The sequence below is a fragment of the Bos indicus x Bos taurus genome, chromosome 12 (assembly GCF_003369695.1).
Source record: "Bos indicus x Bos taurus breed Angus x Brahman F1 hybrid chromosome 12, Bos_hybrid_MaternalHap_v2.0, whole genome shotgun sequence".
In the NCBI taxonomy this organism is placed as follows: Eukaryota; Metazoa; Chordata; class Mammalia; order Artiodactyla; family Bovidae; genus Bos; species Bos indicus x Bos taurus.
In genome coordinates this window covers 10,360,523-10,432,611 of record NC_040087.1, presented here as the reverse complement: position 1 = coordinate 10,432,611, position 72,089 = coordinate 10,360,523, and positions in this window count along the sequence as shown.

Below are 72,089 nucleotides of genomic sequence, written 5' to 3'. Positions count from 1 at the left end.
CTTGTCTGCAGAATCCCATGGCAGGCTGTGGGCTGCTGCTGCTGTTGCTGCTAAGTCACTTCAGTTGTGTCCGACTCTGTGGGGTCAAAAAGAGTTGGACACGACTGAATGACTAACACTTTTGGATGGATAATGCCCCCATTCACTAGAGAGTCACTGCTGAAGTTTACGCCCACGTCCTTGGCCAGTTTGGTCCTATGAAGCAGACCTCTGTGGGCACACGTCTCTCCACAGCATGTGGGTGGCCAACGCCCTGGTGTGCTTTGCTGCTCCCTCTCTGGGTCCAGCACAAAGGAATGTTTGCCACAGGGCTTAGGTATTGCTCAGCTTCCCTTCCTGGAATCCAGGAGAGCTGCCTTTCCTGGGATCACCCTTTCTGTTCTTACTTCCACTCCCCCCACCCCACCCCCAGTCGAGGTCACCCCTTCTTCATGCCTCGATGCTGACTCCTCGCCCAATCAGCCTCTCTGTGGCCAACCTCTCCCACTCCAACCCCTCCTACGCCCAGTGGCCAGATTAATCTTCCTTCAACATAGTTCCGAGGCTGCCACCCTTCACCAACGACCCGATTAAGCACGCTCTCAAGGCCTCTGTTTCCTGGTTACTCCATAACAGTTTCCAGCCAAACCACGTGACTCACTGTTCCCGAATGGACACCATCCTGGTCTGAGTCATTATTTCCCCTTGGCTTTAATTGCCTTCCTTTTCCCATGTCTCTCTTGAAATTCCGACCCTGATGCTGGCAAAGATTGAAGGCAGGAGGAGAAGGGGACGACCGAGGATGAGATGGTTGGACGGCATCACTGACTCAATGGCCATTAGTTAGAGCAAGCTTTGTGAGATGGTGAAAAACAGGGAAGCCTGGTGTGCTGCAGTCCATGGGGTCGCAAAGAGTTGGACATGACTGAGCAACTGAATAGCAACAGTGCCCATCCCAAATACCTGCATCTGTCTCAATGCACTTTCACCAGCATGAAAGCTCACCCACCAAGAACACCCCTCTCCCCAGTTTCTCTTATAATATGATGATTTCTAATCTTCCCTTTGTCCCAATTTTGGTAGATAATAGAGATGACCAGCCTTTATTATCTACCTCTTATCTCACCCCTACTTTGTCCCCATGTCCATAGATAATAAACTCCTGGAAGGCAGGACAGGACTGTGCCCTCTGCCCCATATATCACCGCGCAGAGGCCTTTAGACACGGGGACACTCATACTGAGACAGACGTTCTCTGACACAGCCCTGCTCTCATGCTGCCACAGAGGGGGAGCTCCACAGCTGTCACGATTTACTGCTTTTCCCTGGAGAGGCAATTATACCACTTTATCTTCCCCTTTGGCTTGCAGCCAGTGGCTCTGCACCTAGTCTCTAATTTTCTTTTTGTTTAAAGGGATGTTCTGTCTACTCAGACAAATGCTGATGGTAATGAGAGCTGCTGCTCTGTGTTACACACCTACTATGCGCTAGACTGTGCTTTACATATAAGATCTCACTAATCTTCATAAAAATCTTATACATTAGCTAGTATTATTCTACTTTCTGGATGAGAGAATGGAAGCTCAGAGAGGTTGAAAAAACCTGTACCGTAGCCCTAAAGATGTAGATCAGAGTTGGCGTCAAGAGTTAAACCCAGATCTACTGGCCTAAGTCCTTACCAGAAATTTCCACCCAAAAAGGATGACTTAAGGGTGAGGCTGGATGATGCGATGTATGTAAGGCTCTGATTCAATATTCTTGAGATCTAACACCCTGAAGCTTTTCAGTGGGGAAGTGCTTACTTTTCTGGGTATACTAAGCCCCAGGCCTGCTTGATCCCATTGCCAGGTTAGGAGAGACAGGGAAGTGGAGCGAAACCCCTCCTTGGTGAGCAGCAGGTAATTTATAAGAATCCAAAGATCTTTGGCTCTATCCATACCCTATGCTTCCTCATGAAATCTCCAGAGCTTCCAGACCTATGTACTCTTGACACTAAATTATGGTCAGCCTGACCCTTGCTACACTCTCCAGGTCATCTTCCTGCTTGGGGGTGGGGGGGTGGGGGGGTGGAGGAAAGACAGTTGAATGGGTATAGTATATGCCAAGATTAAGACTATCAAATATCTTAGTTTAGGCATCAAAACTGGGTAGGTTGGGATAAGTCAATGCTAATTTTTAAAGGGGCTTCCCTGATGGCTCAGATGGTAAAGACTCTGCCTGCAATGCGGGAGACCTGGGTTCTATTCCTGGTTTGGGAAGATCCCCTGGAGAAGGGACTGTCTACCCACTCCAGTGTTAGAAAACAGCATCCCAACATAGCGCTTGAAATAGTTTTTTAATAGACATTAATTGGAGAACTGAATGAATGAATTCAGGAATCTGGGAATGAATGAATGAGTGAGTGAATATTTACAGTTTTGTTTTTTTCATGGCAAGCAATGGGGAATAATGGGGAAATAGTATCTTCCAGTTTTTAGTAGTGTAACTTATTCTCTCTGAGGCTCAGTTTAGTCATGTGTAAATGATGATGCTAATACCAGCTGTCAAGAACTGTGAAAAGTCTAAAATTTTACCCTGCTTCCAGCTAACATGCTAGCCTGCCACAGTTTCAAAGATGCTGGCAGAAGACATGGGGTTCTGGGTCAGATATGCTGACTTTATTACTGACAGCACAGCAAAACATCATCACCATATTTGTGTAAGTTTCCATTGCAAATGGCTCAGATGGATGCCCACACACAGAGAACTGTGTGATAGGAAATAAACCCCAGGCTTTCCCTCATAGCTCAGTTGGTAAAGAATCCAGCTGCAGTGAGGGAGACCTGGGTTCGATCCCTGGGTTGCGAAGATCCCCTGGAAAAAGGAAAGGCTACCCACTCCAGTATTCTGGCCTGGAGAGTTCCATGGACTGTATAGTCCATGGGGTTCCAGAGAGTTGGGCAGGACTGAGCAACTTTCACTTTCACTTTAGCAATCCTGAATTTATGATGGGCAGGAAGCATGCTCGTCCTTTCCTCTGGAGCTGCTTACTACACAAATATCCTTGGGAAGATATTCTTGAAGGAAGGAGTCTATTGCTTTGCTTGTAAGACGTGTGGAAATGCACAGGACTCAGAAGAATTATCTCCAAACGTAACCTCTAAGATTTTTTTTTAATGAGGATTAAATGAACTATCATATTGCACCAGTCAGGATAGTCCAGGTTATGCTGAGGTAACAAATGACTTCCCAAGTTTCAATGCCTTAAGCCTCCAAAGATATATTTCTTTAAAAAAATATATTGAAGTATAGTTAATTTACAATGTTGTGTTAGCTTCTGGTGTATAGCAAAGTGATTCAGTTTTATATATATGTGTATGTATTATGTGTATACATGTGTGTGTATACATTCATAGATATATAGGCTTCCCAGGTGGCTCAGTGGTAAAGAATCCACCTGCCAATACAGGATACCCAGGTTTTATCCCTGGGATGGGAAGATCCCCTAGAGAAGGAAATGGCAACCTACTCCAGTATTCTTGCCTAGAAAATCCTGTGAACAGAGGAACCTGGTGGGCTACAGTCCATAGGGTCACAAAGAGTTGGATATAACTTAGCAACCAAGCATGCGCTCACATATACATATACATATTAATATATAATCTTTTTTATATTCTTTTCCATTGTGGTTTATTACAGGACATCGAATATAGTTTTCTGTGCTATACAGTAGGCACTTGTTGGTTATCTATTTTGTATATATTAGTTGTATTCGTTAATCCCAAACTCCTTCCCCTACTATCTTTCCCCTTTGGTAACCATTTGTTTGTTTCCTATATCTGTAATTTGTTTTCTACATCTGTAATTTGTTTCCTAAATAAATTTACTTTTGTTATATTTTAGATTTCACATACAAGTGACGTCATATGGTATTTGTCTTTCTCTATCTGACTTCACTTAGCATCACAGTCTCTAGGCCCACTCACGTTGCTGCAAATGGCAGCATTTCCTTCCAAGAGGTATTTCCTGCTAATGTCAGGAGGAATCAGCCAGGAACTCTGTTCTAGGCCACCCTTACTCTGGTTCCCAGCTGAGGGGGCCTTGTGATGGGCACATTGCCCTGGCAGAGGGAAGGTGAGTGTGCAAAGCAGCAGGCAGGCTCTTAGAACTTCATCCCAGAAGTGGCCTGTATTGCCACTGCTAAAACATCACTGTCCAAGGCAAGTCACTTGGCTAAACCCAACTTTGAGGGGGCAGGGAAGCGTGCCCAGAAGAAGAACCTGAACTGTCTCTTTGGCAGGCTGCAAGAATTACTGTGACACTAATGCTAAGTCCTTGCACAAGGCCTGGCACATGAAAGTTGTAGTGTCCATCTTTCTTTCCAGTCTTGCAGCCATGAGATTGGCAGGGTCAGAAACATGGGTCTTGGGTTCAGGGGAAGCTCCTAGTGGTCATGCATTCAGATTGTCCTCTGGCAATCTGTGGCTGTGGTCAAGAAAATTTACAGGATTCCAAGCGAAAAGTTATCTGCCCGAGCTTGTAAATCAAGTTAATTAGTACTGATCATTAACATGCATTCAAGTCCTCAAGTTTGTTGGTCAACATTAAAAAAGAAGGAACATGGGATTTCTCCCAATCCCCAATTATTGCACAGAGTTAATGACTAGACTGAGAAAGAGGAGAAAAATATTGATTTATTCTTTATTCATGATACAATGCAATCACAGATTCAACAGCTGAAATATATCCTGACTTGAATGGATCTCCCCATTTGACTAGAAATCATGAAATGTCATAGAAATAAACATTACAGATCATCACAGCTTCCATGCTTCAGCATTCAAATATGCCAGACAGGTCCTAATTCATTTCTTTAGTAAATAGTCATCGAGACCCTCCTATCTGTTGGGTTCTGTGTTGAGCATACAGAGTGAGAAACAAGACAGATACAGTTCCTGACCCCACAGAGCTTAGAGTCTAGAGGGAAAAGACCTTAGTAAAAGCTAGTCCTTACTGATGTCTTGCTAACTGAGGGCTGAGCACAGGGCTGCACAATATGTTAGCATTTTCATAAAAGACCCAACAGTCCTGTAGTGATTTGTTACTTGTGATAACTCTTAGGGGGACCACAGTTTTGACCTGGTGTAGTCAAGTCTCAGAGAAGTAATTCTGGGGGTATCAGAGTTGCTGGGACAGAATTCAGGTCTCAAGACCCCAGATAATAGATGCATCAATACCTAGTCATTTTCACTAACCTGCACAGCAAGAACCGGCCTTGTACGTGGGCTGTGGATCCCCCAACTCCAGGCTGGGCCTTGTCGTAGTTAGCGTTCTCCATCAGTGATGAGTAAACTTTCAGAGAACTTACGTAAGTGTGTCAGTCGCTCAGTCGTGTCCGACTCTTTGCGACCCCATAGACTGTAGCCTGCCAGGCTCCTCTGTCCATGAAATTCTCCAGGCAAGAATACTGGAGTGGGTTGTCAGTTCCTGCTCCAGAAGAATACTGGAGAGGGTAGCTATTCCCTTCTCCAGGGTCAGAAGACTTATTGCATACTTACTAGGTGCCAGGCACTGTGCAACTACAATTATCTGCAAGGGTAGGAATGACTGTTATCACTTTACAGATGAAGAAACTGAGGATGAGAAGAGACTAGCCTGTTATTCCAAGGCTCCAAATTGGTAGAGGGAGCCTGGATTCAACCCGTCATGTCTGAGCCTGAACTTTTCCTAGAGGCATGAAGCCGCCCTTTCTAACCACTGTCCTCCCTGATCAGTGGATGCTCCCAGACCTATAACCATGGCTCCTTCCAGACATCCCTCAGCCCCCCTACAATAATGCCAGGTTATGAAACCCAGGCCGCTCCGGAAACACCTGCCTTTCCTCATGGCAGCAGTATAGCCTTGCAGCTTCTACTCTAATCGAATGAATTCAGCAAATGACTACACGGCTTCAAAGTGGCCAGACTGGGAGGCTGATGGGTGAAGTGAGCACAGGCTTATTGTTCAAGGGCTCAAAATCAACAGTGCAAGAGCAACTTTGAACCACAGCCACTATAATTCAAGAGTTACTTTAAATAACCCCTCCCCACCCCCCGGAGAAGGAATTGGCAACCCACTCCAGTATTCTTGCCCGGAGAATCCCATGGACAGAGGAGAGTGATGGATTATGGTCCAAGGATCACAAAGAGTCAGACATGACTGACAGACTAACACGTTCACTTTCAAATAAAGCAAGACAAGGAGAGAGATACACACACAGTCCTGCTGGGGAAATCTAGGAAGGCTTTGGGGGAAGGTGTGATTCGTCAGGGTCTTGAAGGATGAATAAGACTCTAGCGCTAGAGACGGGGCAGGGCAGGGCGTGGAGGGAGAGAGTGAGTTTGAAGGAGCCAAGTCAGGCAGGAAAAGAAGGTGCTGTTGCTTCTAGAAACTGATAAGCTGGAGGAGAAGTTGTTTTTCAGGGATTCACAAGGTCTCACCCATTTTTCTAGAGCCCCTGGGGAAGAGCAGCTTGTAGGAGGCAGGTGTAGTTGGGAGGGGCTGCCTCAGGGGCGACAGGAAAAGAAAGGAAGCTGTGGACTCTCAGAAATTCTTTCTGGAAAGAGAGCCATCTGGTGCTCAGCACCAAGCAAACTTTCTTTTTGCTTTCCACCGGCTTTTGGGCTTCGGTGCCTGATGTGCTGTCTCCCCGGGCTCTGTGAGGGTGGAGGAACCCGCGATGGCCCCTGAACTGGTGGAGAGCTGCATCTCCAGCCTGAAGCCCGACTGGTCCCAGCCCCCCAGCTCTGCAGACAGCCCTCCCCAGGGTGCGCTGATGGGCTGACGGCTGTCTCATTCAGAGTCGCCTGGGTCTCCACCGCCTCCGAGTGCCTGGCCCCTTGTGGAAAGAAGCGTGGTAGGTTTTTAATCCTGACCAGTTACATCTGGGACAAACAATCCAAATGTTAATCCATCTGGAGAATGAATCCGTATCTTCTGCGGCCTGTACCTTTTGTTTTTTCATCACTGGGTCTTTAAATCTCATTATGAAGCCAGAAGGAACCCCCTGCAAGCCTGCCTCTTACCCTTCAGGCAGCCCTTTAAATATTTCTTTGTGCTCCATCTCCTCCTGCTTCTCACTAACAGACCTTCTTTCATCTGGATGTGGCGTGGCTCTCGAAACAGCTAAACAAAGCCTCACTACACCCCCGTGAGGAAAGAGGCGATCATAACGCACTTTCCTCCTGCCTGAGAGGAGACAGGCACAGCAAGCACAGAGACTGCATCAGGGCGCTCCGCAGACCCCGTACAACAAGAGGAGCGTGGCCACCATGCCCTGACCTCGTGTGTTTCGGTGGGAGTGGATTCACAGGTTCAGAAAGGAACTTGGTCTGTTTCTTCCTGAATGGCTTCCTCCTCCTCTGTGTCCTGATGGGGAAAATTACATCAGCCAAGCCCCCAAGCCTGGAAATGTCAACTCTCCTAGGCTTTGGGTTCTTAGCGGATCGCCCAGTGCTCACGCCTGTTCTACCTTTTCTCTGGATCTCTCCAACACTGCCAGCTTACCCTCCTTGCCTGGATGTTAGCTTGCTGTCTGCAGTCCCTGCTCCAACTGTGTCTTCCTCCCAACCTACCCTCCAGGCTGCTATCACAGTAATCTTGCTAAAATTCACACTTAGTTGGGTCATGCCTCTGCTTAAAACCCTTCTCCTACAGCAAAAGATTTAAACTCCTTAGCCTGTCATAGAAGGTCCATGCTTGAGCCTTCAGTCCAACCTCATTTTGCACCTGTGCCTCTCTGTTTGCTCCCTAATCGGCCATTTAGAACTACTTCCTGTTCCGCAGATGATGCTGTTAAAGTGCTGCACTCAGCGTGCCAGCAAATTTGAAAAACTCAGCAGTGGTCACTGGACTGGAAAAGGTCAGTTTTCATTCCAATCCCAAAGAAAAGCAATGCCAAAGACTGTTCAAACTATTGTACAATTGCATTCATCTCACATGCTAGCAAAGTAATGCTCAAAATTCTCAAAGCGAGGCTTCAACAATACATGAACTAAAAACTTCCAGATGTTCAATTTGGATTTAGAAAAGGCAGAGGAACCAAAGATCAAGTTGTCAACATCCTCTGGATCATCAAAAAAGCAAGAGAATTTCAGAAAAACATCTACTTCTGCTCCATTGATTATGCTAAAGCCTTTGTGTAGAGCACAACAAACTATGGAAAATTCTTAAAGAGATGGGCATACCAGACAACCTTACTGCCTCTTGAGAAATCTGTATGCAGGTCAGGAAGCAACAGTTAGAACTGGACATGGAACAACAGGCTAGTTCCAAATCGGGAAATTAGTACGTCAAGGCTGTATATTGTCACCCTGCTTGTTTAACTTATATGCAGAGTACATCATGTGACATGCTGGGCTGGATGAAGCATAAGATGGAATCAAGATTGCCGGGAGAAATATCAATAACCTCAGATATGCAGATGACACCACCCTTATGGCCGAAAGAGAAGAAGAACTAAAGATCCTCTTGATGAAAGTGAAAGAGGAGAGTGAGAAAGTTGGCTTAAAGCTCAACATTCAAAAAATGAACATCATGGCATCCAGTCCCATCATTTCATGGCAAACAGATGGGGAGACAATGGAAGCAGTGACAGACTTTTTTTTCTTGGGCTCCAAAATCACTGCAGATGGTGACTGCAGCCATGAAATTAAAAGATGCTTGTTCCTTGGAAGGAAAGCTATGACAAACCTAGATAGCATATTAAGAAGCAGAGATATTACTTTGCCAACAAAGGTCTGTCTAGTCAAAGCTATGGTTTTTTCCAGTAGTCAGGTATAGATGTGAAAGTTGGACTATAAAGAAAGCTGAGCACCAAAGAACTGATGTCTTTGAACTGTGGTGTTGGAGGAGACTCTTGAGAGTCCCTTAGACTGAAAGGAGATCCACCCAGTTCATCCTAAATTAAATCAATCCTGAATATTCACTGAAAGGACTGATGCTGAAGCTGAAACTCCAATACTTTAGCCACCTGATGTGAAGAACTGACTTATTTGAAAAGACCCTAATGCTGGGAAAGATTGAAGACAGGAGGAGAAGGGAACGACAGAGGATGGGATGGTTGGATGGCATCACTGACTCGATGGGCATGAGTTTGAGTAAGCTCCGCGAGTTGGTGATGGACAGAAAGCCTGGCGTGCTGCAGTCCGTGGGGTCACAAAGAGTCAGACACAACTGGTGCTGTGCTGTGCCAAGCTGCTTCAGTCGTGTCTGTCCATGGGATTCTCCAGGCAAGAATACTTGAGTGGGCTGCCATGCCCTCCTCCAGGGGATTCTCCCAATCCAGGCATCGAACCTACATCTCTTACATCTCCTGGTGGGTTCTTTACCACTAGCACCGTCTAGGAAGCCCTAGTAACTGATACAGGAAGTTGCAAATAGTCATTCAATACAAGTTTGCTGAATGAATAGGATCATCACATCAGTTCATTGGAAATGAAAAACAGACAGGCAACCTGAGGTCAAGGACAGTTAAGAGGTTTCCTCAGACTCATGTTGTTAATTTAAGTAGCAATGCAACAACTAACACCCAAGTCTTCCAGTTTCTAGGTCATTACAGCTTTCCAGCTCTTAAAACCAACAAATCTAACAAGCTGTTTTAGGGGAGATTTTTTATTCCTCTAAGTGGTACAGATAACATTCATTCAGATATTCAACCTATATTTTTTTGAGTGTTTAGCATAAGGCAGGCGCTGTGCCAGATATTGAGATTACAGAAGAGAACAAGACAGAAATATGTCCTTTTTCACCAAAAACTTTCTACTGGAAGCAGACAAAAATGGATAAAGAAGTAAATAAGATATGAGGTGGGCAGGCAGGGGCCAGAGCAGGTGGAGGCTTGGAGGTCATCAAAGGGAGCCTGGATTTTATTCCAAGAGCAGCCATGGGCTTCTTCAAGCTGGCAATTTGATGGCTATGGGATAAGAGTTTGGAGTGGAGTGGATGAAGGAAGCTGAGCTGAGTTACTACACTGTTCCTGAAGAAATAAGATAGGGCTTGGACCAGGGTGGTAAGAGCAAAAACAGGAGAGGAGGGACTGAGTTGAGATTTTTAGAGCAAGCCTGCCACTGCCTGCTGGTTGGGTTGGTTGTGGTCAGGTTCTCTGATCTGTGAGAATGGGCATCAGCCACTGCTGCCACGTGCCTGCATCACGTTGATGACTGCAGAACTAGTAAGTTAGGATTCTTGGGTCATCGAGAGATTTCAGCATTTGGTCATTGCCAGCTGTTTCTGTAAACCACTCCTGTATAGTCTGTTATGTGAACAGTATTATCAAAGTCCTCTTTCAGGGGTCAGACTTTCTCTTGTACCCACTAAGGCCAAGGATGATGGCAGTAGAACCCTGGTCAGGGACCCATCGGTCTTCCCAGGTTGAGCTAGTGGTAAAGGGCCCGCCTGCAATGAGTTTGAGCAAGCTCTGTGCGGTGGTGAAGGACAGGGAAGCCTGGCGTGCTGCAGTCCATTGTCGTCGCAAAGAGTCAGACATGACTGGAGCGACTGAACAGCCACCGCCAGTATTCTTGCCTGGGGAATCCCACGGACAGAGGTGCCTGGCCAGCTACAGTCCACAGGGTCACACAAAGTCAGACACGACTGAACCGACTTAGCACACGTGGACCTGTCTGGCTTCGTGCAGTGGCCTCTGACCGTGCCTTTTGGAGTTTGACATGATGGCCAGCCTTGTGTAGGAAGAACATGGGTTTTGAGGATGCACAATGCCTGTTTCAAACTGTGCAACTTTGGGAAAGATTCTTAATCTTGCGAAGCCTCACCTGTCTGATCTGTAAAATGGGCATAAAGAGAGTCAGTGTGAAAATTTAACGACATAAGTAAAGTGCTTAGCAGGCCCTCAGTGACTTTTGTTTCTTCTCCCCAGAACCAGTATGTGGGGAAGGAGAAAGTTCAGGTAAAAGAAGGAGCAGTCTTCACATTCTTTGGCACCTGCTGGGGTCCTGATACAATCGCACCCTCAACCAACATCTTCAAATCCTTATATAGGTGCTCGCCTAGTTTTGGGCTTCCCTGATAGCACAGTTGGTAAAGAATCCTCCTGCAATGCAGGAGACCCCACTTCAATTCTTGGGTCAGGAAGATCCCCTGAGGAACAGATAGGCTATCCACTACAGTATTCTTGGGCTTCCCTTGTGGCTCAGCTGGTAGGGAATCTGTCTGTAATGTGGGAGACCTGGGTTTGATCCCTGGGTTGGGAAGATCCCCTGGAGAAGGGAAAGGCTACCCACTCCAGTATTCTGGCCTGGAGAATCCCATGGACTGTATAGTCCATGGGGTCACAAAGAGTTGGACACGACTGAGTGACTTTCACTTCACCTAGTTTCAAGGAAGAAACGATTTTCCTCTTGGCTCACAGAACTTGAAGAGGTATACTTTGGGGCGCAAAGTAATTCTTTTAACTAGCTAGTGGCTTGAACTTTTCTCAATCTCCAGCAAGGCTACTCATAGGGGAATAATGGCAGCATGATAAAGAGTTTCTTCTTTAGCCAATACTGTGGTATCTGGTGGTTTTGATTCTGAACCTGGGGTTAGGTAGAAAGTGTGAGACTCCTGTGAAGAGCCTTCTCTTACTGACTTTCAGAGAAACGTGTTTTGAGTTGGTGAGTTAGAAGGACATCTCGGTGGCTTGTATCAGCACCTCTGACCTAAGTTCTCCCCAAAGATTATTTATTTAAAAACAAGGGGTTGGGGGGGGGGGCGTCTTCAGAGGAAACCAGAACTTGGAAGGTGGACTTTAGGCAGGCATAAAAAGGAATGTTCTAGCTTTCTCCCAGATCTGGCCTTTTAGAGAAGGACGTTGAAGAGTGTAAAGCACGGATGACAGATTGGTTTAACTCTTTAGTTGTTCATACCTAAAGGACGGAATAGACTCTGCTCTCAGACAGGAAGAGGACTGTGGTTGATTGGTGATGTCTGTCAAGAGTAGTATAGGGAGTAAATGAAGCACGTAGGCTACAAATAAATCATCTCTGGTATAGAAATTCACGAGATCTCCTAGGAGGGCAGGGGCTAAATGGGACCTCCCCCACATGGAAGCAACCAGAGAGCCAGGCAGGAGGGTGTCCCCATAGGGCTCCCTTACTAAAGATGGATAAACTGCATGGTGTATATCAGATCATCTGGCCGCTCGTTATGTTGCTGTGGTAGTTGATTTATCCTTTTTGATCCTTAAGCCATTAGTGTAATTTTTCAAAAATGTCTAAACTTTGTCACAGGGGGATGGGGGAGGGTCCACGTTTGGACTGAAGTACAAAGAGGGGGTCAGGCTCCTGAGAACAGTGGGAAAGGCAGTAGACAGGGTCCTCAAACCCCAAGGAGAGGGTCAGCCTCAGAGCCCTCCCTCTCTGGTGCGGATTTTCCTTTCTTTTTGGCAGCTGTAGGCAAGCTGAATTCTTAATTCTCTGCCGCCAACACACTACTCCTCTTTTAGCTTCACCTTTTTCAGGATTTTGCCAAAGACTTTTGCCAAGCTAGTTAATCAACTGTTTCAATTCCCAATTCCATTGGGAGGAGGGAAAATTACATAGAAGGGAAAGGCAACCAAGAAGACTTAAGTTGAGTGAGCATTTACTAGTATTTTTTATATATTTTATCTATTTGTCTTTGCCTTAAAAAAAAACTTTATTAAGGTAAGACTGACATATAAAAAGCTGTATATATTTAATATATGCAAACTCCATGAATTGGGGGATAAACATACATCTTCACAACCTTCACGACCATCAAGGCCATAAGCATATCCATTGCCTCCCAAAGTTTCCTTCCACTTCCATTATTATTATTATTATTATTATTTGTGGAAGAAAATTTTTATCTCACAATTACGTTCTGAAGTAAGTACTACTGTTACCATCTAGACCACAGTGAAACTGAGGTTCAGGGAGCCCAGGAACAGGCCTCAAATCCAGCCAAGGGCAAAGCCACGCCCCCATGGCACACGTGCGCATGCTCCGCAGGGAGCATGCTCCTTGGACCCGCCGCGGCCCACACGGAAGATGTGGGCTTTGGGTAGGAGGATGGGCTCTGCCAGGGCTGAACTGGGCAGTGGGGTACCCTGGCCGACAGGAGAGAGCTGGGATGCATGGTGCTCTGTGAGCCAGGGAAGAAAGCTCTTTCCCTGCCCAAAGAGAGGGCACTGTGGACCAGGTGCCCATGGGGAGCTGGAGGACCCTCTGGGCTCCTGTCCCAGCCTCCGTGCTAGAAATGCTTTTAACCACAAGATTTGCTCTGTGGATTTGTATAAATATCATTTTCCAAGCACCGCATGGGGTGTTAGCTGTGTGACTTTCACTGAGTTTGAATGGGAATTGTATGGGGGTGAGGCAGCGTGATTTAACTTGGTGTCACCATGAATATTTTTAGAGACCTTTTGAATCCTCTGTAATTACACTATCTGTACTTCGGGCCTAATGTTATTGTTCAGTTGACAAAATACTCTTTGCTAATTACAATAAACAAAAGATTTTGTTTCTCTAAAAAAAAAGGATTCGGAAGCTTTTCATTGCTTGAAGCAGCCCAAAATACCTACCCAGATGTTTAAAAATAAATGGCTAAGACAGGCATACTCAAGACAGTTTTTATCACAATTGCATCTGTATTGCTTGCAAACAAGGAAGCCTTTCTTCTCATGATTTGTCTGAATGTGTTGGCAGAGATAGAGTGGGTCTGTGTGCAAAGTTTAAACTGAAGCCTGGATTTTGTGTAGCTGAAGCTCAGTTCAACATTGTTGCCTTCTGATTTCAGTGTGCCCTGTAGGTGGAATCCTGGGGAGTCTTCTGTGCTCTAATGGAGAAGGAATTGTAATTTGTAGTCTTCCATTTCACCGATGAGAGGGCCAGAGGAGACAGAAATCACAGGCTGGTGGAATTTTAGCTCCGCCATGTGCTGTGTGACCGGTGGCAAGTCACCTACCTCTCTGAGCCTCAAATGCAAACTGGAAAGAATGTCAGTCACTTCCCTTCCAGCAAAGTTGGGAATGGACGAGAAGCACTCAGCACAGTGCGCGTTCAGGGAGTCTTTATCTGGAGTTGGCCATTATTTTTTAAGATGTGCTCAATAAATATGTGGTGAATGAATGAAGAATATCTGTTCTGATCGCAAGATGCTTCAGGCAGCATTTTCAATTTTAAGTTATGCTAGGAAGAAAGCCTAATGAAATGCCAGCCTCCCCGAGGAACCTTGTAACTTCTGATTGTCTCCAGCAAGGCTGGCTGTGACGCTTCCTGTGTAACTGTGGCTGTCTGCGTTTTGCAGCAACAGCAGCCCGCAGATCTGATGCGAGCGGAAGTGGAATTAGGTGGGGCTGACCGAGCAGGGCCCCAGGGGGCTGGCAAGTGCTTCTATAGCTATTCATTGTGGATGCTGTTTGAACTCTCTGGCTACCAGGCACCATTCTAAATGTTTGGTGCTTACAACCACAAGCCTACCAGCAGGCACTCTGATTATTCCCATTTTACAGATGGAAAAACCTGGGACAGTTTCAGTTAGGAAGTATCTTGAAGTGCCTTGGCTTGTAAGGGATTGAACTGAGATCTGAGTCCAGAACTGGTGTCTGGCTCCGGCTTTGGCCCTGACCACTGTGCTCTGTGGCTTCGCTGGTGGCGTTAGTGGTAAGGAACCCTCCTGCCAGAGCAGGAGATGAGGGTTTGATCCCTGGGTCAGAAAGATCCACTGAAGGAGAACATGGTAACCCACTCTAATATTTTTGCCTGGAGAATCCCATGGACAGAGGAGCCTTGTGGGCTACAGTCCATGGGGTTGCAAAGAGTCGGACACGACTGAAGCGAGTTAGCGCGCACACACACACACACACACACACACACGCATGCATTGTGCTCTATGGCCTCCCTGGAGCTTGCAGATCCGAGAATGCCTTGAATAGGATGGATGTGATGAGTTGGAAGGTAAATTGAGAAGGGGCTATTGGTTCTCTGATCCACAAAAGCTTTGCTAAGAAATGGACCCAGAGTAGAAAATTCAACTTGGTGCCTGGAGCTGGCCTTGTTGAGACCTTCTGTGTGCATGTACACACACACACACACACACACACACACTCACACACACCATACACACACCACACACACACCACACACACACCACACACATACACACCACCCACACCACAGACACACACCATACACACACACCATACACAGACACACACACACACACACACACCCCATACACACACCACACACACACACATACACACCACCCACACCACACACATACACACCACCCACACCACAGACACACACCATACACACACACACACACACACCATACACACACCACACACACACCACACACACACACATACACACACACACCTGTTTATCATGGGGAAATCGAAAGAAATAGTATGAGGACTGTAGGAAAACACAGCATCACTGAACTAAGGAATTTGGAAGACAAGGAAATGCTGGAAGGCTCTCACAGATCCATCTGATCTCCTTTTACCCATAAACATTTTTTCAGGCTTTCCTATCTGGGGAGCAGGTGCAGTCACAGTCTTTCCTAATGTGTCCAGCTCCCCTAGGGTGAGCCGCTCCCGCCTTAGGTGAGGACAGCTGACAGTCACAGAGACAGACTCCAGCTCGTGTCCTGGTCTACATCCTCCTGCCTTCCCTCCTGGGAGCCCAGGGCTGTGTAAATCAGCCTCGAGGAGAGTTTAGCAATTAAGGAGCCTGACACCTAGGTGATTGCTCCATCCCCAGGGGTTTCTGAACCTTTTTGAGCCGTGAATCTCCATGTTCAAACAAAATCCTACCCAGACACCTGGTGTGTGAGGCAGTGGGAAGCAGAGCTGCTCTGGTGGAAGCTGGGAGTCCCGGAGCTGCCCTCTCCCTGCCCCTCTCCTACAGTGATACCCTGGGGTAAAGAAGAGCGGTTTGAAAGCCCCAGTGAGCAAGTCACAGCTTCCCTTTATAACCTGGAGAACAGCTTGTCCCTCTGCCAAACTCCGTCTTTCTCATCCTCTGCGTGATGGTGATCTATTGGTTATGTGTGTTAGTCACTCAGTTGTGTCCCACTCTTTGCGACCCCATGGGCTGTAGCCCGCCAGGCTCCTCTGTCCATGGAATTCTCCAGGCAAGAATACTGGAGTGGGTTGCCATTCCCTTCTTCAGGGAGGACTGAGCCTGGGTCTCCTGCAGCATAGCAGGCAGGTTCTTTACCATCTGAGCCACCAGGGAAGCCCATTGGTTATAAACAGTCATAACTAGAACACAGGGATCAAAAGGCCATTTTAAACGGCCAGGCTTAACACTCATTCTGCTCCAAACTTCCCTAAGAAATGAAGGATGGTGTTAGAAATTTACTGAAAGGTAGAATAGTTTAGGGAGAAGGCAATGGCAACCCACTCCAGTACTCTTGCCTGGAAAATTCCATGGACAGAGGAGCCTGGTAGGCTGCAGTCCATGGGGTCTCAAAGAGTCGGACACGACTAAGCAACTTCACTTTCACTTTTCACTTTCATGCATTGGAGAAGGAAGTAGCAACCCACTCCAGTGTTCTTGCCTGGAGAATCCCAGGGACGGGGGAGCCTGATGGGCTGCCATCTGTGGGGTCGCACAGAGTCAGACACAACTGAATCGACTTAGCAGCAGCAGCAGCAGAATAGTTTAGAGATTGGGAACATGGATTGTGGAATTGGATTGTCTAAGTTCAATGCCCAGCTTTTCTACTTACTCCTGCTGTGTGACCCTAAGCAAGTTTCTTAGCCTCTCTGTGCCTTAATTTTCTCACTTGTAAAGTGAGGATTAAATAATAGCAAACTCTCTCATTGGGTGGTTGTGAGACTTGCCTTAACTGGTAGCGATTATCTAGAACAGTTACCTGAATTGATGGAGATGATTTGTGGGAAGTGCTCAGTACATGTTGGTCGTTATTGTTTCAATAGTCTTTTCTCTCTTCCCATGGGTGAACTCCAGTACATCCTAAGATGTAAATGACAGACCTTCTGACAAGTAGGCTTTGTTGAGAGGAGGAAGAACAGAGAGGCAAAGGAAGAAGAGGGGTGTCAAGGACGGCACAAACACTGCAGAAAGGGAAGCCCGTCCTGTGGAAGCCACGGCCCCCTCCCAGCATCCCAGACCGCAGGGCCTCAGGCAACTGAAGACACGGGACAGTGCCTCATACACACCGAAGGGAACAAAAAGACGCTTTGAAATTTTATATGACAGCTCTGTTTTACGAACCAGCGCTTCTTCACCCAACCATTTTATAGTCAGTAGTTTTCTTTCTCTTGCTTTTGGAGCTGGACTCCCCTTTATTATGGGAGATGCTGAAATATTTCGAGATATTCCAAGTCCAGTAGCCTTGCTCCAGAAGCTGGGCCGGGAGAATATCACATGTTCTGGCTGGAAGACTTCCCACGGGGTTCAAGAAGGCCGCAGGGCAGGAATGCCAGGTTACTCTGCAAATCACTAGCCGGCTAAATATAGCTGGTGCTTATGCTGTATTCCGTTGATTTTTTTCTGATCACAGTTTACTGAGGCCTTAACCTTTACAATTCTTAACAGCTGGGGGGGCTGGAAAAACAGTTCTGGTATCTTCTTACATGAACATCTCTGAAGAATACTTAAGGGATCAATTTTGTAGGACCAAGCTTAGAGTGTAAGTGCTTGGTGTCCAGAGCCAGGCGGTCAGGAAATGAACAGACTTCAGGTGAGCTGAAGCAAAGACATTGGTACCCTGGCAACCTGGAGTCCAAGCTGGGCAGCACCACAGATAGAAGGGAGCCAGGCTAGAAGACGTTGCTCATTAATCCTCTGAGTTTTAAGAAAGCTGAGCACATTGAGAATCAAGTACAACATAAATGTAACAGGGTCTAGTGTGAGAATCTAAGGAAATGTTGGACATCTATAGTCATAGGACACATATAATCATACATTGGGCAGTGATGAGTACATAAATCCAGGCCATCATAGGAATCATTATGATTGAAAAAGTGATAAATAATCTGTAAGGGAAGTATGATGATCTAAAGATGTATTTCTTTCCTGTTCCTCTCAATTTTGACTTTGACTGGACTTTGATTCCAGAGTCTGGTGGTTAGATAGCATCACCAACTAAATGGATATGAGTTTGAGAAAACTCTGGGAGATAGTGAAGGGCAGAAAAGCCAGGCATGCTGCAGGCCATGGGCTCACAAAGAGTCGGAGACAGCTTAGCAACCGAACGCCACCAATAACGTACAATAGCCATGGGGGAAGTGGGTTTAGTCTGACATTTCTCAGTCTTATGTTTCCAGATTGGAGCACTGGGCTGGGTCCCCTGTCTAAATCCCACTGTGGCCACATGTTGGCATGTTTGCCCAGGTCTCAGGGCAGAGAACAGGTTGAGAGATGGGTGTCCTGTTAAAACCTCACCTCTTTTCTTCCACGTGGAAATCCCCCCTGGGCCTAGGGGACTTTAATCTTTGTCATAATTTGCTGTGTTTTGAGGGCCATTGTGTCTGAAAAAAATGAACTTGTCAGCATCATTCCGCTGATCACTCTGGGGGAAGAAAAGTTCAAGAGGGCAGTGAGGAGCCCGGCTGCCTGGTTAGTCCCTCTCGGCATTGGCTTCGGAGCAGAGGCAGCTGGCTTAGGTAATTAGACTCCGAATCCTGATGGAGGTACTTTGTTCAAAGTTCAGTCACAGTCTGGGATAGAGAGCTCTGCAGGACCGCTTCCTTGTTAATAGCTTTGCTGACCTTCTCCAAAGAAAAAGTCATTAGAATGTTGAGTTATGATCTGTTTCTTGTAAAATCTCGCCAGTCCCCCATTTATAGCCCTGTATTTCAACCAATTCTAATTACCTCTTAGAATATACTTCTCGCAGCCCTTGGAGAATATTTCAAATCCTGATCTAAGCAATCAAGCATACTTCTGGGTTAGCAAGCTCACCGTGTCCTGATGCCTCGGAGAGACTCTTCTCCTCTTTCTCAACAGCCACACCATCCTTATCTCCAGGGCTCCAAAGAGCTGGTCCTTTGGTTTCTTAACTTTGGAAGATGACCTTTCATGGAGGAGGCTGGGTGTCAGGAAGCTAATGAGGATGAGAAAAAAAAATTTTTTTTTTTGCCTTTTGCAATCATTTATTGCATCTCCCCAGGGAGATTCTTTTCTTTCTCTCTCCTTGCTGACATCATGTCAGTCACTGGTCACCTTCCTCCACCTATGGAGAGTGTGCTGGCTTCATTTAGAGTCCACTGGCTGGACCTGGATAATGGAGTCCTCGCCTCACTTTTGCTTTATTCCCGCAAAATGCCCACAAAGTGTAAAAAAAGTCTCTGTTGGCTTATGGAGTCAAGAGCTCCTTGGTATATCTTGAACTTGTCTATGCCGGGTGTATTTTCTCCCCTTTCTATCTCCAGTTATGTATTAGGCTCTATCATTTCAGGCAACAACTCAAGCGACAAAGATTTTTGGATGTCTCTGTTCCTTTTAGGCTTTGAATGGGACTGAACTCATCAGCACTGCTGAGAGGAAACGTTTTTATAGACTTTCTAAATCTCTCCACTGCCGAGAAGAATTAAAAAAAAAAGAAAAGCATTTCTCTCGTCTCTTTATTTCTAATCACTTTTTGCTTCTAAGGGGACTGAAGCACCATGAGAAATGGCGCTCTTTTACGGCAAGGACTCATTTGCCCATAACGAACACTGAGTACAAAAGCAAATTAAAAAAACCCAACCCTATGCTTAGAGAGACCATTAGGAACGATTTGACATTTATTGAACAACAGATGGCGATTAAAAGCATAAAAGCTAGATTGCCTTGCTGGAAACAAAGGGTAGTTCTACTGAGGAAGTCTAACGTTTCAATTAAAATACCTCTCAATGTCAATTAAATCATATGAAGATAAGACTGAAAATGGTTTCTAGCTGCATTATAATCAATAGTGCAGTTAAAACCCTCATCAAGAAGCACCCAAGTTTTTAGTTTGACAGTTTGCTAAAAGATTAGCCAAAGCTTCAGGAAGCCATTTCCTTCAGTGTAGGGTTCAAAAGGTAAACATTTAACCAGGAGAGATTCATACATATTACACAGATTTATTCCAGCAGTGAGAAGGCTGTCTCACGGCCTTTGCTTTGTTTTAGGTCTCATCCACTTTTCTGTATGGACGAGGCATTAGTGAGGTGTGGAAAAATAACCCCATTATTTCCACAGCAAATGTTGCTTTAATGATGCTTGTGTTCTTTAGAGAAACAGCGAGTTACGGTAGAGAGAGAAGCGGTTTGGTGGTGAGACAGACCTGGGTCTGACTCACAGCTCAGTCACGCTGGGCAAGTGTCTTAAATTGTTCACAATCTCTTTTCTCATTTGTAAAATTGTCTTCACAAGATAATCTTTCCTGGAGTGCCTGGTACGTTCCTGGCTCTCGGTGAATGAGGGGAGCTATCTTTATCCCTCTTTTGGAAGAGTCTTAGACTGTAGAATCTCTTCTAGTAGGTCTTACCAAAATTGAGTTCAGTCGGATACTTGTTCTGCTACTTATCCCATGCCAAGACATTCTGTGTTATAGGGTGAATTGTATTTCCCTAAAATTCTTATTTTAGGGAGCCCTAACCCCTGGTACCTCAGGATGTGAGTTTATTTAGCAATAGGATTGTTGCAGATGTAAGTAGTCAAGATGAAGTCATATGTAGTAGGCTGAGGCCTAATCCAATTTGACTGTTTCCCCTTTTTATAAGAACAGACATCCACACAGAGGGAAAGGCCATGCAATCATGAAGGCAGAGATGGTGGTGACTCTACAAGCCACAGAATGTCAAAGATGGCCAGCAAACTGCCAGAAGCCAGTGGGGAGGCATGGAAGAGATTCTCCCTCACAGTTGTCAGAAAGAACCAACTCTGTTGACGCCTTGATCTTGGACTTCTAGCCTCCAAAACTGCAAGGCAATAAATGTCTATTGTTTAAGGTCTCCTGTTTGTGATGCTTTGCTATAGCAGCTCTAGAAAGCTATATCAAATGCAACTGGTAAAGAGTGGTACAGCATCTTGCTTTTGAAGGTTCATAAAGCAGATTACCAGAGTCAAGTCTGAGAAATCTTGACCTAAGAATTCTGTGTGTGTGTGTGTACGTGTGTGTGCGCGTGTACTCAGTCATATCTGACTTTTTGGGAAGCCATGGACTGTAGACCACCAATCTCCTCTGTCCATGGGACTTTCCAGGCAAGATTACTACTGGAGTAGTTTGCCATTTCCTACTCCAGAGGATCTTCCTGACCCAGGGATCGAACCCTCATTTCTTGAATCTCCAGCATTTGCAGGCAGATTTTTTTTTTTTTTTTAACCACTGGTGCCACCTGGGGAGCCCTCAGGAAGGTAGAATTATCTCTACCTTTAATCCAGTGTTTCCCAAACATCTGACATTGAACACTTTCTTGCCCACATAAATAACCTGTTTACATGCTTTGGAACTCTGTTGGGCAGGAATGCTCTGGAATGCTTGCCTTTAACCCCACCTCCTAGCTTACAGCACCCCTTTCCTCTACCTCAGCCCCAGGGCTTTCACTCCAGGTCTTGCTTCTTCACCAGCCACTACCCATCACCTACCCATGTTCTCAGCACCATCCAGAAGGACTCCAGCCCCTTAGTCATCACTGCATCCCTTGGCAACCATGCCTGATACTCCTACATCCCTTTCTCACTTCTACTCTGCAGGTGTCAGATGTTGCTTGAAAAGGTAATGAAACGGAGTTAAATGATGACTTTGGATTTGGGGCAGTGCAATGTAGACTACCTCAAGCTGAGTCTCCACCTCTGCTCAGTCATCCTTATTTTCTTGTATTGCTTCTTCATTGCTTGCCTGCCTGCAGTCACGCCTGCACTCATTTACCTTCTAGTGTGTAGCTCACTATAAACCAAGTGCTATTCTAGTCACAGTGTAAGTAGAGGAGCAAAGTCAGTGAACCCCCTCCTCAGCTGCTGTTGATCTAGCAGAAGAGACCAGCTAATATTCTCTCCTAGAGAAAAAGCATTCACAGAAATAGTTTCATATTGAACAGAAAAACAGATATATTCAGGAAATGTTAAGTTCTCGCCAGATGTTGGGTTGCTAGATGGGGGAGAATAGAATGTTAAGCTAGAAAGGAGACAGGGATAAAAATATTACATGCTAAGGCATTTCCCATTTATCTCCTGGGGAAACGGGAGCCATTGATCACATTTTCATTTAAGAAAGTTCACTGTGGGATTATAAGTGACCAATTTTCTTTTTGTATTTTCAAAATTCTCTGCCCGTTTGCTTATGGGCAATATCATATGTATTGCATGAATACATTTTTACTAAAAGGACTAAAAATTCAAAGATAGAGAACATCCCAGATTTTCTTACCACTCTCCCAATCAACTTACAGTCCCTCCCAGTAAGTTTGGTTTATTTATTTATTTTTTTGCTTCTCATTTATCTTTCTAGGAAATTGTGTGTTTGAATATGTGCACACACATATACATATGTACATCCATATGTATATACATACACACACTCATACATGTGACTCAAATTTGTTAATTAAAAGACATGAATACAATCATGCTATGCCTCTGTTTGGTGACATGTTTTCTTCACATTTGCAATGTCCTGGAACTCTTTCCACATACAGGTTTATCTCATTCTTTATAATGCTTTCATAATATTCTATAGGATAGATGTAGTTTACTTTAACCACTCCCTAATTTTAGGAAATTGGTTTTATTAGCAGTATTTCAAGGGTATTTTGTACATAAATTTTAGTGCACACATAAAAATATTTCTTAAGACTCCTAGAAGTATTAGAATTGTTGGATCAAAGAGTATAGTACTTACATTTTTGAAAAATATTGTCAAAATGACTTTCAAAATGGTCTCAGCGATTCAGTCTTCTATTATGTTTTTTAGTGAATGAAATTATCAATATTTTAAATTTCTTCCAATTTGGGGGGCCAAAAACTTTATTAAAAATAGTTGTCTTCTTTATTATCAATGAGGCTGAGGATCTTTTCATATGTATGTTGCCCTTTCTTATTAATTATAAATTGCCAATTTTTATCTTTACCCCCAAAATTGAAATTCTTTATCTAATTAATTTGTGGAAGCTTTTTATATAACTTGGACATTAATCTTCTGTCATTTTAATACATAATATTTAAAACTTTCTTCCAATCTGGCACTGAAAACATAAACTTTACTTATTTTGACTTCTATTTTAAGGAAATTTAAAATCTCTATAAAATATTATTAAGCTTTGATAATTATTTTTCCATAACTTCTAGGTATTGCACCTTGCTTAGGAAATATGTTATTTTTTAAAAACTTTTATTGGAGTATGCTGCTAAGTCACTTCAGTCGTGTGCGACCCCATAGACGGCAGCCTACCAGGCTCCTCCGTCCCTGGGATTCTCCAGGCAAGGACACTGGAGTGGGTTGCCATTTCCTTCTCCAATGCATGAAAGTGAAAAGTGAAAGTGAAGTCGCTCAGTTGTGTCCGACCCTCAGCGACCCCATGGACTGCAGCCTTCCAGGCTCTTCCATCCATGGGATTTTCCAGGCAAGAGTACTGGAGTGGGGTGCCATTGCCTTCTCTGTATTGGAGTAGAGTTGATTTACAATGTTTTATGTGTACAGCAAAGTGAATCTGTTATACATCATGTGTACATATACATATCTATATCTATGCACCCTTTTGCAGGTTCCTTTCCCATATAGATCATCACTGAGTACTGAGTAGAGTTCCTTGTGCTATTTCCTGTCATTTGTAGTCATCTATTTTAAATATAATAGTGTGTATATCAATCCCAATCACCTAATTTATCTCCTCCCTGCCTTCCTCCTGGTAACCATAAGTTTGTTTTTTAATCTGTGACTCTATTTCTGTTTTGTAAATAAATTCATTTGTACTATTTTTTTTTTAAGATTCCACATGTAAGTGATAGCACATAATATTTATTTTTCTTTGTCTGATTTACTTCAGTCAGTATGACAATCTGGATCCATCCGTGTTGTTGCAAATGTCATTCTTTCTTTTTTACGGTTGAGTAATATTTCATTGTAAATAGGTACCTCACCTTTGTTATCCATTCCTCTGTTGATGGACATTTAAACTGTGGTTTATTTTGGTGCCTGTATAGATTTAGGCTATAACAGAGTCTACTTTTTTTGTACCATGTGACATTGGGATCTAAACTATTCTTTTTATTCAAAACGGTTAACCAATGTCTCAATACTGTTAATTGAATAATAATTACTATTGTAATCAGAAATAAAGTATTTAAATACATATTAATTTGATACCATTTTACAAGAAGGATTAGAAAGGATGGAGAAGAACAATTAGGAAATAAAAAAATACAACCTTAGTTGTTTAAAATATAACTCAGAGCCGCATGGTTTGTTACTAGAAAGAAAATTTTTAGATAACTTAAACTAAGGAATTGTCTTAGTCACTGTAATAGGGTGACTGAGAGAAGTGGGCTGAAATTGAGCCATCTTTAAGAACAGAACAGAGAGGGACGTGTAACTGACTGGGGAAGAGGGATCCTGTGTGATTCCCAGGTTTCAAACCCTAGTGACATTAAGTACAAGGAATTTTCTGGACATGAGAATAGTCTGAACACAATAAATATGCTTCCCAATCTATATTAATAAAAATGTTGGGTAAAACATTAAGAAATAGAAATTAAAAGAGATAGACATAAAAGCAAAAAGGAGGTTCTCCAATGCTAAACACAAAAAAGGAACCCAAAGTGGTTAGTAGGAAGGCTCACCTTGCTCAGGGAGGCCTGGAGCCTCCTGAGACTTCAGTGGCTGTGTTTTGAACATCATCTTGGGGATGGAGTAAAGTCCACAAGCTCTGGGTTGGGGTGAGGGTCCCAGAAATTGAATGCCCTATTATGAGGCTTTGGGCTAGAAATGTACTTCCCATTCTTGCATAGTAAAAACAAAACAAAAGAAAACACTGCTCGCTACACAGATTTATATCTGAAGCAAGCTTGCTGCTTATGCTAGGAGTGGAAACCACTGTACCAAGTCACAACTCCAGGACTGCATTATGTGCAGATAAGTAGGGTCCATGTTTATACATGTGGAACAGGAAATCTGAGACCATAAACCAACTTTAAAAGTGGTTTGAATTGGTCAATCCCATGGGGCTTGAGCAAAGAAATGGTAAAATAGAACAGTTGAGTGGCTATGATAAAGAAAAATAGAGATAGATAGATGAGTGGATAGATAGACAAACTCCACACCTAGACTTCTAATAGTCCAAATGCACAGTATCAAGTGTAGTTAGAAATCCTGAGAGTCCCTGTGGGGTGGGGGATGAAAAGGTTAACTGTAATTACACAGTAAAAAGATTGGCAGCATACTTCTCTTGGCAGCAATAGTTGTCGTCAGGTAGTGGAATACATTTCCAAAGTCCTAAGGGCAAATAATTGGGAACTTAGAAATCTATAATGAGCTGAGCTATTATTTAAATGTAAGGCTATTTTGTACTTCTTGAATTTGTATCAAGTGCTTGTTTTGCCTGTTTAGAAAATTAAACAAAAGAGTGAAAGTAAGATAAAGGCATTTTAGGCTAACTAGGTGTCAGAAAGTTTACTGTTCACAGCAACCTAAATAGATTACATTCACTAAAAAGACTGCTAAATGATATACTTTAGTTTGAAGAAAGATGTATTTGAGGAAGAAGTGGGATGCCAATAATAAAGGGAACAAATAAATTGTGGTGGTGATGTAATCTAAATGAGAATTGAGAGGAAGAGTAATAATCAATGAGACTAATAATATTGTCATAATATGTGCTTAGGTCAAAATGAACCAAACATCAAACAAACTAACAAGACTAATAGCACAGTAGCAGGGGAGCTGGGTGGGAAAACGCTGAGGGGAATCAAAGAGTGCAAAGGTCCTCGTTCGATTGTGCTGGAACCTAGTTTGATATGGAAGGAAGGCAGATATATGTAGTAACTCTGATAGAAAAAAATAAATTTGACTCTGTATCTCTATATCTTTATGAATTACTAAAGAAACAAATGTAGACTGCTTAACAGTAAATGGGTAAAGGAAGATAAAGAAAATGAAGGAAGTGTGATTAATGGACACAAACCAGGACAAGAAAGTAAAGAAAATAGGGTGAAAGCCCAGAAAATAGAAAACATCAGAGGAGTTTATCAGTGGACCTTAGGAATAGTGTAGAGATCCCCGAAAACAACTTAAAATGGAGCATGGCTTGTTACTGCAGGCACATCAAAATCAATGGGAGAATAGATAATCTTTAAAATACAGAGTGTGGTGACACCTGAGTTTTTACAAGGAAAGCAAATGAAATTTAGACAAATACTTTACACCAGACACAAAAGAATTCCAGACAAATATGTGAAAAATACTCCTGGGAAAAGTATGTTGAGTAAAATGTAGAAAATATTGAAACAAAATGTAAACTTGGGATAAGGAATGAATTCTTTAAAAAGATCAAAGAACACAATCCATTAAAGGAAAAGTAGATAAATTTGACTCCACAAGGCAACATACCACATAGACAAAGTTTAAAAACAACCTAGGGACTAGGAGAGGTATTTTCTGTGTATATGGTGGCATACTATCCAGAATAAATATACATTCCCTGCAAATGAATACAAAAAAGACAAATGAAAAACAGAAAAAAAAAAAGCGTCAAAGCTTTGAAAGACGAGTCACAGCAGAGATGTGAATGAAAAATAAACACAGATTCGAAAAGTTCTGCATTTCACTAGTTATTTGCAAAATTCAAATTAAAACAAGAAGCAACATGTTCTACTGTCTGTTTGTCAAAAAATAAACCTGACACTTTCATGTACTTGTGAGCATATGGAAAGAATGTGTAATAAGCCACTGAAAGAAAAATACCTAATGTTAAACTTGGTACTTAATTAGTTTTCCCTTTTGATTGTTTTGTTCACCACTGTGTACCAATCCTAATACGGGGATGGGCATGGGCCATTGTCAGAGTTCATGATGTGATTTTTAAAAGAATGAATGAACCCTCCCCAAAGAAACCAGATATCATCTCTGCCTCTGCTTGTGAACTGAATGTTTGCATCCTTCTCCAAATTCTGCTATTGAAACTAGCCCTCAATATGATAGTACTAGGAGTGGGGAGTCTGGCAGGTAATTAACATTGGATGAGGTGATGAGGATGAAGCCCTTAGGAATGGAATTAGCGCCCTAATAAGGACAGATCCCAAAGAGCTTGCTTCCCTTCTCTTCTCTTCATTGTGTGAAACTACAAAAAGAAGTTGGCAGTCTGCAAGGTGAAATTCTGTCACCAGAACCAGACCATGATCTCAGACTTCCTGCCTCCAGAACCGTAAGAAAATAAATGTCTGTTATTTATAAGTCTATGATACTTTGTTTTAGCTGCTTGAACAGACACTCTCCTTGACACCTTACCTCATTTAGTTTGTATCTTTTTATGGACCTTACATTATTTTGTCTCTGTTAGACTCAATTGTTAATAATGTCTACTTGTCTTTATTCTCCATTCTCATGCTTCCAAAATGGTAAAATTTTTGAAGACAGACACTATTTATATCTGACTACTCTATAACTCATAGCATACTCTCCTGGATATAATAGGAGCTCAATAGATATTTGTTAAATTTAATTCAATAAAGGTAAAATCATGTAGTCCTCATGAGAAAAATGTGCTGGCCATGAGAATCACTGTCTACCAGGGAATCTCCCAAAAGATTCATGTATCAATTTAAGGACTTTGTAACCTACAAATGAAAAGGATAGTTTTTACCCTACTTCATATTTTAAGCTTTTCCCTTGGACATGGGGGAAAATATCTCATCCACTTTATTTATTTATTTTAGGGAAATTGTGCTTAAACGAGGGAATGAGAATTATGGTAACAAGTATCCTGAAAATGCATTGGAATTTTCTCAACATCACCTTTCTTTAGACTAAAACACCTTCTTGGCATTTCTATTACTAAAGACACCAGGATCTGTGAGTGACTTTAGGGTTCCTGGAAAGGGAGTTTTTGCTTAATTAGGTCTCACTGTATGAACTGCAGTTTGATTCACACTAGTGGGGAGAAAGGGCCAGGAAAAACAGCAATCATGCTGCATCCTTCCTGCCTGCTTCTTCCTCACTTCTTTCCTGCATCTCTTTCTAAACCATCTCTCTTTTCTACTTGCATCCTTCCTTCTTGCTGCTTTTCACCCTTCTCTGGTTGCTCAATTATAACTTAGCTCCATTTGTTAAAAATGTATCTCTCGCCCCTATACCTGCTTTGATTTTTCCTTATCTGCACACAATTTATCTTTCTCAGAGATGAGGAAGAAGTTCATTTAGTATTGTACAGACACATCTTCTCCAAACCACCCTAGAAAGAATGATCGCTATTCAGTGGGTGTACTCTGATGATTAAGGACAAGGGGGAGATTTAGCAACCCGAGATGCCTGGGCAGCACTGGGCAGAAATAATTGCTAATTAGTATCTTCCTAACTTGGGAGCATTAATTGGCTTTGAGGGACCTGCTTTCCAGACTCTAAGTGTATTTTGTTCATTTTAGCTTGCTATATAGGATGAGAGAAGAATGACAATTAGAGAAATAGTTTCATTTCAGTAATTCAACCTAATGAAGACTTGTCATTTGAATGATTATTCAGTAGTTGGTCCTTGTTGTTCTGCCAAGTTTTCAGAAAAACAAACTCAGATATTCCTCCAACCTGAGAAAACACATCCTTTCCTTTAAAATAATTCAGAGAATTTTATTTTATTTGTGGATACAGGAATGCTCCTCCAAGAACTGTCATCTTACACAACTATATAAGCAGAGAGAAATGGAAACAGGGTATCTTTTGAAACATATCATTTTCATTTCAGAACACATCATGCAATCATATAAAATAAAGTGCTTCAAATTGATATCTTTAATTTCCTCCTAGAAAGAAAATTTGTCAGTTGTTTTATGATTTATGGAGATGAAAGACATATGTGAGAACAAGTTTTGTGATTAATTAAGTGAAATTACTTGAGCATAATACTCGTAATGATATTATCTTTGAATTAAAATGCTCTTGAATAAGATTGATGACATTTTCAATCAGCAGATTAATTAAACTTTTGTTAATTACACATAAGTCAATATGTTTGGATTACATATCAATCAATATACTGAAAGCAACATCTACTTTCTTTGCTCTGGAAAACTGCTTTGCTGACATTTTTCTAGCGGCTTTATTTTAGAAGTTAGAGTTCTTTCATTTTCTTTATATAGGAGGTCTCAATATTTAGCAGATGAAGAGGTGAAAATAATTATTGCAACTTTTTTTTTTTTTTTTTATTGTGAAAGTCTTTTTTTGGGTTCTGATGATTGCTTTAATGACTATTCTTGTGACTGAATTTCGACTCGGCCCCACTCAGATGTTTCTGTCAGAACAAGGACACAATGGAACTAGAGATGAAGAAGTCTGCAGCTGCAGGCTCTGCCTGACACCCGTCTGATTTGAACTCTTATCTGCAGTTGTGCTTCCCACTTGCAAGCAGGCTGCTGACTACCATGAAATTTTCTATTGTGTTCAGCCTGCTGAAGGACTCTCAGCTATTTAGGTACCTTATTCACCCAATGCCAATTTGCTCCACTCCTCTCCTCCCAAGTCTCATTTCCAGAGGTTTAATTCTTGATAAATTAATATTTGTCTTTGTAGGTAGAGGCTGGGGTGGGGGGAAAGTGCCTAGTGCTTTTTGACACAAATCCATAGGCAGGTGAATTTTCCTACAGTCTTGGGTGCACTTGTGGGCCAGTGATAAACCCACATAGTGGTAACTTTTTTTTAGTGCCTTGATGCATTGCAATAAAAACTAATGGTGTGGTTACTATATATAAAATAGATAACCAACCAGGCCCTACTGTATAGCACAGGGAATTACACTCAATATTTTTAATAACCTGTAAGGGAAAAGAATCTGAAAAAGAATGCATACATATATAACTGAATCACTCTGCTGTATACCTGGAACTAAAAAGACATTGTAAATCAACTATACTTCAAAAAAAAAAAAAACACCCACAAATGCTATGATTGAACAATCAACCCAGAACCTCTCCTATCCTCCTCCTCCAGTTTCTGAACATTTATTTGGTCTATTTTTATTCAATGGGCCAAATTCTTCTCTCAATCTGGCAAGAATTTACATGCTCCAAATAACTACCTTTGAATGAGTGGGAGTTTTCTAGGCTCTCAGAGAATCCAATTTTGGGTTGTCATTTAGTTCCTGTCAAAGCCTAGCTCAGACAATTGATACTTGAGAAATAGAGTTTATAGATGTGCAGTCTCCTCCATGTGCTAAGCTGTATCCTTGATCACCAGAATGTTCTAAATGTGGTCTCATTAGCTTAGCCTTTCCCAGTGGAAAGTATTTCATGAATCATGTTTCAGTGCCAGAACTTTATCTTTTTTTTTTTTAAGCATTAATATTGGAAACACTGAAGTGAAGAATATTTCTGTAGTTTCTGTAAAAACTGCTTAAAGATACTGCCCATTATGTGGTTCAATGTTCCTGCACGAGAACTCATGCGATGGATTTCTTTTAAAATTTATCATCAGAAAAAAAAAATTGTCAAAGAAGTGAACGTCTTGCTTTTTTTCAGACAACAATGCCATATCCTTTATTATTTCTCTTTATGCATTGGCTGTCAGGAGGCTCAGAATGATATAACCTGCTGTATCAGAAGAAGAGAGTGAGAAATCACAGCCAGTTTCCAGGAGGAGTATCGGAGTGAATCTCTTTGTCATTGTCATATCTGTTCCGTTCATTTACTGATGCAGTGGACTTATGAAAAGACAGCTGTATTTCAGGCACCACACCAAGCGATGCGGAGAACACAGTCCCTACCTTGGAAGGGATTAGGGTCTAGGAGGGGGACTAGATAAATAAATAAGTGAATCCAGCAATGAAAGGAGTTCTAGACTAGACGGATCCGTGGGGTGCTGTCGAAGAGGAAACATGGAAGCACTCAACTCGGCCTGAAGACAGGAAGTTCTCCGTGAATCATGAAGAACAAGTCCCTGGGATAGACAAGGTCAAGGTGGAGGGTGGCGCGCAAAGGCAGAAAGGGAGAAGCAGCAAAGCAGCCACCGAGGGTGAGGGCTGGGTTATGAAAGGAGGCTGGAGAGATGGGCAAAACCTAAACAGCAGTGACCTCAGTGCCTCGCACAGAAATTTGTGGTTTATCCTCCAGGGCATAGAGATTTGTATTTCAAGCAGCAGGACCAGATGTGAATTAAAAAAAAAACAAAACAAAAAACCTTCTGGCATCCTAGATAATTTGGGAAGGGGGCCAGATGAGAAGCAGAGGTTGTTGGAAAAGTCCAGGATATACAGGAAGGACCACCTGAGACTGGGCCCGGGGGCAGAGGAGAGGATGAAGTGGACAGAGAAGGGGGATTCAAGTCAATCAGACTTGGTGGCCACCAAGGACAGGAAGCAGGCAGGCTGATAGCCCAGGTCTCTGGCTTAGGAGACTGTGGATCACGATGAAAGGAGAGAGTGCAGAGTCAGGGCAGGGGCACCTGGATGGGTTGGGAGATGATGTATGAAATTCTGGTGATGTGGAGTAAGGTTCCTAAGGGATGGGTGATGAAGATGCTTTGTAAGCAGCTAGATTTAAGGCTCTGGCCCTCAGGAGACATATAAGAACTGAAGATACAGATCAGGGGAGTGGCTTCTACATTGGAGAGAGGTTGACTTCCTCCGTCCAATAAGATCCCTTCAGAAGAGTGGGACGTGAGTGCATGGGGATGCGCAAGGCTTACAGGTGTCCTAAAGGCATGAGCAGAGGCGTGAGCAGCCTGGAAGGGAGGGACCTGGAAAACCACAGTGCTGGCTTGTACTTCCCATTGCCTTTGTGGTCAGTCTACGAGTTTGACCCATGGCCATCTTAAGTTCAGTAGGTCAAAAGCTGAGCTCCTCCTCCTCCCAGCATTACCTCCTACTCTATTCTCTCCATTTTCCAAGCCAGATTCACAGAGTCGTCTTTGAGTCCTAGAGTCCTCGTGGCTTAGTTTCTTATTAAGGCCTGCCCACATCTCCATCCACCCGTCATTGCCTTAGTTTAAGCCTCCGTCACTTCTGCCATGGCTTATGGCAGCAGTACCTAGTGGAGCCTTGTCTCCAGTCCTGATCTCAAATTCAAATTTGCTCACAACACTTCCATGGTGATGACCATACAATGGAATCCTTCCTGTCCAACAAAGTCCAAAGTCTTAGCTTGGGATTCAAGATCTATTAACATTTAAGCAATTTGATGTGAGACAGTCATTTTGATGCCGTTTATTTTTGCCTATGCAAAGTACAAAAAAATACATCTCCATGGTCCAACCTCCCTCGATTCCTTCCTCCTGTTTGAAAGTGAAATTGAGAGCTGCTCAGTCGTGTTGGACTCTTTGCAACGCTATGGACTATACAGTCCATGGAATTCTCCAGATCGGAATACTGGAGTGGTAGCCCTTCCCTTCTCCAGGGGATCTTCCCAACCTAGGGATCGAACCCAGGTCTCCCGCATTGTGGGCAAATTCTTTACCAGCTGAGCCACAAGGGAAGCCCAAGAATGCCGGAGTGGGTAGCCTATCCCTTCTCCAGGGGATCTTTCTGACCCAGGAATGGAACCGGGGTCTCCTGCATTGCAAGTGGATTCTTTGCCAACTGAGCTATCAGGGAAGAATCCTCCTGTTTAAACGTTTCCTTCATCTAAGGATGGCAAATGGAGACTTCCCCAATCCAAGGTCAAGAGCAGATATGGTACCGTGTTTTGTGGAATTGTGGAATCTACCCCTACCCTTCCATCTTTGGCTCATTTCCTGATACTGAACTGCAGTATTTTTTTCTCTTATCACCACGCCTTGGCACATCTTATTTCTTTTGCCTGCAATGGCTTCCCCTTCTTCATTTTGATAGGTTTATACTAGAAATAACAGAGATATGGTGAGTTCTGTGCAATAAGGGGTGTTTTGTTCAGGTTACAGCTAACCCAGATGTTGTTTGCTTTCTCTACCCGCTCCCATCTGAGCTAGGATTTATAAAATCCTTCCCATGGCTCCACTGGAGTTCAAAGAGACAGAAGGAGAGATCAGAACAAAGAATGAACAGTCGCTTCTGGGTGACTAGAAGAGGCAGCCGCTGTTTGTAGAGAGTGCACTCTGGAGGAAATCAAATCTCCTTAGAAATAAGCTTGATGACTTAAAGACAAATTTTGAACAATCGTTGACTGAGCAACTGAAAAGTCTCTGTCGTTTGAAGGAAGGCCCTGAAACAGAGAAGCGTCCTTTGCAGAGCACAGAGGTTTCAGATGTAGACTTTTGTAAAGCAAAGAAGAGGATCAGCAAATAATGTAGCTTCAAGGCAAAGAAAAAAGAATTTGCACAGTATCTGTGGAGAGACATTTTCTCTTAGCAATATTCGGCTGAAAGTTTTGCCTGTTCTGAGGTGAGATGGAAGGGGTAGTTTACTGTGTTTTCATGTCTAATAAATTTAACAACACAATCAGTTCCAAAGTAAGTATTGATTTAGTTATTCTCAGCTGGGGAGACAAAAATTAAAAGCTTAAAACCCTTTGGTAAAAATTAAAAGCAACTCTGAGTCATCAGGCTATTTGATAAGCTCAGGAAGAAAAAAATCCTATATGTCAAGTGCTTTGAATTCTGAAAGTGCTTCACTGATCAGATAAGGATATTTACATTCTGTGGTCACAGCGACAGAGCTAGCAAAGAACATAGTTAAAAGAAGACAGGAGGGGAAGAGCAGTATTTAAATTTAAATTTACACAAGCTTTGTCAGTTATCAAGTTTACTGGAAAGGAGCTAGAGGCTTCTGGATTCACTAACTATAAATTTCTCCCTGGGATGGTCATTTAATGCTAACTACAAAATTGCTGCTTAATATTCATAGAATGGCATCTTCCACTGCTGCATGTGCAAAATATTCTGTTATTTACTTAATCCATATTTGTTTTGCCGGAAATGGAATTTTCATTTACTTAATTTGTAAAGAAAGGCAACAGCCTTGTGTTAATGTATGTAAAAATTGTTCTTGCTTTAGTTGGAAAATTCTTCTATCTCTGGAGCTATTTTTTTTTTTTTTTTTTGCTGGTTGCCAGTAAATACATGCCTTTAACAGATTCAGATCCAAACCAAACAGGAGGATTGGTAGGCACAACACACTCACTTTGATTTATGGAGTGTGCCTCATGTGTCGGGTGCCATATTGGGCATGATAGTCATCGTCCTCTAAGCTCCTTGCACGAGTCAAGCTCACCAGGGAAGCAGAGCCACTGGGTGTGGCATGGGAGAGGGGCTTCTTTAGGATTCCCCTGGGGCCGGCTTGTACCAGCTCCAGGGAGCACTGTGGGCTCTCTTCCCAATTCCAGTGACTTAATGTCAGTAACCTGAAAAGTGGGAGTATTAACCCCTCAGAAATTAGTGATGCCTACAAATCGGGCTCTAGCGGGTGTACTACACAATCGTGGAAGGAGCTGGGGAAATGAAGGTCTGGAAGAAGGAGCTGGAGGATGAGAGTGTCACTTACCGGAAGTACTGGTGGACACGGCAGGTCATGTCGAAGAATCCGGAAGCCAAGTGTGTGCAGTTGTGAAAGGTGGAAGGGGGAGCTCTCGGTGGGGACCATGGAAGGTGTTGCGTCCATGTAACAGTTGCTGCCATGGATTTGCTGCTGACGTCTAGGGATGGGCTGCTGTTGCTGAGGACAGCTGGCCTCTGGGGAGAAGGAGACAAGTTCGAAATGGAGCAGAGGGAAGTGAGAACCGGCTGGAACCCACCTGGCCCTGCTGGATTGCCATCACTGAAGGAGACCTTCAGTCCTCTGCCCTTCCCCTCCTCTCTGCTTCACACCCACCTCCTAAATTTTGGGCAAGTTCCTTTTTGGCCAATCTTAACCTGGAATCATACCGGAAACAGGTGTCTGGGAAACACAGTTCCCAAGTTAACCAAAGTGACAGAGCACAACTCAATAGCTTCTTAATAGTACAGTGACACAGATACAGTTATCCCCATTTTTCAGAAAAGCAACCCAAAACCTAGTGAGGTGATCTGCTCGAAGATGCACAAATCTATCACTTGGTCTGTTGGACTCCAAAACCTGTCTTCTTAACTACTCTAGAGCTCTGGGAATGCATTTGTTTTGCATGTTTTTTTTTTTTTTTTTCTTCTGTTTTTAAAGATATGGACCCCACATGAAAGAATGACATTCCCTAAGTGCTAGGTAAGCATTTGAGATGGATGAACCCATCTGACTGTGACAGTTAACCTGGTGCACAGAACAGTTAGGCCTGGTGAACGTTTAAAAAACCCATCATAATGAGGCTGAGTTCAGTCTGGTATGCTCAGCTTGCCCTTAGCCTCTGGGGTTACACAGATGACCGAGAGGAGAGGATTCCTGCCATTAAGGAGCACGTGATCTGTTCTGCAAAAACAGGCACGGCAATACTTTTGGTACCAGACCACTTTACATCCTCTTTCAGATTTACTCAGCCCCGCCTGCCTCCAGGCTTTCATGGCTACGTGATGGACAGCCTGGCAGACACTGCCATAGTCTGATCGCTGCCACCACTGACTGCACTTCTACCACTGTGAGCCCCAGCGTGGGTGCCACTTTGTCCACTGAGGCAGGGGCTCTGGGGTTTCTTGAGGCTCAGATCTGACTTGACCAAACTCATAGAGGTGCTAACTTCTCCAGCGCTTTTGGGCTCAGAGGAAGTATGGCATCGTCGGCTGTGAAATGGCTTCTCCAGCAGCTTCCCCAGGGATGGGACATCATAACTCAGAAGTGGATGGGGGTTTGACACTGGCAGGGCCAATGATAAATGATAAAGACCAACGATAAACAAGAGCTGGTGGACCCTGGCAGCTACCTTCTTCCTCAGGTACGGTGGTTCACAGCTGACCAGAAGTGAGGGGTTTGTGGCTGAGCAATGGACTGCTTCTTCTGGGAAAACACAGCCAGGTCAGCAGTATACCCCTGTGTTTCTGTCCACCATCTTCCCTTCCTCATTCTCCTTCCCTCTCCTGTTTGCTTCCCTGGGATTTCATCTCTTACAAAGCTTTGACCTCTAATCTGTGCCGCAGACTCTGATCTCTAGGGAACCCAGGCAAAGATAATTACCTAGAAGTAAACACATGCTAAATAAATTACATCAGTGGCCTGTTTAAAGTACTGCTGGGGAGGATTTCTAAAAGCTATAATTCTTTACTTTCATTTTGATGTTTGTCTTATGTTTCACTATTCAAAGCAAAAAAGTCTTCGATACTCAACTCACTGATTTCTTAAACTAGTTCCTACGTTTTCGCCTGCCATGATGTGACAATGTATTGTGACCCACAGGAAATGTGCTGCATTTTAAAAGACAGCTTATGAAGTCAAAAGGATGAGTGGAGTGGGAATTTCATATTGCACTGGGGGGATGACTTGATGGAGGAGGGAGTCTCCCTAATCACATCCTGTTGGTGGTGACCGGCTCCATCCCAGTATGATAATCTTATGAGCAAGAGTTGAAACATGACTTTATGACATCTATTCAAACTACTTGAATTACCACTCTTGGGAGGTAAACAACTACACATTTTCTTTCATAGAGGGAATGGGTACTTTCTTTAGAAAACGTATGTAGTTGTTATTATATATGAGTATGGAAAAAAATGAAACCACTTTTCATCTAGAAGATCTGTAGTTAAATTGTACGAGCCTAGCTATAAAGGCATAGTGAGATGCTATTAAAATTAATAGAATATGGCAAAACTAATAGGTACCTTGCATTAAAGATTAAAATATTAGGAAAGTATATTTCTAAACTAAGGGATAACAGGCATGCGTCCTTTTTTTTTTTTTTTTTTGCGTCCATATTTTTAAATGACATTGTTTGGCTACTGCAGAATGGGTAAATTAGCTTCCTTTATTCAAAGAGGAGAATTTTCCCAAATTGACTTCGGGGACAAAATCCCAAACTGCAAATAATTGAAAATAAAGGTTAAAAATGAATATGCTGATACAGCAGTCTCCTCCAGCAGAATGTACCATCACTATCCAATTATACCAGGGTATACCAAGGGGAAGATTAAAAGAGAAACTGTCAGTTGTGACATTCTAACCATAAGGATTTTTAACAGAACCTTGTAAAAATGAAACAAAGGTAAAAGGGTATATTTACCCTAAAGCATTGAGAGTCTTCACAATAATTAGAAAAAAAAAAGAATTTTTTTTCTACCAAGATTTTACCTTTTCTTTTCTTGGTTAGAGACAGAATCATCTCGATGGAAAATTAGCAGTCACAGAGCAACGTTCAATTGCGCTAAATTATGGCACAATTCTGGTGCTGTATGTTATGAGCAGCCTTTAATGCCATTGCTGCAGGACAATCAGAGATTTTTCCAGTTCTTGGTACTTGAATTGCAAAGGAGAATATTAATAAGATAAAATCCTGGGATGGAAAATCTTTCAGCTCTGAAATTCTATGCCTGGAAGAATCATAAGATAGCATTTTCTCATAAAGTCCCTTTGCTTTAGATCCACAATCCTGATTATTATTCAAACCTAATTTCAGCTCAGAAAACTTAAGTAAAAGACAATCTTCAAGTTCTGAGGATTATAAAAGATGACAGGACGTATGTACTTTTGATCAAAAATGCACCAGGGGCAACAGCTACCCACCAAAAGACAGCTCAGAGAGGCTGTCAGTCAGAATAACAGGAAAGGCAAGTCAGAGCAAATCACCGTGTCAGACTCCCGGGCAATAAAGCCATTACTCCTTAAATGCTGGGCAGTTAGGAAATGTTGCTGTACCGTGAAAATGACATTATGACATTCTCGGTTTGTTATTTCCCTTTAGTTTTCACTTAACATTTATATACTTGAAAAGGCAACCAAATTACACATTGTCCTTGTTAGGTTTTTGAAACATGGCATAGCGTTCATCTCATTCTTCAACAAATATTTACCAAGTGCCTGCTATTTACCAGGCTCTATGATAGGTCCTGGGGCTATAAAAATGATTGGATCTTGATCTTTGTCCTGTAGGAGCCTACAGTCCAGGAAGACATGAGAGTTGGAGGTACAGTGAGATCATCTAACTTTGTAGATAAGGATTCTTGGGCTCTGAGAGGCTTAGGGGTCTATTCAGGATGAGCTGGCCTCTTGGAGGCAGAGGTGAAGTAATCCATGTCCTCCGATTTCTGCAACAGAGCCGTTTAGAATTCTGTATTCAGTCATTTTTTTAACTGAAAGTGGGGTCCCGCTGCTTGCTGCGCAGAAGCCAATAAGGAGGCCAGGTTGATGGAAAGATTGCTTAATTTTGATTGTGGTAACAGGGGTCGGGGGAGGGCTGATGCCTATCCAAAAGTCGACTGCCCTTCCCCCGCCCCCAATCAGCTTCTATAGGCTAAGGGAAGGGGCTACATTCAGAAAGAGCACAGTCACCTCTCATGACCCTCTTAAATTGGTCATTGGGCATCTGATCAGTGTCATCTTGATTGTCTTAAGTACAGTTAATCTTCAGTTTCAGGGTCAGTTTGTTTCCATTTCTTGAGGCAATTCCATAATTGGAATTATGGTGGCTTATGTCATGGCTACAGTTTGATAAACACATAGTTAACTTCTTCCATGTGGTAAGGGTTTCAAGTATCTATAAGACAGCTCACAGGATATGGCTCAGAATATTATCTATGGCCCTTGAGAAGGAACTAAGTCTCCTTGGCTTTGCTTACCGACTAAACTATTATTGTTCTGTCCCGACTGCTTTTCTTTGCTTTTGCATTTTCTCACTTCTCTAATTAAACTTATTTTTTGGCTAAAGTTTTTCCACAGACAAAAGACAGACTGAGGACATGGAGTATAAGGACTGTGGGATCTTACTCCACTTGCTTGATTACTCATGATCACATAATTCATTGCCTACCTACTCTGGGCCATTCATGTCCTTCCCCCACTGGAGGTCACAACCTCAGCTGAGAGGTAACTATCAAACTGGTGAAGATGCTACAAATCCCTTAAGCTATAACTTGGGTCTATAAATAGCGTAGCTTAATTTTTTTTAATAAGTAGGTTTACACAATATTTTCACACCCCATGAGGGCACATTTAATATGATCAATTTCAGGTGAATCCTGTTCATACTGGTTGTTTTTTCACTCTTTCTACCCAACCGCTGCCTCGTTGCTATGAAGTTTCCCCTGGAGTTTATGGCTTGTGAGGAGACTCATCTGGTCCTAGGTCATCACCTGCCTTTGATGGCAAGAGATGCCCAATCTCCGCTCTGATTTTCTTGAGTCCTCAACCCCTCTGGTCTACACTTCCGGCGCTCCTACGGTGAAGTCTCTTGTCAGGGGTTCCAGGCTCATCCAGGCCCACTCCTCAGACTTTCTTTTCCCCTCAAACATTTATTAAAATCTGTTTTCTTTTCTTTTAAAATCTCTTCTTAGATTGGAAAATTCACTCTGGCATCTTGCCTTCTTCTAAATTTGTTGCTTAACTCATGAATAGTATGCCTCTAAGTTCCTTAGGGCTTCATCTCTTGACAGTGTGCTAGCCAAGTGCTAGGATTTTTAATCCCTTTAAGCCATTGTCATAGAGATGATTCTCGAAAAACCACTTTGAAACGTGAAGACATAATTGACACCTTTTTGTCTTAACAACCTAAACTGAGAGCAGAGGTAAGACTAGGGTGGGGTATGGGTTAGTTACGGCTCAAAACAATAATCCTCATTTATTATGTCTCATAGTGTCTGAGGGCTGGGCATTCAGATAGGGCACAGTGAAAATGAATTCCTTCCATTCCACTGTCAGGGGCCTCAGCTGGAAGTCATCAACGCTGGGGGCTGGGATCATGGTAAAGGTTGTCCATGCAGTGTCTGGAGGCTGCTATTGGCTGGGGGGCTGGCTGGTGCAGTCAGCTGGAAGATCCTCACATGGCCAGCCCATGGGATGTGCGCTTGGTCATGACGTGGTGGCCGAGTTCCAAGGGCAAGAAAGAGAGAGAGACAGGGAGTCAGGCAGAAGCCATGTAGCCCCTTATGACAAACCTCATGAGTCACAGAGCATCCTCTCCTTGGCAGGGTGGTTACAAAAGTCCAGCCACCTTCAGGGGGAGGGAATGGTGACCCCACCTCTGGAAGGGAGGCTTGTTCATGCCACACTGGACACGTGGAGTGGGATGTATATTGGTATGACCGTATCTAGGGAAATTATCTTCCATGGGGCCAGGGGGGTGGGGGGTGGGTAGCAGGAAATACAGGGATTGGCAAACACTGCTGCTGCTAAGTCACTTCAGTCGTGTCCGACTCTGTGCGACCCCATAGACGGCAGCCCACCAGGCTCCCCCGTCCCTGGGATTCTCCAGGCAAGAACACTGGAGTGGGTTGCCATTTCCTTCTCCAATGCGTGAAAGTGAAAAGTGAAAGTGAAGTCGCTCAGTCGTGCCCGACTCTTAGTGACCCCATGGACTGCAGCCCACCAGGCTCCTCCATCCATGGGATTTTCCAGGCGAGAGGCAAACACTAGATGATACTTCACAATATTATTTTGTCACATTTGATCTCCACGTATGATTGCCATCCATGAGGGCAAATGAGGCCCCAAAGAAGTAAAGCAGATACCGACAGAGACTCAAGCTGTGTGTGTATGTGTGTTTAATCTCTCCTTTTAGAATGAGAAGCTCTTTCCGTATGAGTCCCACTCAGGAGCTGGGTTTGCCCTGGCAGGGTACAAAGTAGGAGCAGTTACCTCTCCAGCCATTCTTTTTGTTTCCTGCCCTTTCTTTACTGTCCCAGGGACGAGTTTATTTACGCTGGATTTCCCCCACACCTATCACCGATTCCAGCCCATTTCCTCTTCTTTCCATATCACAATTTAATGGTCTAGCCTTGTGCTGGGGAATTAATTGGGTTATCATGTCCTTAACTAATAATAGGCTTTTTTTTTTTTTGCCCATGAATTTTAACAGCTGCCTAATTGAAGTATCCAAATGGAATAACTAATAATGAGAAACTTGGGCTTTGAAAGCCTGAACTGCAGGACTCATTTTTGGATGAGACCAGGGTCCAGTGGGCAGAAGCAACTCAATAGCTCCTAATCACGCCATGCAGGTGCCCAGGGCTGACCTGCTTTCAGGAAGCTTAATTAGAGGGGTAACAAGAATTGCCATCTTTTCATGCTCCAGTGAAGGGACTGATCTAGAGGAAAAATGGAGCCTAGATGTTCTCCTCTTGATTATTATATATTTTTAAATAAAATATTTTAAATTATTTTCTTGTGGTTATAAAATGAATGGATGCCCACTTTGAAAATTCAAACATTTCCAGAATGTATAGAGAAAAAAATCACCTGAGATCTTACCACTCAGATTTAACTTTTGTATCATTTTGGCCAACTTCCACGTATTTACATATACATGAGTACTTATGCCTATACCGATACAGAACTTTGTATACCTATTATATTATACATATAGTTCTGTATCCTGCTTTTCTTTCATTCAGCAGTGGATGATAGCTATTATTTTTCATGTCAATAAATATAGACCCACATCATCATTTTTACTGACTGCAGAATAGTACTCCGTGAAACATACCATACTTTATTCAACTAGTTCTATTGAACAACAATTATGTCTATTGCAATTTTTTGATATTATAATCAATGCTCTGAAGAACTCATACATCTATTTTTATGTACTTGTCCAAAGATCTCATTCACATATATTCCCAAAAGGAGAATTTACTGAGATTCTTTCTTTTGAAAAGGACAATAGGGACTTGCCGGGTGGTCCAATAGTTAGGAGTCCATGCTCCCAATGCAGGGGGCACAACTTCCGTCCCTGGTTGGGGAACTAAGATCCTGCATGCTAAGTGGTACAGCCTTAAAAAAAAAAAAAAGAAGAAGGATAATAGGAAGCCGTGGGGGAAAGAAATCCATATGAGCAGCTTAGTTTCAGAGACTTCATGCAACAAATATGTATAGAAACACTGTCCAGAGACTGAGCTAAATAGTTTGGGATGAAAAAGATTAAAAATCTAAAAAAAAAAAAAAAAACTTTAAAAAGTTCTTCTAGCCTAGTGGGGAAGATAGACCCATGTACAAAGAGTTACTACAGTAAGGTCAAATTCCCAATAGAAGTATGAACAAAGTACCATAGGAAGGACTTTTAAAACAGGAGCTATTAAAACGGGGCAAGAGTGATGGGGGGAGAATTAACAGAGAATTAACAAGTGAGCCAATCATGTGGTTGCTGCTAAATGCTGCTAAGTCACTTCAGTCATGTCCGACTCTGTGAGACCCCACCAGGCTCCCCCATCCCTGGGATTCTCCAGGCAAGAACACTGGAGTGGGTTGCCATTTCCTTCTCCAAGGCATAAAAGTGAAAAGTGAAAGTGAAGTCACTCAGTCGTGTCCGACCTTCAGCGACCCCATGGACTGCAGCCTTCCAGGCTCCTCTGTCCATGGGGTTTTCCAGGCAAGAGTACTGGAGTGGGGTGCAGTGAGCCAATCACGAGGTTGAGGAGGAGCTAAAAAGGTGAGTATTAGTTTGTGTGGGCTGCCATAACAAAGCACCACAGACCTGGAACCTTAAACAGCAAAAGCTTATCATCTCAGAGTGTGGAGGCTGGAAGTCCAAGATCCATGTGTGGGCCAGGTTGGCTTCTGGCGTCATGAGGACAGGATCCCTGTGAGACCTGCCTGCTCAGCTTCTTAATCACCGTCTTCGCCTGTATCTTCACACCATCTTCCCTCTGTCAGTGTTTATTTCTCAATTTCCTCTTCTTGTTAGGACACTAGCCAGATCAGTGTCCACCAGCTGAGGGTCCACCACTCATTTCAACCTCATTCCCTCTTTAGAAACCCGACCCCCAAATACCGGCACATTATGAGGTACTGGGGGTTAAGAGTTGAACATAGGAGCTAGGCGAGTGCATGATTTGCCCTTAATAGTAAAAAGATGGAGAAATGTTTTCACAAAGGACCAGGGTCAGACAAGTGCGTGGAAGACCAAGGAAGCTCCCTGAACTGGGTAGAGAAGGTGCAGGGGCTGGGAGTGAGGAAAGGGGATTGTGCTGGAGGATGTGTCTGTGCTGGGTTTTGTTGTTGTTCAGTCACTCAATCTTCTCTGACGCTTTGAGACCCCATTAACTGTAGCCTTCTAGGTTCCTATCTCCGTGGGATTTTTTTCAGGCAAGAGTACTGGGGTGGGTTGCCATTTCCTTCTCCAGAGGATCTTCCCAACTCAGGGATTGAACTGGTATCTCTTGTGTCTCCTGCATTGGCAGGCAGAGTCTTTACAGCTGTGCTACCTGGGAAGCTCATCCATGCTAGGAGGAAGTCCTTAGAAAGGTGGGTCTTATTCTGCAGGGGGCAGAGAAACATGGGTGATTTTAAGCAGAGGTGTGGCATAATCACGTTTGTTCTTCATGCGGGATCTTTCTGTGCTGTGGATGGACTCTCTGATTGAGGTCTCAGCCTCAGTGGTTGTGGGGTGTGTGTGTGTGTTTGGTATGCTGGCTTAGTTGCTCCAATGCAGGTGGGATCTTAGCTTCCTTACCAGGGAATCAAAATGGAATCTCCTGCATTTCAAGACAGATTCTTTAACACTAGACCAAGAGGGAAGCCCTTGTCCTTTATTTAGGTGTTGATGTCAGAATATCAAGTGTCAATAAGGAGGTAAAGCACCTGGAACTCTCACGCACAGCTGGTGGGAAAATAAATAAATACAATAAAATGGAGCCACTATTTTGAAAAACAAGTTGCTAGTTCCTTTGAATGGAGAAGGCAATGGCACCCCACTCCAGTACTCTTGCCTGGAAAATCCCATGGACGGAGGAGCTTGGTAGGCTGTAGTCCATGGGGTCACTAAGAGTCGGGCACGACTGAGAGACTTCACTTTCACTTTTCACTTTGATGCATTGGAGAAGGAAATGGCAACCCACTCCAGTGTTCTTGCCTGGAGAATCCCAGGGACGGGGGAACCTGGTGGGCTGCCGTCTATGGGGTCGCACAGAGTCGGACACGACTGAAGCGACTTAGCAGCAGCAGTTCCTTTGAAAGTTATCTACCCATCTACCATATGACCCAGCATTCTCTCTTAGGTTTTAAGCCAAGAATAATGAAAGCATATCTAGACAACAATTTGTCCATGCATGCTAAGAGCAGCTTTATTCATAGTTACCACAAACTTCAAACAATTCATGTGTCTATCAACAGGTAAATGGCTAAGCAAGTTGTCATATATTTATTCAATATAATACCACTTAGTAACGAAAGGAAAGAACTGTTATAACCACAGCAAATAGGGATAAATCTCAAAATAATTGTACTGAGTGAAAGAATCCAGCCCCTCCCAGCCCCAAAAATACATACTATGTGGTTCTGCTTATATAAAATTCTACAGAAAATAGAAGTTAATCTGGGGATGATGGTTTGGGCTAGGTGGGGTAGGGGTGGGAGGGAGAGACTGAAAAGGGGTATGAAGAAACTTTTGGGGATGATATAATTGCTCGTTGTCTTGACTGTGATGATGGCTTCTTGAGTGTATACAGATGTTTAAATCCATCAAGTTGTGTACTTTAAGTGTAGTCATTTTATTGTATGCTACTTATACATCAATAAAAAGTCAAGCAATTATACCTAAATTAAAAAAGAAAAACAAGATCAAAATAAATGAGAAAATATGTGGAATGAAAAAAAAAATGGAACATAAACTCAGGAAAGGGAGAGTAGTTAGGCTTCCTACAAGGGACGATGAGAATCTGAATGAGGTTGGGTAGGTAGGATTCACGTGGATTTGCTCTCCTTCTGTTCTGAGACATGAATTTTTAGGAACTGACCTCCTGTGGGCTGCAGGAACGCACTTTGTCCCTATGTGATGGCAGAGAATACTAACATTTTTTTCCTCTTCCTCTCTACTATATGCTAGCAATAATTTTAGGCACTGGTAGTAGTGGCGAATAAGTTGGACAAATATCTATTGTGCTCATGAAATTACTATGCTGCAGGAGACAAAAGATAATATGTCAGGTAGGGTTAACAGCTATAAAGAAAAAGCAGAGTAATGGACCAAGTAATGGACGGACATTGAGAGTGTGGGAACTATTTTAGTGAGGTGTTTAGAAAAGGTCAGTCTAGAGTGGTGACATTTGAGCTCAGATCTGCGTGAAGAGAGGTGAGTTGAGATCAGGAGAAGGTAATCCAGGTGGAGAGACTGGCAAGTATAAGGGTCTTGAGGTGGTGATGGAAGTGGCTTGTCAAAGAGATGACTGGAAAGAATAGAAAGAGCTGTAGTGGAGGCTTAAGTTCATTTTCTGATTTGCCACCAACATGTGCCTGAACCAGCTCCCTGGTCATTTACACTGGATATTTCCTCTTACAACTATGTTTATCCTAGGATGTTGAAAGAGTTAAATACTGTCTGAAATAGTATTCATTTGGCTGTAGCTTAGATTCTCTTTCCCAGCCCTCTCTCCTCTCTTTCTTTTTTTGCAAGGTCGGGGTTGGTCGTGGCATTTGTTGTAATGGAATTTAATCTACATCTCATTAACGTTCTAAGGTGTGAAAAATGTCTTCCAAAGGTGTCTTTATTTACCATCTATCTTAATGCCCAGTGCTAGATTGAATCCCATAATAAAACAAATCTGAGTACTATAACCGAGAAATGGGTCATCTCTAGCAGTTGAAAAGTTAAGATTATCACTACATCCTTATAAATTCTGACCTTAAAAATACAGTCTTGAGAGGAAGCAACCAACATTCTTGGCCACCTATTCTGAAGTGTCCACCTGTCTTAATTAATCCTTTCAACAACGGTCTTTTTAAAACGATTTGCAGCTACAGACACCAAGGCTGGGAAACACAAACTTGTCCAAGGTCACACAGGTAGCAAATAGGGGCGTCAGGATTTCAAGTCACGTCCACGGCCTCCTGTTTGGAGCTCCTGTCTCTGAGCCATGTCAGTCTTTAGGGCAACGCCTCCACATACATAAAGCTGAGCTGTCAAGGACTGAATAGAGAGACAGTCCTTCTAAGAAAGCAAACACCTTCCTTGAGAAAGAAGCCCCACAGCTTTATCTCTTGACTGTCAGACCTACCTATCCGTCTGAACGCTTCAGAGGAGGCCGTGCCTGGTTCAGTCACTCTAACAAGAATTCTCCAAAGGGACTGCGGGCAGAAGGCGGCTGGAGGAAGTGGCCGGGGCGGCCGGGTGTGATTGAACACTGCTCCTGTGTTGAAGGCCTGATGAAATTCTGGGACCCCTGGGCACTTGATTTTGGAAGTAATCCTGTCAGTTCCCTAATAATAGTAATAAATTAACCATACAGCGGATTCAGTGGTGTTTTATGTCCGGGGGGTATTGCTCTCACACTTCAACTTGATAGCATGATTTATCAAGAGATAAATCACAGCTGGGAACGCATGGATTTACTGATGTCAGGGAGATGACAAGTATATTCTGAAGATGTTACCAGTGATGGGTACGTACCTGACAAGCATACTTAAAAATCCCCAAACAAAAAAAACTCCTCTTCAAAGGCTGAATAACTGGTCTCTGCTTTAGACGTAGGTCATGGCAAGGACAGAAGGAGTTTGATGGTCTCACTACCCCACCCTCAAGTCATTATGGCCTGAAACTATTCATCACTTTGGAAGTGGGATTGTGGAGCCACCTCAAACCTTTTCTGAAACCCTTCTGGAGAATTAGTAACTCTTTGAGTGTGGGGTTCAGCTCAGTTCAGTTCAGTCACTCAGTCGTGTCCGACTCTTTGCGACCCCATGAATCGCAGCACACCAGGCCTCCCTGGTCTTTTTAAAACCATTTGAGTTCACTCAGACTCACGTCCATCGAGTTGGTGATGCCATCCAGCCATCTCATCCTCTGTCGTCCCCTTCTCCTCCTGCCCTCAATCCCTCCCAGCATCAGAGTTTTTTCCAATGAGTCAACTCTTTGCATGAGGTGGCCAAAGTACTGGTTTCAGCTTTAGCATCATTCCTTCCAAAGAAATCCCAGGGCTGATCTCCTTCAGAATGGACTGGTTGGATCTCCTTGCAGTCCAAGGGACTCTCAAGAGTCTTCTCCAACACCACAGTTCAAAAGCATCAATTCTTCGGTGCTCAGCCTTCTTCACAGTCCAACTCTCACATCCATACATGACCACAGGAAAAACCATAGCCTTGACTAGATGGACCTTGAGTGTGGGGTTATGCTGCTGTAAATACACGTGTAACTGCCACCTCCCCCCATCATCTGCTCCCAATCAATCACTGCATGTCTGTCATTCTTGTGTGGGTACCCCTGACTAAGAAAGAGTTTGGATGACGGACTTGCTCACTGAGAAGGCCCGGTGATGTAAGGGAAGGTGGGATTACTTCCGGGAGGTTGCTCAGCAGAGTAATCAGAAGGTAGAATTCAGAGAGAGCTCAGACAGAGGGCAGAGAAGGCTCGGGCTCTCAGGTTTAGATGAAGGCTCCCTGGAGATGTGTCAAGAAGCCCGCCTCCATTAAGAGACAGACCCGGGACTCCAGGGCTGAGAATGGGTTCTGCCCTGCAAACCCTGAGATGCTTGTGGGGCTGTAGTTTCAAGGAAAGGCATATTATTCATAGACGAATGCTTGGTGAGGAATGGTTTAATGAAAGTATGCTTAAAGTAGGATTTGAGTCTTTTATGAGAAGATTAAGAATGGGCTTATTGTTGTGGGCAGGCGTGGTAAGAAGTAGGGCTGGATGTGAGCTGTTAGCCCTTAACCGTGTCTTGGAGGAAAAATAAGTCTAAGCTGGGGGCTTTGACTTCATAACAGAGGCAAGTTAAGGGTGTCTTGCTCCAAAGTCTGGACCGTGTGCAATTAAAAACAGACACGTAACATTTTGCCCAATGAATCAAAGCCAAAATATAAATCAATAGAAAAAGTAGATGTAGAAATAAGATTTAACTTCAGAAGCAAGCAAGCAGATAAGCTCATTAATGAATAGTCCACTCAAGGAACAAATAGGATTTAAAATGCTCCCAGCTTTTGGATAGTTTAAAGCTGGCCATAACTAGACAACTATGTACACAGATTAAAAGAAAATGGTTTGATGCAGTTTCCTATTAAATCACTTTAAAGTTTTCCAATAGCCCGAAGCAGCTGTCAGAATCCCAGGGAGGTGCTACAAAGAACTATTTTAAACCTCCAAATTCAGAGCACCTGAAGAAGCAAAGGTCCAGATCATTTTTCCCTTTTGGGGAAAAACAGCTTTGCCATATATAAATTGTGAAAACTGTTATAAACACATAACACCTCTACACAACAGTCTATGAGGAGCTGTCTAGGCTTAGATAAATTTTTTTATTCTAAAAATATTTAACTTGCTTCATGAGTCTTTTTTTTTTTTCCTGAGCAAATCCTGAATAAGTTTTTATAGGAAAAAAAGATCAAGTATGAGATAGAATTCCTAGACTTTGGAGAGATGTCTTGTTTTTCAGAATAAATGCCTAAGACAAAATCCCACTATCTTGGACCTCCAAATTCCAGAAAAATGCTTCAAAACAGCCCTAAGGCAGAGCAGTCATCTTTCACATGCATTCTTCATATTGTCCTGACAAAGAAGATGCCCACAGGCTAATGAGAGAGGCAGAGTAGAATCAAACAGAGACACTTTCTCCCTGAGAGTCAGAGTCTTGAGTGTGGAGGTAAATTTTGATAGATGTCAAAGCACATGTTGGTCTCCATGCTCTTACAGTCATGCACAGTTCTAATGAGCAACTGGAACCAAGTATATTCAAATTAAAGGAGACAGAAAACCCAGATTTGGCTGACTGGCAGCCTTCTATGCTATCCCTTTCTCAACTCCACGTTACGTCTGAGGTAGGAAGGTGGGCAGATGGATGAGCTCTTCATCTCTTCCGGTATCACCCTTCCTTACCATGGTAGGTAAGAAAAGGGAAACTACTGATGATATTTATTTTGTCCTACCCAGAAACATAACTGTCCCAGCTTTTTATCTTTCTTTGGACCAATTGATCCAATTATTTTTGTTTTGTTTTAGAACAATTTTTTTTCTGCCTTTAGTTTGTTGAAGCAAAATTTGCAATGAGCTGCGACTGATTTATAGTAACACTTAAGCATATTACACATCGAAAAACTAGATGGGAAGAAATGGCACCACTTTAAGTGAAGTATAACATATCAGTTATAGAAAAACAGGCACCTTGATGAATTTTTACAAACTACAAAATAAACAGTCCTATGAAAATCTTTGGGCTCTTCAGGTGGCTCAGTGGTAAAGAATATGCTTTCCAAGGCAGGAGACAGGAGATGCAGGTTCAATCCCTGTGTTAGGAAGATCCCCTGGAGTAAGAAATGGCAACCCACTCCAGTATTCTTGCCTGGAAAATTCCACAAACAGAGGAGCCTAGCATGCTATGTAGTCCATGGGGTTGCAAAGAGTCAGATAGGACTTAGCTACTGGACACACACACACACATGAAAGCCCCACCCAGGTGAAGAAACAAAATTATCAGAACCCCAGAAGCCCCCCACCCCCTCCTAATGCTGCCTTTCAATTCCTGTCCTGATAAGGCTGACCATTATTTTGACTTCTGTCATCACTATTTTGATAGGTCAGTTTCTCCAATTTTTTTTTTACTTGAAATAAATACAGTCAAACAGTAAATCTTCTTTTCCGTCCGGCTTCTTTCATTCAACGTGATGGTTTTGAAAGTCTGTGTTGTTGGTGCAGCAATTGTTCATTCATTTTCACTGCTCTCAAATTTGACTGGGTGAACATGCCACAGTTCATTTATCCTTTCCACTTGGGATGAACATTTGGGTTGTTTACAGTACTTGCCTATGATGAATAATTTTGTTCTGTGGATTCTTGCACATATCTTTTACTGAACATATGTGCCATCTCTGTTGGTTACATACTTAGGAGTGGAATTGATGGGCCAAAGACTGTGCATATGTTCAGTGTTAGTAAATACTAAGAGTTTTCCAAAGTGATAATGGCAATTAACAGTGGTTTGAGAGTTTGGGTTGTTCCATGTTATTATCACTATTTGGTATTGTGTCTTTTACATTTTAGGCATTCTGGTAGCTGTGTGAATGGCCCCATTTCTGAGAATATACATTGTAAAACAAAATAGTTAGGTTAAAAATAAAAGAACATATTTTCATGTTTTGAAGATTAAATAATGTCCCAAGAGGGCCAGATCTCATTGGGGATGATCTCACTGGGGAATACTGTTGAAAGATCATTTATGAACTGTGTTTTGAAAGTAGCTGGTCTTAATTATTCCATAAAAGATGTGCAGAGTTGCTTTAAAATGCAGGAGCTTAGAATTTAAATAAAAATAGAGCATTTTTCACTCTATTTTGTGTTTCACAGGCATTTTGAAGAACTGTGATCAATACCTGATTGCAGGCAATTTGACCACTGGTTAATCTACATCAGCACAAAAAAGTGCTGCAAAAGGGAGTCTGTTCATATGCTAAATACTCGGAAGCATTTTTCCCTGAGGTAATCTAGATTCTGCTGTCACTTATTAATTCACTTTCCATTATTTCTACAAACTCAAAGTTTAGGAAAGAAGTCTCTGTTTATTTTTGCATGAGAGCTGTTAAAATTCATCATTCATTACTCTAAAATCACATTGAACATAGTCACGAAATGCCCAATTCTGTGCTGACCATACAGCAACATCTGATCCCAACTGTTAGAAATGCATATGGTGGCAATAACAAATCAAGTGGCCAAGAGTAGCTCAAACAAAGTGTTTCTTTTCCTCTGATGGGGAGAGTGATTTATTTGCTGGTTTTAAGACTTATTTACCAGCTGGTGCTATTACTGTCCGGCTGCTGAGCAAAGTCTTTCCACATCCAGTTTTCAGTGATTCTGTTCCATCATCTTCAAGCACCAACTTTCTCACTCATGCCTATTGCCTCATGGTGGCAAGATGGCTGCTATACTTCAGGCATCTCATGTATATTTAAGAAGTAAAAGAGGAAAAGATAGAAATGAATCACCAGCCACCACTTGCCCATTTATCCAGAAAAGTAAATAGCCCCCAGAACACTTCTGCTTATACCTCTGTATTCGTTATCCATTGCTATGGGACAAATAACTCCCTAATCAGAGGTAAAACAGCAACAACACTGCAGGAGTAAGTCAGATGAAAATAAAAATTAAATCATTGTTATTTCACAGTTTTTGTGGATCAGGAATGACATAGAGACTCAGCTAAGAGGGTCTGGCTCAGGGTCTCTCATATAGCTCCAGTTGAGATGTTGATAGGGTGTGCAATCATACAAAGGCCTGATCAGGGTTGGAGGACCCATTTCTGAGACTGCCCACTGCCAAGAGGGCAACTGGCAGGAAGCCTCACTTACCCACCACATGGGCCTCTTCATAGTCTCCGTGTTGGATCCTTGCACCATGGCAGCTGGCTTCCCTAGGAACAAGTGATCTGAAAGAGAGCAAGGCATAAATCACATTATTTTATGAACCAGCCTTGTAAGACTAAAGCTGTTACTTAGGCCTTTTGAAAACGAGGAGTACTAAAGAATTTGGTGAACATATGTTTAAACCATTACTGCTTTGCTGGGTGGGTACCCAAGTGGCACAGTGGTAAAAAGTCCACCTGCCAAGGCAGGAGATGCAGGAGATGCGGGTTGGATCCCTGGGTCAGGAAGACCCACTGGAGGAAGAAATGGCAACCTACTCCAGTATTCTAGCCTGGAAAATTCCGTGGACAGTGGGGCCTGGCAGGCTACAATTCATGGGGTCACAAAGAGTCGGACATGACTGAGCACACATGCAACAATTTCATTGACCAAAACTGATTACCTTGCTGAGTCTAATTACAGTGGAATCCAGGAAATAAATTTGTCACTAAGAATGATTCTCATTTTCACCTTGAACAAAACAGGGGCTCTACTATCAGGAAAAAAGTGGAAAGGAATATTGGGAAGGCAACTAGCTCATGAATTTGAATATAATGGAGTTTTGGAGATCTGGACCAAATAATTTTAGAGTTTATCTGAAGAAATGAATAATTTAGAGTAGGTATAAAAGTTTTGAAAAACAAGGCTTTTTAAGGGTGAGTAGACATCTATTAGACTTTCCAGTATAAGATGAAACATCATATAGGCAAATGAAAAGAAAACAAGATGTGGTACATAAATAGATGTGAGTGTATAAGAAATTAGTACTGAAAGGGATGAAATATTTCCTAAATGGCATTGGAAAATAAGCGTTTGAGAAAGATTCATTTACATTCAACAGAGTAAGTTCTAGATGACTTAGAAGAAGAAACATGAAAAATGAAACCACTTTAAGAAACTAGAAGAAATTCTGAGTAATATTTACCTTACCGCAGATGGGGAAGGACTATCTAAATACACAAGCAAGAAACTAAACAGCAAAGGGAAAAAGATTTATTTTAATATTTAAATTACAAGCTCTCTGTCAAAAATGTCATGAACATTTAAACACAAACAAGGAAATTATACATTATTGATATTTTGATGGGATATATTTATTAATAAGAAAAATACCTTAGCTTTGCTTGAGCTCTATGCCCCCTTTCTACGGAACAGGTATTTCAGATTAAAAATAAAACAGTGGGAAAATATTAATATATAATGAGTTACTATAACTGGTAATAAAACCTTTATACTTTCAATGGAATGGGCGAAAACATAAAACTACAATTCACAGGACAGATGGAGCAAATGACTGGTAGACAGAAATAAAAGCTCAGCCCCATTAGTAATCATAATGATGCAAGTTAAAACAAAAATAAAATGTTTACCTATCAGATCAGCACAGATCATCTAGTATAAATACTGAGGGCTGGCCAGAGTACAGTGAAAAGAGATTGCCCACTACTGCTGGCTTATGTAAAGCAATTTGATGATCTTCATCAACACTTTGAACATTTTCATACTTTTTTATCTGATAATTTTCCTTTGGAGAATCTAGTCTAAGGAAATAAATACATTTAAAAGGGTATATAGGAAGTGAGTGAGTGAGTGAAAGTCATTCAGTTGTATCCAACTCTTTATGACACCATGGACTGTAGCCCACCAGGCTCCTCTGTCAATGGAATTTTCCAGGCAAGAATACTGAAATGGTTTCCTTCTCCAGGGAATTATTTTATTATTATTAAAATAAATAAAATAAAATAAATTCATTTATTAAAATAAAATAATAAAATTATTATTATTATTTCCTTCTCTAGGGAATCTTCCAGACCCAGGAATTGAACCCAGGTCTCCTGCATTGCAGGCAGATTCTTTACCATCTGAACCTCCAGGGAAGCCCATCTATGAAGTAGTATATCTCAATGTCATTTATAATAGAAACAAAAAGTAAATTACCTAAATGTCCCACAACAGACTCATGGCTAAACAAATTATGGAATGTCCATATGATGGAATATTTGTTGCTAAAATATTTTAATGAATTTCAATGACTTTTAGAAAAATGTTTATGATACAATTTTAATTATAAAAGCAATATACACAGTACATGAAGTCTATATGATAGTATATGCATTATGGAATATGTATTATATAAGAATAAAGTTTGGGAGAAAATAGAGCAAAATACTTGCAGTGTTTCCTAAGAACTATCTTGAGTGGGTTTGTAAGATTATAAAAAAACTTGTGTCTTATTTAGGTTTGTGAACTTCTCAAGTTTTCTAAAGTATATTGCTTTTTTGATCAGAAAAAGCCCTCAGGACTTCCCTGGTGGCTCAGATGGTAAAGTGTCTGTCTACAATGTGAGAGACCTGAGTTCAATCCCTGGGTTGGGAAGATTCCCTGGAGAAGGAAATGGCAACCCACTCCAGTACTCTTGCCTTGAAAATCCCATGGACAGAGGAGCTTGGTGCAGGCTACTATCCATGGGGTTGCAAAGAGTCGGGCACAACTGAGCGACTTCACTTTCAAACTCTAAATGGATTGTTTAAAGCTTATCATCTAATCTATCTTACTGCCCTTGGGGAGTTGCAGTGTGTGTGAGTGTGTGAGTGTGTGTGTGATAAAGAGAGAAAGAAAGAAAGCGAGGGAGGGAAAATGTGAAGAAGACAAAGAGAGAGAGTTGTGTATTATGGTTCTAGGGAACTTATGTATTAAAAAATACTATAGCTCATTTTGTTAGAAAGTGGTAGATTAAACCCTACAATAGTACATTAACTCTTTCAGGCCACTGAGGGACCAATTATTGCATTATGCTAAGGGGTACTAAATTGTATGCTATTTGCCTGGAGGAGACCAAGCTTGTCCCGAAGCTCTAACTCATATCACCACTGGGAAGTGATTCAAGTCTGGAAAGAAGCTGGTTATTGAGTATTAATTGAATGGGTGAATAAAGGAAGGAAAGGCAGAGAAGAGGGCTAACAAGCTAACATTTATTGATTATTTTCTGTTTGCCAGGGGCTTCCATTTCATTATTTCATTTAATTCTCATGGCAACTGTATGAGGCCCATATTGTTATTATTACCATTTTTGCAGGAGAAGAAAGTGAATTTATACCATGGACACATGAACACGTTCCTGCCTTTTGTATAGGAAGATGTTGCCACTGACCTGAGATGGTCACATATTTGCTTATGTGCTCTTGACTCTCCACACATTTTTTTCAGGTCAATTCATGGAATTCCACAATTCAAGGTGTTCCTTTTTAGATTGTGGCTTTTCTGAGTATAGTGGTCGCCCTCTTTCCACGCTTTCACATTCTGTTGTTTCAATGAGCCGCAGTCAACTGCAGTCCAAAATATTAAATGCAAAATTACAGACATAAGTAATTCATATGTTTGAAATTGCATGCCTCTCTGAGAAGTGTGATGACACCTACATCAGTCCTGCTCCATTTTACCCTGGATGCGAATCATCCCTTCGCTAATGTTTCCATGCTGTGCACGCTACCTGTCTATTAGTAGAGAAAAGACATGGTTTATGTTTTTGATATGAAGGGGGCTTCTGGGGAGGGAAATGGCTACTCCAGTATTCTTGCCTGGAGAATTCCCATGGACAGAGGAGCCTGGCGGGCTACAGTCCATGGGGTCGCAAGAGTCAGACATGACTTACTGACTAAACCACCACCACCACCACCAAAGGGGGCTTCCCTTGTGGCTCAGCTGGTAAAGAATCCACCTGCAATGCAGGAGACCTAGATCCCTGGGTTGGGAAGACGCCCTGGAGACGGGAAAGGCTACCCACTCCAGTATCCTGGCCTAGAGAATTCCATGGACTGTATCGCAAAGAGTCAGACATGACTCTTTGGGGTCAAGGGGTAGCAAAGAGTCAGACATGACTGAGCGGCTTTCACTTTCTTTTCACCTTCATGTCATAAGGATCTTCCCTGGTGGCTCAGTGGTAAAGATCTGCCTGCAATGCAGGAGGCCTGGGTTCTATCCCTGGGTCAGGAAGACTCCCTGGAGAAGGGGATAACAACCCACTCTGGTGTTCTTTCCTGGAGAATCTCATGGACAGTGGAGTCTGGTGGGCTACAGTTCATGGGGTCACAAAGAGCCGGACATGGCTGAGTGAAAGCTGAGCACTTTTACTTCCATGATTTTGGCACCATATGGAGTTTGGCACCATATGGGCATCCACTGGGGGTATCAACCCCCCCAGGGATAAGGGGGCACTTCCGCATTTCATAGTTAACAGTATCCTGGGGGTGGGGCAAGTGTGAGGAGAGAGTTCTGGAGAAGGGAAACTCCTCAAGATAGCAATCACCACACTGAAAAGAAGACCACGTTTCAAATTACTTTATGAGAACTAATTTTTTTAATATTATCTTTATTGCGGCAAAAGTCTTATAATATAAAGCATGCATTTTAGCCACTGTTAACCGTAAAGTTCAGGGGCACTAAGGACATCCACGTTGTGCTGTGTGGTGTTGTGCGATTCTCTCCATCATCCATTTCCTGAGTTTTTCTTCTTACTAAACTGGAACTCTGTCCCCAACAAACACTAACTCCCCATCCCCTCTTCCCACCGTCCATCCCCAGCCCTTGGCATCTACCTCTCTGATTCTATGAGTTTGACTATTCTAGGTACCTCGTGGAAGGGGAATCAAACAGTGTCTGTCTGCACTTAATGTATATTGGAATGCACTTTGAAGGTCAACTTGATATATGTCCGACAAACAGACTGTACTTTCTTTTTTGTTCCCCTATGGTATCCAGTAGGCCTCACCTACATACACTACTACATACACAGCATTATACACACATCAACCCCAATCTCCCATTCCATCCAACCCCTCTCTCCACTTGGTGTTTGTTTGCGTGTTTGTTCTCTGCATCTGCGTCTCTATTTCTGCTTTGAAAATAGGTTCATTTGTGCATTTTTCTGGATTCCACATATCTGTGTTAATATACAATATTTATTTTTTCTCTTTCTGACTTACTTCACTCTATATAAACTACTTTTAAGTTGAAAAAAGTAAAATAAAGCAGAGGCTAGCAAAGATTATTGGGTGTCAAAGAATGGCCAAAAGGAGTGCCCCAAGACATAGAAGACAGCAGCGGGGGTGACTCCCCGTTAGTGACTCCAAACAACTGTTGGTGTCACAAGTGTGTTTAGAAGACATTCTCCTTGAGCCTCTGAAAAGCAAAAGGCAGCCATTTGCAAGATACTTGTCTGGGCTGCCTGGTGCAGGCACAGGCTGTTTTTGTGCCTTGGAGCAAAGAAAATTGGTTCATAAAGACAATATATTCCTGATTCATTTCATTAACAAGAAGCTGTAGCCCAGTAAGCTGGCCAGTACAGACTTGTAAATGGTATGTGAAACCGACATAAGAAAACGCAATACTGGGGATGAGTCCATTTCTTATAGGGATCCTGGGTGAGGGGAAGAGATGGCTTCTTTGAATATTTCATATTTCTATTTAGAGGACTTTTCCATCGGAGAGGTAGCACTTTCCTTTATAGGTGATGAGACACAATTTCACATTGTAGACTACTTAATGTTTGGAGTACAAGGTTCCATATCCCTATACTTTTATTTTTGAAATAAAGATTTCAAGAAATAAGTTGAAAGCTCGAAAAGAAGCCCTTTTATTCTTTTCTGCTTCCTAGTTTGGGCACATGTGTACTTAGGCTTTCAAACAATGAAGGGGGCAAGGGTTTCTTTCTAGAAAGAAAATCCAAACTAGTGACATCTTGAAATAGATTTACACCCAAATTATACATTGTAAGTCTACAAGCAATGTGATGAAAAAAATCACCCATGCAGCCTTTTGTGTTGCAATCCTTTGTATGATACTGACTCTCTCGTTGGAAGGAAGAAATGATGATTAGGCTTAAGCAAGGTGAAAAGATAGTTTCTCAGCTGGAAGCTGTTAATACTTTAGCTGATAGAGAGTTGGAGAATAACTCCTCTGTTGTGTATTTAAAAAAATAAATATACAAGCACTGCAATAATTCACAGGATGAGAAATCACAGGAGGGAGATAACAGCAGGGCAGATCTGAAACCAATCGTTTTTCTGCTTATGGGCATGTTGCTCTTTGGCCCTAAGTCTTGGGCTGACAGCTCTTCTGGATGTTCCTTCCAGTCCTCTGGGCCTTGCTGTCTTTGAGTAAATACTGTATTGCCAAGTTAACCAAGGGCTTTACATGTTCACTTCCCTTGTGGCTCAGCTGGTAAAAAATCCACCTGCAATACGGAAGACCTGGGTTTGATCCCTGAGTTGGGAAGATCCCCTGGAGAAGGAAAAGGCTACCCACTCCGGTATTCTGGCCTGGAGGATTCCATGGACTGGAGAATTCCAAGTCCATGGGGTCACAAAGAGTTGGACACAACTTTCACTTTCACTTATATTTTCACAGCATTTTCATAGGAGACAGATAATTATTGGAAACATAGGCAGAAAGTTTAAGATTCTAAACATCTGCCACACTGAAAAAAATTAAATGTAACTTTTTTCTTATTGTAAAAGCAATGCACGCTTATGATAGAAAACTTAAGAACTGCAGACAAGTGAAAAGAATAATCTATATAATAACCCTACTAAAGAGAGTGGATCACCAGTTAGCAGTGGGGTAAATCTGTTCTTCACCTCTTTTTCAATTCAATAGGAGTATATTTTACAAAAGTTTTCTCTCATCTGGTACATACAGTCTTTTTAATCTTCTTTAATCCGCTCCCCTATCCATTCTTATGAGTAATAGCCAAGAGGCTACACTTTGAGATCAGAACCAATAGTAGATAGAATCCTGAATCTGCTTCTTACCATCTGGGTAACGCAAATCTCCATTTCCTCTTCTGCAAAGTAAAGATAATGGTATCCAGTTTTCAAGGTGATGGGAGGATAAAGATAATATGTGCAAAGGGCTTGGTACAGAGTAAATGTTTAGTAGATATCAGCTCTTACCACGTTTTTTCTTTCTTCCTTTTTGCACCTCTGCCGTATTAATGCCATTCTCTGTCTTTTGCTGGTCTCAGCGGCCTCCAGTCTTCCTCCCATACTAGTTCTGTGTACAACCATTCCAAAAATTTTCTCTGGTCTGTGGTGCCCTGCTGCCCAGGCCACAGCCCTCCTGAGACCACAGGCAGTGCTCCTGACCCAGAGCTGTTTGTGTCACCAGGGTTACCCATTCAGCCTCTAGACTAGACACTGGCTTCACAACTATCCAGGAAAACTGACTCCATCCCATTTCTCATGTTGCAGAGTAAGTATGATGGGCTTTTCCTGATGACTGTACCTGCCAGGAGTGGATGGGCACCTATAACCTTTGGATATCCTCTGAGTAACCTTGGCCATACATTGTTAATCCCAATTTTCTACTTTCCTTGCCTACTGATAAATGTCTTGACTGTTTGACTGGAAATCATGGGTGTAACCACATGCATTGCACATGCAACTGAATTCATTCATTTACCTTGTCTCATTCCACTGGCCATTCCTCAATGTCCTTGATATGGCGCCTTTCACCAGCCCTACTGGGTGTTCATGTCACACAATCTTCTGATCTTTGTCCACAAGCTTTAATCTGTTCTGCTACCTTGATCTATTATTATCAATAATATATATTATTAAAATTATTTATAAATCTGCTGAAAGCTAAATTGTACAAATCCTCATGTTGCTCCCCATATATTACTAAAATTGTATATGCCATTCAAAAATATATATACCTTAGAAATTTTCCTTGACAGATGAAGGAAGAAGTGAGGTTTTCCATCAGGGTATGATTACCTGAATTAAAGCAAAGCAGTACTAAATATGTTTAGGAGTGCTGATTATACTTTATTTTAGATTACATAAAGACGAGATGTTCTGAACAGGTCAGAACAACTTGGCAGTAGAAGTTTTGATTCCCCTAATTAAATCCTACCATCTCTTTAAGTAAGACAAAGAGTTGAGCCAATTGACAGTGAAGGTCTCCCTTGTCTGAGGGAGGGATCAGAAGACTAAAAGAAGAAGCTCCCTAACTTACAAAAGCCTTTGAGGAGAGGGAGTTTAGGGATGAGGTTCTCTTTTGATGGGCAGGAGCAGGGATACAGTACAAGAAGGTTGAGCCTCCATCAAGGACCAGGGCTGAAGCACATTCCTCCTTTCAGTCTGGGCTGTTGCGAGTTTCTCTGGGACAAGATGGAGGTGTCAGCCCAGACACTGTTAAGACATGGATTAAGAGCTCACATATACAGTAGCGGATCTGAACATGTTCACGTTGAGAGAGTGCTGAGTCTTGGGTTCAGCGTGTGGCAATAGGGGAAGAAGGGGTGGCCAGTGGCACTGCCTTCTTTGCTCTTTGCTTGCCTTACCCGGCAAGTAGAGGGATTTCCCTGCCTGAGAGCCTGGTGTAATGGAATGTTCCAGGTAGTTGACCAATGTGAATGGGCCTGGGGAGATTAAAAGAAAAACTTAATGATGGAAAATTTCAAACATATGCAAGATGCAAGAATAGTGTAATGAACCTATGAACCACCGCACAACTTCAGTAGTTTTCAACACTTCGCCTATTTTGCTTCATCTTTTGACTTACAACTTACCTTCCATGCCTCCCTGGTAACTACAATATTCTAAACCGAATCTCAGAGAAGAAAATTTCTAAATGCTTCAGTAGAAGTCTCTAAAAGACAAGGACATCAAAATACCATAATCACAGCACCATTCATATCCAGCAAAATTAGGAGTAATTCTTTAATGCCATCTAATATCTGTGCCATGCTTAAATTTTCCTGATTGTCTAAAAAATCCATTGGTTTGTTCAAATCAGAATCTAGTCAGGCCCAACACATTGTATTTGATTGTTAGTTTTCATAAAACTCTTTAATTATAATAGTTCTGCCCACTCTGTAACCTATTTTAATGCTATTTAGTTTTTGAAAAACTACCTCATTTTCCCTTGGGAATCAGGGCAGAATTTGGACCAGCTCTTTCTCCAAGTATTAAGATTTTTTGGCTAACTGAGAGGTCATATGCAACAGTATAACTGTGCATCTGCAAGCATGTTAATGTCATCCATCATGGCTGGACCCAGATGACTGAGTGATTGATGGGACAAGAGAGACTAGTTTCAGCCACAAGATATGGAAGGGTGAGAACCACTGCTCAAAGGCAATTTCTTACGCAGAGAAACTTAAATGACAGTCATGCAGAATGGCCGCCTTGCCAATGACCTCATTGATCATATTTCTGTACTTTTAAGAACCTCACCCCGACTCAGGGGGCCGTAGAGTGAGCTTGAACTTCACAACTCTTCCTCTGTGTAGAGCACTCTCCCTCAGCTACTGTAGCTTGCTGATTTTTGCTGGAAATACTCTGCCTTTTCTATGTGTAGATTCTCTCAGTGCTTCCAGTCAGCACACTGGGAGTAGTTATCCAAATGCCTACTATCTGTCTGGGGCAGAAGAGAGGTGGTGTATGACATTTGCAAGGTCTCATCTTTCAATCTCAAATTCAAATAGACTAGTTCTCTTTGGCTTTTAAAAGCTACTTAGCTGATTCTCTGGGCTTTAAAACCACATGATGCTGCCAGGAACAAATCCTTTCCTGACATGAACTCTGAGTTAATCTCAGCCATTCTGCCATTTTTGGGGTTCTAAATCAGAAGAAGTTTGGTGATAGACTAACAGAACTTTGAATTCCTCCACGGTCCATGCCCATAAGGGTTAATCAGTATTTCTTGAATATCAGTTCAGTTCAGTCGCTTAGTCGTGTCCGACTCTTTGCAACCCCATGAATCACAGCACGCCAGGCCTCCCTGTCCATCACCAACTCCCAGAGTTCACTCAGACTTACGTCCATCGAGTCAGTGATGCCATCCAGCCATCTCATCCTCTGTCGTCCCCTTCTCCTCCTGCCCCTAATCCCTCCCAACATCAGGGTCTTTCCCAATGAGTCAACTCTTTGCATAAGGTGGCAAAGTATTGGAGTTTCAGCCTCAGCATCAGTCCTTGCAATGAACACCCAGGACTGGTCTCCTTTAGGATGGACTGGTTGGATCTCCTTGCAGCCCAAGGGACTCTCAAGAGTCTTCTCCAACACCACAGTTCAAAAGCATCAATCTTCGGCGCTCAGCCTTCTTCACAGTCCAACTCTCACATCCATACATGACCACAGGAAAAACCATAGCCTTGACTAGACGGACCCTTGTTGGCAAAGTAATATCTCTGCTTTTTAATATGCTAGGTTGGTCATAACTTTCCTTCCAAGGAGTAAGCGTCTTTTAATTTCATGGTTGCAGTCACCATCTGCAGTGATTTTGGAGCCCCAAAAAATAAAGTCTGACACTGTTTCCACTGTTTCCCCATCTATTTGCCATGAAGTGATGGGACCAGATGCCATGATCTTCGTTTTCTGAATGTTGAGCTTTAAGCCAACTTTTTCACGCTCCACTTTCACTTTTGAGTTCCTCTTCACTTTCTGCCATAAGGGTGGTGTCATTTGCATATCTGAGGTTATTGATATTTCTCCCAGCAATCTTGATTACAGCTTGTGTTTCTTCCAGTCCAGCGTTTCTTATGATGTACTCTGCATATAAGTTAAATAAACAGGGTGACAATATACAGCTTTGACGTACTCCTTTTCCTATTTGGAACCAGTCTGTTGTTCCATGTCCAGTTCTAACTGTTGCTTCCTGACCTACATACAAATTTCTCAAAAGGCAGATCAGGTGGTCTGGTATTCCCATCTCTTTCAGAATTTTCCACAGTTTGTTGTGATCCACACAGTGAAAGGCTTTGGCATAGTCAATAAAGCAGAAACAGATGTTTTTCTGGAACTCTCTTGCTTTTTCAATGATCCAGCGGATGTTGGCAATTTGATCTCTGGTTCCTCTGCCTTTTCTAAAACCAGCTTGAACATCAGGAAGTTCACAGTTCAGGTATTGCTGAAGCCTGGCTTGGAGAATTTTGAGCATTACTTTACTAGCGTGTGAGATGAGTGCAATTGTGCGGTAGTTTGAGCATTCTTTGTCATTGCCTTTCTTTGGGATTGGAATGAAAACTGACCTTTTCCAGTCCTGTGGCCACTGTTGAGTTTTCCAAATTTGCTGGCATATTGAGTGCAGCACTTTCACAGCATCATCTTTCAGGATTTGAAATAGCTCAACTGGAATTCCATCACCTCCACTAGCTTTGTTCGTAGTGATGCTTTCTAAGGCCCACTTGACTTCACATTCCAGGATGTCTGGCTCTAGGTCAGTGATCACACCATCGTGATTATCTGGGTCGTGAAGATCTTTTTTGTACAGTTCTTCTGTGTATTCTTGAATAGACTTTATATTTTTTCAGCATCACATACTACTCTTTTCTGCCTCCACTGAAACCTCCTTAAGGTTCAGCTAAGATAACAACTCCTGATAAATAACAAGGACCAACTAAATAGCATAGGGAACTATATTCGAGATCCTGTAGTAACCTATAATGGAAAAGAATCTGAAAAAGAATATGCATGTAACTGAATCACTTTGCTGTACACCTGAAACTAATATAGCAGTGTTAATCAGTTATACCTCAATAAAAACAGACAACTCCTTCATGAGGCCTTTCCTGAGCTCCCCGACCAGGTGTACGTTCTTCTCTGGATTTTCAAGTTGCTAAGGTTCACAGGATTGAAAGCAGGAGGAGAAGGGAACAACAGAGGATGAGGTGGCTGGATGGCATCATCGACTCGATGGACATGAGTCCGAGCAGGCTCAGTGAGTTGGTGATGGACAGGGAGGCCTGGCGAGCTGCAGCCCATGGCGTTGCAGAGTCAGACACGACTGAGCGACTGAACTGAACTAAAGGTTCACAGGAACCCTGGGACCAAAACCTGTGCAGAGATCAGAGCTCTTGTTTATCCTCTCTCTTCTAATCCATTCTAAAGATTGGAGCTTCCATTTTGTTTTCAGAGGAACAGGCACTGCGAAGTTAAACAACTCATGAGGCTCCATAAGCTTCATAGGGTGGAGGAGCTAGGCTGTGAATCAAGGCAGTGTGACTCAAAGGAAAAAGACAGTCCCTCAGCCTTCAAACGTTAACAGTGGGAGGCTTCTGATGAAAAGGAGATGATTTCCTTCCAGTCTTAGAATCAAGACACATGTCATAGAACTGAATGCAATCAACAGTGGGTGCAGGAAAAGTTCTGGGCTGGGACCCTGCTGGACAAGCACACAGACGAGGCCAAGACTGAGCACAGCGGGCCGAGCATGCGCCAGACAGGAAGGCGTGAGGGGCGCTCTTCATGGAATCCTGAAGCCTCCTGCAGAGGGCGCTGTTGTGCATCCCGGCCCTCCAGAAGTGACCTCTAGGATTCCGCCTGTGGAGGCTGGTGAATCCGCCTTTTGTTTTTGTTCGTTACCATTAGCGATTCTAATGCAAGATGCCATTTTGTGGCACGGACTCAGTGTCTATTAAGAATTGTTCTGTGGAGACCTCAGCATATAAATAACCCTTTGGATATTTCCTCAGAACTTCCTTCCAAAGCCACAGATCACAACGGCAGCGATGAAACTGCTGAACTGAATGAAGCCCGGTGGAATCATAGCCAAATGTTAGGATGGCATAGCAATCTCCACAAACATTTCTCTGGAGGTTTGGGAATGTTCAGAGTAACCCTCCATCTTAAACATTGTGTTTTTAAGCCAAATGGGTTTTCTGAGAACGAAGAGGTTTTAAGGGCTTCTCTGGAGATAAATGAGCATATAATCATCTGCTCTAGGGGGAAATGGTTCCAAATCGCTGGCATAAATCTGGGAAGTGGTTGCCTTAGAAACAACTAATGTTGTGTAACTCTCTTCCCTGGACAACTGTTTAGGGTCTCTATAATTTGGTCGCTTCTACGCAAACCTTGAACCCTAGGTGAGAAATCTTAATCTCTCTCTAAATGAGAATGATAACAAACAACATTTCTCATTTGCTTAGACATTAAACATGTGGTGGGGACCCTTCCTCTCCTTGAGCAGCATTGTGCTAATGTCGTGGAGAGGAGATCCACCTTGGTAGGACCTTTGGGGGTTTGATGACATTGGTTCTGATGTGCTCAGAACTGGGAAGTTTCCTGGGATTCAGAAGTTTCAGTGCTAAAGCTGGAATGGTTATTCACCCTAGTAGGGGCATATGGAGCTCTCCAAGCAAGGATACCCAGCTCCATGCCTCTGGGCTCTGAACAGCACCTCACGCTGCATTTTCAGTAGAGAACCATAGAACCTTCTGAACTGTCCAAAGATTGCTCCTTCAAAGATCCTCCCATGGAGGAGTTACAGTAGAGAAACTGCTAGAGATATTACACTGGCAGCTACAATTTGGTGCTTGCCAAGGGCTTTCACCATCTGCCTCTGCTGAGACTGAATCCGATGCTGCTGCAACTGCTGATATTCGACATGCCCTGAGGGAGTTCCGGAGGAGACTGAGGCACTCTGTGCTCCAGGGAAACTGGTGGGACAGGTCTTTAGATATGTTGTCCCCTTCTCATCCTGCATTCAATCTTTCCCAGCATCAGGGTCTTTTCAAATGAGTCTGTTCTTTGCATCAAGTGGCCAAAGTATTGGAGCTTCACCATCTGTCCTTCCAATGAACATCCAGGACTGATTTCTTTTAGGATGGACTGGTTTATCTCCTTGCAGTCCAAGGGACTCTCAAGAGTCTTCTCCAACACCACAGTTCAAAAGCATCAGTTTTTCTGCCCTCAGGTTTCTTTATAGTCCAACTCTAACATCCATACATGACTACTGGAAAAACCATAGCTTTAACTAGATGGACCTTTGTCGGTCAAGTAATGTCTCTGCTTTTTAATATGCTGTCTATGTTGGTCATAGCTTTTCTTCCAAGGAGCAAGCACCTTTTAGTTTCATGGCTGCAATCACCATCTGCAGTGATTTTGGAGCCCAAGAGAATCAAGTTTGCATTGTTTCCATTGTTTCCTCTTCTATTTGCCATGAAGCAATGGGACTGGATACCATGATCTTAGTTTTCTGAATGTTGAGTTTTAAGCCAGCTTTTTCACTCTTCTCTTGAACCTTTATCAAGAGACTCTTTAGTTCTTCTTCACTTTCTGCCATAAAGGTGGTGTCATCTGCATATCTGAGGTTATTGATATTTCTTCCGGCAATCTTGATTACAGCTTGTGCTTCAGCCAGCCTGGCATTTCGCATGATGTAGTCTGCATTTATGTTAAATAAGCAAGATGACAAGATACTCTTTCCCAGTTTGGAACCAGTCTGTTGTTCCATGTCCAGTTCTAGCTGTTGCTTCTTGACCTGCATACAGATTTCTCACAAGGTAGGTAAGATGGTCTGGTATTCCCATCTCTTTAAGAATTTTCCATAGTTTGTTGTGATCCACACAGTCAAAGGCTTTGGCATAGTCAATAAAGCAGAAGTAGATGTTTTTCTGGAACTCTCTTGCTTTTTCCATGATCCAGCAGATGTTGGCAATTTGATCTCTGGTTCCTCTGCCTTTTCTAAAACCAGCTTGAACATCTGGAAGTTCTCAGTCCATGTACTGTTGAAGCCTTGCTTGGAGAATTTTGAGCATTACTTTGCTAGCATGTGAGATGAATGCAATTTGTGGTAGTTTGAACAAAGAATGTTCAAACTACCACACTGCCTTTCTTTGGGATTGGAATAAAAACTGACCATTTCCAGTCCTGTGGCCACTGCTGAGTTTTCCAAATTTGCTGGCATATTGAGTGCAGGACTTTCACAGCATCATCTTTTAGAATTTGAAATAGCTCAGCTGGAATTCCATCACCTCCACTGGCTTTGTTTATAGTGATGGTTCCTAAGGCCCACTTGACTTTGCATTCCAGGATGCAGTTTTCATTTTGCCCCAAATAAAACTTACCTTGCAACTCTCACATTGTGCATCTTTGTAGTCAACAACACACAGCCAGATCCAGTTCAGCTCATTCAATTTCACTCAATTTATCAAGCCTATATGAAATTTCTATAAATATGTGACACTGTACTAGAGGTGGGAGTACAAAGATGAATAAGGCCCAGTCTTGCTTCCTAAGGGCTCTTAATATAATGCAAGAGATGTAAGCAAAGAGGTACCTTTTGGTGTGATGGATGCTGTAACAAAAGTGGCAGACAAGGCATAGGGAGGCTATCAAAGTAGCCAACTGCTTAAGGTCAAGACAGCTTCACAGAGGAGGTAATGCTCCATTGTAGAGCTGAAGGATGAGTAGGCATCTGCCAGTTAGACAGGAAGGAACACTTCAGCTAGAAGCAAGAACATAGAGCAAAAGCACAGAGACAAGAAAGGCCCTGCCAAGTGGGAACTTCATGGTATATTTACGGGACAGCAGGTATGGTTGGAACACAGTATTTGAGATAGAAGTGAGAGAGTCAGTTCCTAGGCAGGTTGATAAGGAGTCTAGGGGTCCCCAAGGAGAGAGGGGTCTGGAATTCTCAAGGAGGAAGAAAGGACAAACTTTTCTTCTTTCTCCACATTCCTTAGGATTATATAACAATAATGTATCCTGCCTAAGGACAGTCTTTGGATTCAACCTTCTGTTATCTTAAAATGTTAATTATGGGAGTAGACCTGGTCTTTGCAAGGATGTATCTTGCCTGAGGACAGTGTTATCTTAAAATGTAAATTATGGGAGTAGGTCTGATGAGGTCTTTACAACCTCTAGACATTCTTTGGATTATATAACCTCATTGTCAACAACAGTAGCAAGGGGGTACTCTTTCTGCCCCCTTCTGATGCCTATGTCAGAAGCTTTCTCTGTCTCCTTTATACTTTAATAAAACTTTATTACACAAAAGCTCTGAGAGATCAAGCCTCGTCTCTGGCCCCGGATTGAATTCGTCTCCTCTGGGGGCCAAGAATCCCGGTGTTTTCGTGTGATTCAACAACAACCTTTCAGAAGGAATGGCAAGAGAGGAGGCTGGAGGCCAAAAGCAAGAGACAGACCATGAATGGCATTGTATGTAATTATAGTAATCACTGCTGGGTGCCTAAGCCACGTCTTTCTTCCATTTGGCTGATTTTGTGCTGGTGATCTGTCCTCCCCCATGTCACCATGGGCTTCTTTGAGCCTATCATAGTGATCTAACTTCTCTTGTCTGTGGTTTAAAATTTGAACTGAGACGGTGTCTAGCTGTAGATGTGAGGACCTGTGCATCTGTTGAGATCTATATAGAGAGAAAAGCCCTCTGCTCCTGTTAGAAGTCGTCACATTTACGTATGTGGCAGCCATCTTGTTACCGTGAGGATAGCCGGCTTGAAGACAAGCTGACTGGCTGAGGATATTAGATCAGAAAATGAGAAGTGCCTGAGGCCTTGGAATCACTTTCTCTTAGAATATTTGTTATATGAAGTAAGAATTTTTCCTATTGTTCTAGACATTTTGAATGTCTATTACTGGTGCCTGAAAACATTTATTGATATGGTATAACTTTATATGCTAAAAAGTTGAAACTTTTGATGACAGGAGAAATGGAATTATGTTGTTAAGGGTTTTATTTTAGAACATTGACTCCTATCTATTGGTAGCCATATTTTTTGCATTTATGTCCTTGATGAAGAAATTCATTTATTCACTCATTCAGCTACCATTTTTTTGAACTTTATACCAAGTACTACTCTAGACCCTTAGAGACAATGTCAAATAAGATATGCGATGCACTCTTAGAAGATTTGCAGTCTCTTGGTGGAGACTGGCAAGTAAATTAACTTCACATGTCCTAGCTATTGCAAGAAGTGCTGCCACAAACATTGGGGTACATTTATCTCATTCAATTATGGTTTTCCCAGGGTATATGCCTAGTAGTCGGAGTGTTGGGTCATATGGTAGTCCTAACTTCCCAGGTAGCTCAGACAGTGAAGAATCGGCCTGCAATGCAAGAGACTTGGGTTCCAACACTGGGTCAGTAAGATCCACTAGAGAAAGAAATGGCAACCCACTCCAGTACTCTTTCCTGGAGAATCCCGTGGACACAGAAGCCTGGTGGCCATAGTGGCTGTATCAATTTTCATTACCAGGAACTGTGCAAGAGGGTTCCCTTTTCTCCATATCCTCTACAGCATTTATTGTTTGTAGATTATTTCATGATGGCCGTTCTGACTGGTGTGTGTTAAGTCAGAAAGAGAAATGCTGTATATTAACACATGCATATGGAATCTAGAAAGATGGTGCTGAGGAACCTGTTTGCAGGGTAGCATTGGAGATGCAGACATAAAGAACAGACTTGTAGACACAGTAGGGAAAGGAGAGGTGGGACAAACGGAGAGAGTAGCATGGAAACACTCACTACCACAGTAACGTAGATAGCAAGTGAGAATTTGCTGTGTGGCACAGGGAACTCAACCCAGTGCTCTGTAATAGCCCAGAAGGGTGGGATGGGCGGGAGATGGGAGGGATTTCACAAGGGAGGGGACGTATGTATATATAAAAAATACATGTATATGAATGGCTGAAAAAAATCAATACAAAAAATATGCATGACCAAAAAAAAAAAAAAGAAAAATCCACTTCAGGGTATATTGTATTGAGTGCTTTGGTAAAGCTACACCCAGGGTACCATAGTAGCATAGGAGGGCTCCCGGATCAGTCTGATCAAGTGCAGAATGCTTACCAAGGGGATGATACTTGGACTGAACCGACTGAAGACTCCTGAAGCTGTAAATTCAGGAGTCATCCAGAGCACTCCCTCTGGGCCCAGGCACACTCAATCTTTGCCCCTCTTGTTTCTGCTGTGGTCCTTTGAACTTCAATCCATTTCTGGATGCCAGAGACCCGTTCTGGTGTGTGCCCTGCCTCAGCTCTCCTGGACATCTTTCCCAGCTGCTGTGTCTCGAATTGGCCAGTTCCTCTATTGCATCTCGCCTTTTTGCTTCTCACATGGTTACGGACTCTCTGCATGTGTGTTCTTATTGTCTTGATTTCACAGATCTGGGGTTTTGCCTGCTGCTCCTAGACATATGCACGCTCAAGAGGTCCGTGGCTCATTATTTCCAGCCTGTCTGACTTCTCTCTACCCTTGTCCCTCAAGTGGTCTCCATATGGCCCATGGCATTTGCTGCCAGAGAACATGGGTTCAGTGTACTAATAATGACTGTGGGCTTCACCATGGAATCATTTTGAGACTTCTATAAAAGGTCAGATTGGTTTAGAAAACTTTGGAGAAGGTAAAAATTAGGTAGGAGATAATTTCCATTTTTCTTTCTTGGCATCATTTCATGGGGGGTGGTCTCAAGACCTTCCAAACATATGGAAAAACCGTATATGCACAGCAGTATAACTTCCCATTTACTACAATTATTTGCATTATGAATGATGCTGCTTAGTGTGGGAAGAATATTAACAACCCATTTAACATTATGTGAAAGGCCTTTCTCTAGAGGGTGAAAAGGAAAGAAGGTTCTCTGGCTCATGCAATTTTCCTGAGAATTGATTAAGTACATCAGCCCCAGTGGGGCAGGGAATTTGGAAAGGTAGAATAGTTTTTCTAATGGTACCCTGTAGGTTTAAACAGCTTAATGTTTACCCTCTAAGGTCACTGAGCTTGCAATTCAGTAGGTAGAAGGGCTTTAAGTAAACAGCAGAGATAAGAAGTAGTACGTGCTACTTTTTAAAAATGAGAGATGGCACACATTAAGCTGCTCTCAAATATTGCATAGATTTTCAAAAAGAATAATAACTATTGAACTTATAAAAACAATAGAGCTCATTATAAGGAAATCAAGCAACAAAAAAAGGTGTGAAGAAGAAAGAAAAAAATGTCACTCCAAATCCATCACACAGAAATTATCATTGTTAACAATTGTAAACATCATCCCAGGTCTCTCATTGGGATGGCATTGCCTCTGTTCAGAATGCATGGCTTAAGGCCTCCCACAATTCCCATTTCCTGGTTTCATTAAAGACAAGAAAGGTAATTTTCACTAACAGTCTAATTAGTTTGGTTATGTATGGGTTTTGCATATACAGTGCTGTAAAATGGCCCTTCTTATATATCTTTGTCCAGAGTATGCAGCTCTTCTTTTTTTTTAATTGAAGTGTAGTTGATTCACAAGGGGCTTCCCTGGTGGCTCAGATGGTAAAGAATCTACCTGCAATATGGGAGACCCAGGTTTCATCCCTGGGTTGGGAAGATCCCCGGGAGAAGGGAATGGCTACCCACTCCAGTATTCTTGCCTGGAGAGTCTCATGGACAGAGGAACTTGACTGGCTACGGTTCATGGGATCGAAAAGAGCCAGATGTGACTAACACTTCCATTTCGATTCACTAGTATACAGAAAGGGTTTAAGCTGCAGCAGTGTGTATCTGTTAATCCAAAACTCCTAATTTATATCCCCTCCATTTCTTCTGACTGGGAAAAATTCAAGTAACTTTTTTTTCTCATAATTAAAACATTTTAATTATGAGATGAAAATGTGTGGGTTCAGAGTTGCACTGAGGTATTATTCTCCATGCTGCTGCTGCTGCTGCTAAGTCGCTCCAGTCGTGTCCGACTCTGTGCGACCCCATAGACGGCAGCCCACCAAGGCTCCCCGGTCCCTGGGATTCTCCAGGCAAGAACACTGGAGTGGGTTGCCATTTCCTTCTCCAATGTATGAAAGTGAAAAGTGAAAGTGAAGTCTCTCAGTCGTGTCCAACTCTTATTCTCCATGGTTTATACTAATTGGTTCACCCCCAGACTCCCATTTTGGGGAGCCACTCATTGTTATCAAATATTACTAAGCATTTCATAACTGCAAGGATCTATGCAAATCCTAGTAAAAGACATAAAAAATATATTTCTTACATTCTAAGATTTATAATTTAGGGACAAAGAGAAGTCATTCATTCATTCATTTTACTAGTCATTTGAGGAGCGCCTGGTTTCTGGCAGTGTGCCAGATGCTAGAGCTAGAAAGAAAATAGATAAAGATGTAGTCTCTGCCCCTAAGGAACTCACAGGCCAGTGGGGAAGACAAACACATGGACAAATAGCAATTGCATCATATGCCATGTGCCTCTGATATGTATGTAAATAACAGCAACCACAGGAAGTAGCATCTGTCAAGTAGTTTATGAGAAATGCAGTTAGTCTGTGGACATCACTTAGGAAGGAAGGAGTGATCTCTTCCTAAGTGATCCCATTTGAAGTCTTCATGGAGGAGAAACACTGGAGCTGGTTCTTTCTTTCTTTCGGGGCCTGTATTGGGTCTTCATTGCTACATGCGGGCTTTCTCTAGTTGTCGCCAGTGGGGGCTACTGTCTAGCTGCGGTGTGCACCTTCTCATTGAGGTAACCTCTCGTTGCGGAGCGTGCACTCTAGGGCTGGTGGGCTTCAGTAGCTGTGGCACGCAGGCTCAGGAATTGTGGCTTGTAAACTCTAGAGCACAGGCTCAGTAGCTGTGGCGCACAGGTTTAGTGGCCCCGTGGTATATGGGATCTTTCTGGGATTGGGGATTGGGCCCATGACTCCTGCATTGGCAAGCAGATTCTTAATCACTGGGCCACCAGGTTCTTAATGGAATTGCAGCCTTTTAATAGGCAGAGATGAATGGAGACTACTCTCAGAGAAGGCAAGGCCACTCTAAACCAGAGCACAGAGATGGGCAGGAAGGGAGAGAGACTAAGCAAGGCAAGTCATGCGGAGAGTGGGCACTGAGGGTTCATTTTTGGTAGTTAAGATATGGTGGTTGAAATG